This window comes from Gossypium raimondii, chromosome 7, assembly GCF_025698545.1.
Source record: "Gossypium raimondii isolate GPD5lz chromosome 7, ASM2569854v1, whole genome shotgun sequence".
In the NCBI taxonomy this organism is placed as follows: Eukaryota; Viridiplantae; Streptophyta; class Magnoliopsida; order Malvales; family Malvaceae; genus Gossypium; species Gossypium raimondii.
Window position 1 is genome coordinate 4964898 of NC_068571.1, and position 72089 is coordinate 5036986.

The 72089-nt window shown below is 32.0% G+C and overlaps 6 protein-coding genes across 19 annotated transcripts in view; 2 read left to right on the top strand and 4 right to left on the bottom strand.

The window, feature by feature from the left end:
- LOC105804737 (chromatin modification-related protein EAF1 B) overlaps positions 1–10096 on the top strand; it is a 15992-nt gene extending 5896 nt beyond the window's left edge. For 3 of the 9 annotated variants that reach the window (XM_052633331.1, XM_012637491.2, XM_052633336.1), the window contains 19 exons: positions 1–35; positions 145–264; positions 456–722; positions 1406–1606; positions 1801–1887; positions 2022–2079; positions 2158–2678; positions 2787–2837; positions 3250–3307; positions 3416–3606; positions 3711–3764; positions 3856–3936; positions 4105–4239; positions 4360–4476; positions 5190–5290; positions 5431–5637; positions 6245–6623; positions 7493–9261; positions 9615–10096. The exon at positions 1–35 is cut by the window's left edge. In XM_052633331.1, coding sequence (XP_052489291.1) covers positions 1–35; positions 145–264; positions 456–722; positions 1406–1606; positions 1801–1887; positions 2022–2079; positions 2158–2678; positions 2787–2837; positions 3250–3307; positions 3416–3606; positions 3711–3764; positions 3856–3936; positions 4105–4239; positions 4360–4476; positions 5190–5290; positions 5431–5637; positions 6245–6623; positions 7493–9178 — 4349 coding nt within the window. In that variant the 3' untranslated portion in view covers positions 9179–9261; positions 9615–10096. The remainder of the gene's footprint in view (positions 36–144; positions 265–455; positions 723–1405; positions 1607–1800; positions 1888–2021; positions 2080–2157; positions 2679–2786; positions 2838–3249; positions 3308–3415; positions 3607–3710; positions 3765–3855; positions 3937–4104; positions 4240–4359; positions 4477–5189; positions 5291–5430; positions 5638–6244; positions 6624–7492; positions 9262–9614) is intronic. The other 6 variants (XM_052633335.1, XM_052633332.1, XM_052633333.1 and 3 more) reach the window with 6 other exon arrangements.
- Positions 10097–11155: 1059 nt separating this feature from the next.
- On the bottom strand, positions 11156–12387 carry LOC105804734 (trihelix transcription factor ENAP2). Its single transcript, XM_012637449.2, has one exon. It carries the CDS (start codon positions 12237–12239, stop codon positions 11436–11438), a length of 804 nt encoding a protein of 267 aa, XP_012492903.1. The 5' UTR covers positions 12240–12387; the 3' UTR covers positions 11156–11435.
- Positions 12388–19992: 7605 nt separating this feature from the next.
- Positions 19993–23267, bottom strand: LOC105804721 (uncharacterized). Its single transcript, XM_012637430.2, has 4 exons — positions 22935–23267; positions 22169–22847; positions 20859–22057; positions 19993–20197 (listed from the first exon to the last, which is right to left on the bottom strand). The coding sequence occupies exons 2-4, from the start codon at positions 22815–22817 to the stop codon at positions 20138–20140; spliced, it is 1908 nt and encodes a 635-aa protein (XP_012492884.2). The 5' UTR covers positions 22818–22847; positions 22935–23267; the 3' UTR covers positions 19993–20137.
- A 17764-nt stretch (positions 23268–41031) lies between these two features.
- LOC105804705 (uncharacterized) lies at positions 41032–46788 on the bottom strand. Of its 5 annotated transcripts, none has more exons than XR_008197904.1 (4): positions 43445–44098; positions 42895–42951; positions 42512–42651; positions 41032–41648 (listed from the first exon to the last, which is right to left on the bottom strand). XR_008197904.1 is itself a non-coding variant. In XM_052633627.1 (3 exons), the coding sequence occupies exons 1-3, from the start codon at positions 45117–45119 to the stop codon at positions 42549–42551; spliced, it is 513 nt and encodes a 170-aa protein (XP_052489587.1). In that variant the 5' UTR covers positions 45120–46788; the 3' UTR covers positions 42512–42548. The 5 variants fall into 5 exon arrangements, 2 of the variants coding, with proteins under 2 accessions (XP_052489587.1, XP_052489588.1); XR_008197905.1 differs by having other exon boundaries at positions 43598–44090; XR_008197903.1 differs by having other exon boundaries at positions 42895–44754.
- Positions 46789–56814: 10026 nt separating this feature from the next.
- LOC105804691 (uncharacterized) lies at positions 56815–58221 on the top strand. Its single transcript, XM_012637396.2, has one exon. It carries the CDS (start codon positions 56986–56988, stop codon positions 57982–57984), a length of 999 nt encoding a protein of 332 aa, XP_012492850.1. The 5' UTR covers positions 56815–56985; the 3' UTR covers positions 57985–58221.
- Positions 58222–65269: 7048 nt separating this feature from the next.
- LOC105804682 (protein XRI1) lies at positions 65270–68870 on the bottom strand. Of its 2 annotated transcripts, XM_012637386.2 has the most exons (10): positions 68712–68870; positions 68443–68567; positions 67574–67617; positions 67351–67470; positions 67116–67255; positions 66572–66635; positions 66368–66470; positions 66246–66286; positions 66002–66085; positions 65270–65783 (listed from the first exon to the last, which is right to left on the bottom strand). In XM_012637386.2, exons 2-10 carry the CDS (start codon positions 68460–68462, stop codon positions 65506–65508), a joined length of 894 nt encoding a protein of 297 aa, XP_012492840.1. In that variant the 5' UTR covers positions 68463–68567; positions 68712–68870; the 3' UTR covers positions 65270–65505. The 2 variants fall into 2 exon arrangements, with proteins under 2 accessions (XP_012492840.1, XP_052489980.1); XM_052634020.1 differs by lacking the exon at positions 68712–68870 and having other exon boundaries at positions 68443–68685.
- Between the last annotated feature and the right edge of the window lie 3219 nt (positions 68871–72089).

Genomic DNA, 72089 nt, shown 5'->3' on the forward strand with positions numbered 1-72089 from the left:
AAGATTCCATTATGGAAGAGGCAGGGATTATAGAGGTGGTGTATCTTTCCTTGGATATATGCATAGTTATTGCTGATTTCTTAACTGAGATGTATTTTATTTTGTATTTTAAAATCTTAAATGGTCTGGCATTATGGTAAACAGGCTAAGCGGAAAAGAATTGCAGAGTTATCTGTTGCTAGCTTATCTATGGAGAACTGCCAAAAATCTCACTGGGACTTTGTTCTTGAGGAAATGGCATGGTTGGCAAATGATTTTGCTCAGGTACTATTTATTATAGAATATAAAATAGATTTAGCTTATGGGTTCTTTTATTTTCCCTTTATTATCTAGAGTTTTTTTTATTGTTAGCTTTACTTGATTAGTGTGCTTCTATTTGAAGTTGACTAGATAACAAAATTGGCAAATTTTCTTGGAGTTTTTCTTATTTATTTATTAATTTTATGTGCTTATAGGAGCGTCTTTGGAAGATGACTGCTGCTGCTCAAATATGTAGACGTGTTACTTTTACTTTGCGATTGCAACTTGAAGAAAAGAATCAGTATTGGAAACTCAGAAAAGCAGCTTTAATCCTAGCTAATGCTGTCATGGACTTTTGGCATTCAGCACAGTTGCTTCTAAATAGTAGGGATGCAAGTCTTGGTCCAAAAAACTGTGGCTATGATCTAGTGGGATCACAGGCTGATGAAGTTCTTAAGAACAACAATGCAGAACTTGATATGGTACTGGTTATATTGATGGACTTCTATTGGTCTTTAAGGTTTAATCATTTTATGCATGTCTTTCTATGTGATGACATTAATGATTATAATTTTTTATGTTTAATTTTCTTATTAAAGCTTGGTGGTAGTTTCTTTTAAATATTCAAATTCAGTTACTGTTTTTTATTTTTATTTTTTGCACATTGATTATCCACTAATATGTTCTGTTCTTTGGTACATGGTTTATCTTAGTTGCTATGTAGGAAACATGATCTGGGAGAACTGGCTTGCTTTAAAAATGTAGAGAAGAGGTTACTGAGAACTTTGGTATTTATATGGATTTTAGTCTTCTTCTTATTAAAACCTTTTTGGATTTTAATTTTAGTTTATATGAAATGTGGTCTCTGTGTTTTTCGTTTAGTGTGTTGGCTTTCTGGGGTTGGTTGGATTATTTGATGATTGAGTTCCTAGGGTCTGGATTATAAGTTAAAATTTAAATCTAAATGCATATGGTCTTTGGAATTCAGATCAAGAAAATCCAATTAAGTATTTGGAATTATTGATAGCTATAGAGCTGTTTGGGCTTGTTTTCCTCGTCTTCAGTAACTTTGTTTTGCAAAATTGCTGAATATTTTATATTCATGTTCTAGTTGTATCAGATCTTTGAAATACTCTACTTTATGTCTCATCTTTTTCTGCAACATGTTATGGAGAAGGATACAAATAAGGAGCAGCAGCAGCACCCTGGAAATGACAATGAACTTGCTATTCAGGCATATGCTCTTAGATTTTTAAAATATAGCAGTTCCTCTGTTCCATCACGTCAAGCTGATACAGCAGCAACTTCTGACAGGATATTTGACTCAAGCATTATGGACAGCTCTTGGGATGAACACCTAACTGAAGTACGACTTATTTTTTCTTAGCTTTTCAGTTTTATTAGCACATTATTGTTGGCTTTTGAAGATGGCTTTTTGATCCATTTGTTTTAACCAGTTGTATCTGTTAACATGCATGCTCATTCTGGACTCTGGAGTTCTTATCTTGTGGAAATTCTTTGTACATCCTATGCTCAAACTTTTATGTACTTTATTTCCAGGAAAGCCTCTTCTATGCAGTTCCTTCAGGTGCTATGGAAACCTACCGAAGATCTATTGAATTTTATTTGGTACAGACTGAGGTAAATGTAGGTTCTTTAATGAGTTTATACATTGTCTTTTTTCTTTTGTCCCCCCTATATTTTTACAGTAATCTGAAGAAAAATTGCTGGACTTGTATGATTCATCCGAAATCTTGCTTATTTTTTAATTTTCCCCCCAGAAAATTGAGAGTAACGTGCAAGAGGTGGTTGAAACATCTGTTTATGATGCTGGAGCCGGTAATCATGACACTTTTTTGTTTTGATTATCTTTGTTATTCAATAGTCATATGTTCCTTACAACTTCTTCAAATTCAGAGTTTCCATATGGCAACTTTGTGTATGATGAGGATGAAGGAGAAACAAGTATGTATTATTTGCCTGGAGCCTTTCAAGGTAGCAAATCGTCAAAACTAAACCAGAAGAAGCGGACAATGAAAATTATGAAATCATATCCTCCTGCAAGATCATATGAAATGGGTTCTGATTTGCCTTATGGAAACTGTGCTCAACAATCAACCTTAATGGGTAAAAGGCCTGCAAGTGGTCTAAATGTTGGTCCAATTCCAACGAAACGTGTTCGCACTGGTCCCAGGCAGAGGGTTTTAAGTCTTTTTAGCTGTGCAGCTGCTGCTGGGGGTTTACAAGCTCCAACAAAAACAGATGCTTCTAGTGGAGATAATAATTCTTTTCAGGATGATCAGAGTACTTTGAATGGAGGATTCCAGATCGAGAAAAGCACAGAGGTTGAATCAGTTGGGAACTTTGAAAGTCAGCTACAAAATGACCGTGCAGAACCACCAACAAAAGCTAAAAAGAAGAAAAAAACCAAGAATCTTGTACGTAGGGATTCTTCTGTTTTACTGACACTGGGTTTTTTTATAATGGAATGGTATAGTTCCATTATTTTCCTTAGTTTCTAAGGTCATGAATCGTGTTTCTGGTAGGGTTCTGCATATGATGAGGGTTGGCAACTTGAATCTACTCATAATGAACTGGTAATTTGTCATCTTCAGCTCTGTTGCTTGATGTAAATGATCTTTTGCTTTATCGTTTTCTTCCTCTTTAATGGAATAGTACAGTCATTTTATCATTAAGAAACTTAATTTAATTTTTTCTTCTTGGATGTCTAATTACCATTTTTGGTCCTTGTATATGTTAATTTAATTGTGCAACTTTACCTAGCTTGAGATTCATTTTCAAAGGTATTATAGGTTCTTAAGTTGATTTCTGAATATCCTCAGTCAGATTTGTCCAGTTTCTTGATGAAGGAAACTTTTAAAGCTTTGAGGTCATTTTAGTATTTTCAAAATTTTATGAGATCAAGGACTAGGTGGATCAAGTTGACTTCCTGCTCCCCATGATAGTTGTGATGAACTTTATTTTATGATGATTCCATTTATTTTGCAGGGGAATTATTCCAAAAAGAGACCTGAGAGTTCTCATTTTGATTCTAATGGAACCAGCGGTAAAGCTTTTTTTATCATATTTGATTTAATCACGGGTTACGTGGTTGGGTATATCTATTTTATGTCATGTTCTTCACCCATCATCCTGTCAATTATCTTTTTATTAGGTTTATTTGGGCAACATAATGCCAAGAAGCTGAAGATAATGAAGCAACAGCTAGATAACACTTTTGACATCACTTCAAATGGATCAATCCCTTCACCAGTAGGGTCCCAGATGAGTAACATGTCCAACTCCAGCAAAATCATCAGATTAATGCATGTTTCTGACAAGAGTAGAAAAGCCAAAACACCCAAGGTATTTTTTCCTTTTACCTGTTTGTTGATTGTCTGCTTGATAATGTGCTTCAGAGTTCGTCTTAGCTCCAGTGTAATTGTTAAAACAATGTAAACTTCCTCCAGATGTCTGCTGCTCAGCCTGGTTCTAGTACTCCATGGTCATTACTTGAAGATCAGGTTAACTTTTGTTATCTTTTTTTGTGAAATTATCTTCAATTCCTGGTCGCATTTGAACATGTCCATGAGATGTTACTGTATTTATGCTCAGGCACTTGTTGTCCTTGTACATGACATGGGTCCAAATTGGGATCTCGTAAGTGATGCCATCAACAGTACCCTTCAACTTAAGGTTAGTGCACGAGTAACGTGTCTATACAAACATATTAGGTCATGTATGGCTTCCTTTTAATATGTCTAGAATAACACTAAATTGTCACCAATGACGCGTCCATTGCTCTAAAACCGCTACTTGTTCTTATAAATGTCTATAATTTCTTTAACTTCTCGATGTGTCAAGTGCATATTTCTCAAGCCTAAAGAATGTAAGGAACGCTACAAGATTTTAATGGATAGGAGTGGAGATGGAGCTGACAGTGCTGATGATTTAATGTCTTCTCAGTCATATCCATCCACATTACCTGGCATTCCAAAGGTCCCTTCTCTTCTCAAAAGCTAGTAGATTCATATTTTTGTTAATATACTGAAGGTGGATATTTTCCATGAAGCTAATTTTGTCTTCTATGGTTGGCTTCTACTGCTGTATTTCATGCAGGGAAGTGCTAGACAGTTGTTTCAACGTCTGCAAGGGCCAGTAGAAGAGGAGACTCTTAAGTCTCATTTTGAAAAAATTATACTTGTTGGCAAGAAACAGCACTACCGGCGGTGTCAGGTATAAGTGAAGTTTAGAGTGCATTTATTTTATCTCTAGAGGTCCTGGCATGTTTTTAGTTTTAAGAATAAGCCAGTAGTTTAACCTAGTTGAAGATAGTCCTTTTGGCATCTTCAATGCAATCAAGTTTTCAGTTTTTTATACGAGTTTGATGCAACATCTGACTATGGGCATTTAAAGAAGACTTTTATGCACTGTTAGTTCAATTTCTTAAGGTGCATGGGACTTGATTAAAATATGCTAGATATACCTTGTTAAACTTCTCTCGTTTTAGTTTATAAGTGAAGCATTTTCCCCTTGTAGTTTATTAGTTTTATTAGAGAATGGATTAGACTGAACACAATCAATTGAGTTTATTAAATGAACTATATCAATTAAAGTCTAGCTTATTACATTAATTCATAATTTTTTTTTGATATACGTGTTATTTCACGCATTAATTCATAAAATTTCTTTGATATATATATGCCTTTATTCCACTTAGGTAAGTGCTCTTTTTGCACCTTGCTCCTCGGACAATATAGGGGCCCTAGCATTTCAAGTTCACCTGTAGCCCTTTACAACTCTGGTTTTAGCATTCAGTGGTGTGGCAAAAATATGATGAAAACCTAGTCTTAATACTTGAAAGCATCCTAAATTCTCCTTCTTTTATTCACTTTGGTTCTTCCAGCCTTTTCTCAATTGTCCCTTCTGTCTTCTTGTGTATTGTAAAGCATGATAACCAGGATTTGAAGCAGATAGTGCCGGTCCACAATTCTCATGTTAAGTCTCTTTCAGAAGTCTGCCCAAATAACCTAAATGGAGGGGTTCTAACGTAAGCTTTGCTGCTTCCATTTTTGTTAAAGTTTTAACTTGTTAATTCATTCATGTTTTCTAGTTTTTCATTGTTCTTTGTATTATGTTTTATTTTGATTGTAATGGACTGTAATATCATTTTCTATCATTTGGATAAAGGCCTCTCGATTTTTGTGATGCCCCTGCATCAAGCAAAGATGTTCTTCCTCTAGGATATCAGGCTAGTAGTTTAGCAATATCGAATCAAGGAGCTGTGGGACCAAGGCTTCCTGCATCTGGAGCAAATTCGTCGCTGCAGGGATCTTCTAATGCGGTTCTTGGCAGTAATTTATCATCACCCTCTGCTACACTCGATGCTTCTGTGAGGTATTAAGCTAATTTGTAGCTTGCATTCTCTGTGTGCATAGTATCACATGCTATTATTAGTATCTGTTGTAACATGCATTGCATGTGAATATCTGCTATTTTATTTATTTTTGAATAAGTTGAGCATTCTACAAATAAATAAACAAAGTGTAAATTTGCCTTAGCATATATATGTTCCATGCGCAAATTATATTGATATTAATTAATATAAAGTCTTTTGTTTTAATGTTAATGTAAATTAAATTCTATGCAAATAAACAAAAATTAATGTGAACTTTAACCCTTTTATTTTAGAATCTTGAAGATAAAGCAATTCATTAATTTTAATTTTTAAATTTATTACTTAAGTAATTAAATTAAATTTCTTACTCTTAATTTGGATAGATTTTATTAACAAGTCTATTTAACAAAAGTATTTTAATGAAAATCAAACTTCTTATAAATTAGATAATTTATTCATATAATACAGAAGTATTTACAATGATTTTTTAGAAATATATTAAACAACAAAGGCTACTTTTAGTTAGTTCAGAAGTTTCTCCTCATTCATGTTTTTTAATATATATTATATACCAATGGCACAAATTGTGGTCATATTTGCTCTCAGGGATGGTAGATTTGGTGTTCCAAGAACATCTTTGCCAGCTGATGAGCAGCATAGAGTGCAGCAACATAATCCAGTCTTATCTGGCAGGAATGTCCAGCAGTCCAAATTGACTCTCCCTGGGGCTATTTCTGGGTCAGATCGTGGGGTTCTTATGCTGGCTGGTGGAAATGGTGTGGGCATGATGTGTGGAATAAATAGAAACATGCCAATGTCAAGGCCAGGCTTTCAAGGAATGGTATCATCAACAATGCTAAATTCTGGCAGCATGCTCTCCTCCAATTTGGTGGGAATGCCTAGCCCTGGAAATATGCACTCTGGACCAGGTTCTGGTCAAGGAAACTCTACATTGAGACCTCGGGATACCATTCACATGATGCAAGTAAGTTATTTACTTTTCAAGGAGCAGTATGATCAAGTCTGTTCTTCAACATGCTATTGCAGTTTGGGGTTCTTTTGTCCCATATTAACGATAATTGTTATATACCAAGAAATCATTTAATATTTCCCCCAGTGATTTGTATTCATTCAAATAAGTAGCAATCTACTACAAAGTGAACAATCTGGATATTGCAGTATTACAAATTTAAAACCAGCCAAAAAAAGAAAAAAAGAAGAGCAGTTAAGATAAGCATTTCACCAGCTAATCTGCAGTACGCATTAATCCTTGAATCTTGTATCCAACAACCTTAATTCAATTAACAAGTGCTGTATTAGAATTAGCTTTGCTGCCATGAATTCTCCTATTCTCTCAATCCAAAGATAGGCACTCCATGCTAATCTTAGACTGACTGCAATCAACCCCTTCCCTTGAGCTCTTGCTGCACCCATCTAAATCTAGAATGGGGACTTCAGTTCTAGATATATATGGCTTTTCAGAGGATTGCTTGCTGCAAAAAATTTCATCAAAATTTTCCTTTACCTATGGTTCTGTGTAGCAAGCAGATCTGGGTAATTCCTTTCTTTATGTGTAACGACTTCCAATTGAGGAATTTAATTTAGGCTTGATAATGGGGGTTTGTTGAACTCAATGCCTTAAAGCTGGTTGGTAAATCTCGCTTTGTTGTGTTTCTTTTGATGAGTATTCCTCTAGGAACTGAAATGCGTTTGATATAGCATTTTTATTTTTGTTTATTTAAAAATTACATTGAACTTCTGGATAATCAATGATATTGGTACTCTAATTTTTGCGTGTTATGGTGATCTAGAACAGTCTTTCAAACTAAGATGATTTTCCTTTTTGTTTGATAGCCTGGTCACAGTCCAGAGAACCAGAGGCAAATGGTGGTACCTGAGCTCCAACTGCACGTTCAAGAGAACAGCCAGGGAATTGCTGCCTTCAATGGGTTGACTTCTGCTTACCCTAATCAATCAACCCCATCGCCTGTTCAGTCATATCCAGGTCATCCCCAGAAGTCCCATGGGCTGAACAACTCTCTTCAGGGTTCTAATGGTTCACAGCAGCAAGCATATGCCATGCGCCTTGCTAAAGAAAGGCAAAGGCAGCAGCAGCAGCAGCAGCAGCAGCAGTCTCATATGCATCAGCAACATCAAAAGTTTGCTGTATCTAATGCTTTGAAGCCACATGTCCGACCTCAGACTCAACTTCCCGTATCTTCTCTTCAGAGTAGTTCCCAGATTCAATCTCCAGCTTCAACTCAGGCAGTATCGCTTTCCCCTCTAACACCATCTACGCCAATAACTCCTATGTCATTACATCAGCAACAAAAAAACCACTTGGTGCCTCGTGGGCTTGGTAGGAGTTCCCGACCTGGTGCTAGTGGGTTGAACAATCAGATAGGCCAGCAACAACAGCGGCAGCTTCAACAACAGCAGTTTCAACAATCTGGAAGGCACCACCCTCAGCAACGGCAACAAACACAATCTCAGCAGCAAGCTAAACTTTTGAAGGGAGCAGGGAGGGGGAACATGCAGGTGCATCAGAACCTTTCTGTTGATCCTTCTCCTCTGAATGGCCTTAGCATGGCCTCTAGCAACCAAGCTGCTGAGAAAGGAGAGCAGATGATGCACTTAATGCAAGGTCAGGGCCTGTATTCTGGGTCTGTTATGAGCCCTGTCCAACCATCTAAACCTCCAGTTTCTTCTCAGTCCATGAATCATTCCCAGCCACAGAAAAAGCTACTTTCTGGGGCAGTACCCCCTTCTACAAAGTATCTCCAGCAGATGGCTGCACATTCTGATAATAGTTCTCAAGTTCAGGTTTCCACAGCGCCTTCTGGTCATACACAATCAGATGTGCATCAGTCTGTCCTGCCAGCAGCTATGGGTCCAAACTGCCAGCACTTGCAGCTACAGTCACAATCACATAAAAAGCAAGTTAATCAAAGCCAGCCTACTGTTAAAAGGATGATTCAGCAGAATCAACAAGTGAATTCTGATCCTTCCAGCAAATCTCAAGCTGAGCCAGCCCAAGCTGACCAACAGCCCATGAGTAATGCTTCACTTATGGGTACAGCCACAACAATGGCAATGCCTCAGGCTGCCATTGATTCAGCTGACAATGTATCGGTTGTTTCTCCTTCTGTTGGCCCTCAGTGGAAACCATCAGAATCAGTGTGTGATCTGGGTTTGCCAAATGTGGCCACTCAAGTGGGATCCATGGGGAGCCCTCCTCATCCAAATTCTGCTCGTAGTGATTCGCTACCTTCTGTCAGCCAAGTGTTAGGGAAGAGACAATTATCAGGTAGTCTACCCTCTAATGGGAGTACTGATGGGGCACAGTGGCCACAACAGCCACAGATACAACAATCTTCCACATTGCCACCATCTCAACAACCTTACCAGCAGTTACAAAATCAGCATAGTTTGCTGCCACAACAGCAGCCATTGCAACAGCAGTCGCAACAGCAAACTCTGCATCTACAAACAGTACAGGGAAGCTTGTATCACAGGCCTTCTAATTCTAAGCTGGAATGAAGCAATTAGTGGTTGGAGCAGTTCCAACAGCAATGGGTCCTGCCATGATTGAGTTTGTTTGCCCAAGTAACAGCAGTGTACAGGTAATAACTTTTACGGATTTAGGCAGGTTTGATATGGTGTTATATGTTAGGTTGGCATACTAGGAAGCATTAGAACATTTAGAATTATTATCATGTTGTAATATTGGAATGAGATGAATTATATCCGCTCTCTGCCACATTGTTGCATTATTGTTTTGTTAAAACTTCTGACAATTATTTATGGATAGCTATTTTTTAACTCTAGCTGTCTGTGGGTGCTTATCCATGTATACTATTTGATTTGTATAAATTTGTTGTCTTTTTCTTTTCCTTTTTGTTTATTTCTTTGGTATTTAAATTTTATTAAACTTGAATAGAGAGTGGAGACTAATCAGGCTGTGGTTTTAACGCAGATGAAGCTGGTAATATCATATTGGCATTGCAATGTGGAAAGAGGTTGCTGCTATTTGCAGGTTAGAAATACACGGAAAGTATTGGACATTTTTTGGGGTTTCTACTTTTTGGTTTTTAGGGCATCATGTATATAACCACTTAGAGTATAGGGAAGTGGAGACAGATATAGTGGCATTTGTACATAGGTCACATCTCCCTTTTCCATGGTTTCTTTCTTTTCGGCCCAGTAGATCAGTGCATGTATTTATTACCCTTTGAGGTCTAGTGGGTATCTAGCAATCATTGTTATGGGCAAAAAGCCTTTGGGGAATTTTGTGAATATTAAGGTTTGTTGTGGTGTAGACACTGGTCACTGCTATTAGAACGACCAGCAGCCGTCACTGCTATAGCCATGGCCATGGCCATTCCCACCCAAGCATTTATTTGTAATTTGTAAACAGTCATCAGATTCTCATAATAAAAAAATCCTTTAATTGGTGCATACCCTTTCCATTCCCTATTCCTTCTGGGTCTACCATAAGCCCCTGTGTTTCTTGCTTATGAAACTTGAGAATTTAGTTCTGTTTGGTTAGTTCATTAGCATCTGCAATGAGTGTCTTTTCCCTTTTTTGACTGGAAAAAAAAACTATATCCAAAATTTTTAACAGACCTGAAATGCAGTACAGAAAGCTCTTTGCTTGGCCCTTTTGTAATTTTTATCTAATTTGAACTAAACTGCAATAAACAGTCAGATGCATAACTTTTTGAGTTATCAACTCTATTATATTCCTTCCCTCATTTTTCCTACAATATTCTCCATACATTAGCCATCCAAGTGTTTGAAGTACACAAAGACCATACTTGTTATGCATTTTCAGATTCCACCGATACTAAATTAACCAGTGCTTCAAATTAGCACCAAAGGATCAAACGTATACTGTAGCTTGTTAGAAACCTCCAAGCAGTAATATGTTTCAAAGAATTTCTGGGCATTATATAAATAGTGACCTTCAGGTTTCAAGTTAAAAGTGTAAATACACAGAAAAATTCCTAGTTCCTAGTAAGTTTAAGTATCTCGCGGAGTGAGATATTCGTATGAGAATATGATCATTCAAAGATTCTTGAAATATATATACATGCATTGAAAACTGAACTATGAGATATGATGTGATGATTGCTCACCCTCGTCCTTTAAGGGCATTATATAAATAGTGACCTAGAGAAATTCCTAGTTCCTAGTAAGTTTAAGTATCTCACGGACTGAGATGTTCGTATGAGAATATGATCATTCAAAGATTCTTGAAATATATATACATGCATTGAAAAACTGAACTATGAGATATGATGTGATGATTGTTCACCCTTATTAAAGATGAAAATGGGATTTCAATCCTTACCCGTCATTTAATAATGAAGTCAGGCGTTCAATCTCTACCATGAAAATAGAGAACATTTAATAGTTAATCGTTTACCTATTTGGAAAGCATCCGCGATAAGAGAATCATTGGCAGTGGACACTCTGGTTTTGACAAAAAAAAAAATACATTGAGAAACCTAGACATACTGTGGATGACCTTAAGCTCATCATTCATCAATGAAAGCCAAAGATAGAAGAAAACAACCCACTAGAACAATTGCTAGATAAAAACAGTTTCAAAGCTTAATCATGTGATCAGACTAGAAATACTGTTCAAAAGAGTTAGGCACCAGAGAGAGCAGAAATGCAAAATCTCAACAATTGCAGTTCAAAAATTATGTTCAGTTCCATCACTAATAAGTCTATACAACCTGAAGCTCCAATAGAAGAAAGTTTCTTGAAGAACCCAAATCTTGCTCCACCTTCACTCCTTTGTTTGTGACCCCAAACTGGTTGATATGGCATCCACAATTTTCTTCTCTGAGTTCAATATCATCTCAATCCTTTTGTTTTCCATTTCCTTTCTCAACCTTTCAGTTTCATGCATTATCTCCATTTTTTTCCTTTCCATCCTCATAAACCTGTCTGCAAATCTCCTAATTTCCATTGCTAGTTCCACTCCTTTGTCTTCTTCCCCCTTTCCCGTTATTGCTGCATCACCATCCCCTTCCTCTTCTGTTCTAACCCTTTTCTTCATTAGCCCAGAAAACCGGTTCACAACACTCGGCCGCCGCAATATGTAATTGATGCTGCGGCTTTTGCTGAACCGGTTTCCTCCTTCATGTTCTTCGTCATCTTCTTCTTCTTCCTCGATTGGGTTGTTTTCGTCGTCGTTATGGTAGTAGTTCCCAGCTTCATGTCCGTTTGGAACAATGGAAGTCAATGGTCGAGCCGAGATAGGCAAAGGCCCTTGCTCCAGAGCTTCCATGGCGTCGTAGTAAGGCCAAGGGGAAGCAGAGCCGAGGTTTTGGCGTTCGGAGCGGTAGCGACGGCGGAGTTTCTCCATCTTGTGACGGCACTGGAGGGCAGTTTTGGCTGCGGAATCATCGAAGAGGCCGCAGCGAGTGGCGACGGTTACGGCGACCTCCTCCCATTGGTTGGCTTTGAGTTGGCCGCGCTGGAGAGAGTACCATTTTTCTTGGTAGGCTTGGATTAGGTTGAGAGTCTCTGGGTGAGTCCAAGGAAGTGATTGAGGTTTCTTAGCCGCCGGCGATGGATCATAAGACATAGTTTAGGCCTTGGGGGTTCAAAATTCAAAGAGGTCTTTTTGAATTGGGGGCTTTAAATTTTGATTATTAAGGTTTGGGGGGCGGCGCGAGGGAAGGATGACGGTGGTGGCTGGCGGTGGAGCTAGGTGGCTAATATGTCTTCCATTTTTTAAGTTTCCGTTTTAAAAATATTTTATGGACCCGAACCCGAAAATTTTGTTCTGGATCTGTACTTGAAATCAGGCCCAACCCTACTACTCAAATGGGTTCCCCGGACCCGGCTGTGTCCCTTTATCCACTACGGAATTTTGAAATTTCATGTATTTCTATATTTTTTCGATTTTGAAATTACAATTTTGATCAAAATGTAGGTGTTGATTTCATTCGCTTAAATTCTATTAATTTCAATTTCCAATAAATTCTTTTTGAAATATAAGAATAGGGTAAATCCCAAACCACAAACACGACTAGAGCGACTCGAATCCAGACCACACCTGAGACAGTTAACATCCTGATTTTCAGGCCATCACATGGAGTTCTTAATTTTCAAGATTTAATCAATGTTAAATTTATTCAGTTTTGTTATCTCTAAAATTTTATACGACAAATATAATATCAAATGTATATTATCATATTAGTTTTTTTTATATATATATTACTCACAAAAAAAGTCAATTAATGGATTTAATGATCATCTTTTATGTTAAGATTGGAATTTCAAATTTTGAAAAACCGTAGGAATTAAGGCTCTCTTTGGAAGGGTGGTATGATTAGTTTTAGTGAGATTAAAAGTAGTAGTGGCAGTTAAATTAATTATTGTGGTGATGGGATTTAATATAATAGTTTTAGCTCAATTAGTATGGATATTGTTGTCAATAAAAGAGAACGTTTATTTGAGTATGCTGAAGCACATTATCCTCCTATTTATAGGTTGGAGAGGGGCTATGGGTAGTTCTAAACATTTTGTAAAAATAAAAATAAAAGCGAGATATGATTAGTTTTATAATCAAATTGTTTAAAAAATTATTAATGAGATATGTATTTAGATTCAAACGCAATTATAGCAATGAAGTAATAATGAAAATGACTATTAAGAATCGTAGATTGAAAATTATACTTAATACAAGTATTAAATTATGAAAATTACATCAAATTATAGTTTTATTAGATTAAATAATTGTACATAATGAAATATGCCAAACTATTAAGGATATTAATGAAAATTCAGTTTATACAATGAAAATTCAGATTTATTTGATATTATAAAATTAATAATTTATTAAAATTTATTAAAATATATATATTTTAAATAATAATTTTATTAATGAAGAATATTTTATTTTATATGTATATTTATTTGTAATGATTCGTATTAATTTTATAATAATATTATATAAAATATTTTTATAGATTTATTTCATTTAATAATAATTTATAAGTTTTTTTAACTATCTTTAATCTTTTAAAACCATATTTGTGAAAGGAAAAGTAAAATAAAGGGTAAAATTGTGAAAGTCTGTTTCACTGGAATGCAAAGCTTCTCAGTAGAGCATAAATTCTATTAAAAAATAAACCAATGTGTTTTAAGCATCCAATAGAATATGGATTAAATTAATAATTTTATGCATACTACAACACTAATAATAAAATGATTAAATTTTACTATTAGTTCCTATACTTTAAGAAAGTTACAGATTTAGTCCCTATACTTTAAATTGGTCATTTTAGTCTTTGTATTTTCAAATTTTAAAATTTCAATCCTCACCATGATAACTGCTAAATTCATTAAGTTCTACTATTTTCAAAATCGATACAATAAATATGTTGTCATATTTGCAATATTATGTTAACTTGTTATTTCCACATACTACTTACTAGAAATCTAGTTAATGGATTAACGATTGTCATGTGTATCTAAAGTGAAATTTTAAAATTCAAAAGGATAGAGACTTGGAAAGATCTAATTGGAAAACATTGGTTAAATCTAAAACTATATGCGCAAAAGATACGACTAGTAATTGATTTTAACTAAATAAATTTAACTGCTATTATTTAGGTTAAGACTAAAATTTCAAAATTTGAAAAGTATAAGAATTAAAATTTACCAAATTAAAGTATAAGGACTAAATTCATAATTTTCATAAAGTACAAAGACTAATAGCAAAATTTGGTCAAATGAGTTTAGTTGGAAATGAAACTTTGGATTTGTAAAGTGCAAGCATTGAAATTAACCAATTCAAGGATTAAAATTAATCAAATTAAATTATCAAAAAAAATTAATCAAATTAAAGTACAAAAATTTTAACGACCCGGAATTCAGTGGTGTTGCAAATTACGGTTTTGAGCCTTTATTTTTGTAAACCGAGCCCATAAATATTAAATAGAAATATTTATGGAGTTAGTGTATAAATGATTTGAAATTCGATTAAGTAATTTAGCCAAAATTATGATTAATTAAGGTCTAGGGACTAAATTATAAAATTTTAATCATTATAAATTTTTAATTAGAAAAGGCTTGAGGACTTAGATGAAAATTATCTAAATAATTAAAATAATAAATAAATTAAATTAAAATATACGACAGTGAGAAAGAATTATGTTAATTAATTAAGGTTAAAATATGGTAATTTAGGTATAAATAATAAACATAATGGAAAGAAAGAGAAATGTTATCATCTTCATCTTTCACCCGTGAAAATCAAAGGAAAAAAAAAAAAAAAAAGAAGAAAGCTTGAAAACCCTTGGATATTCAACTATCAAATTCATCTAAAAACAACGTTGAACAGCCAAGAGGGTAAGGAAAAGCAAAAGTTGATGACGAATGACGTGAGCTTTTGATTTGTATTTCTATTATTTGAGATCAATCTAATTATTACATATCCATGTTAAATTGTAAGATTTAGTAATGAGGTAAGTATATACTGGTTGTATCAATTAAATTGTGGTGATTTATTTGGTATATCAAGATAGAGGACTAAAGTGAATAAATTATAAAGTAACATGATTTAGTTGATATGTGATAATTGGTATGAAATTGAGTTGAAAAATGTTATATGATGTGTTGAAATGGTGAATTGATGATGAATTGAGAATGATAGAATGTGAATCGAACTATGTATCGAACTATGTGATGAAATTGGAAAATTAGTTACCCTATTAACTGTTCAGGCAGAATTGGATATAATTGGCATTATACAAGCCCAAATATGCCCGGGCCCAAACCAATAAACAAGCCCAATTAACAGCCCAAAACCCAAATTAACCTAGCCCAAACATTAACCCAAAACTTAGCCCAAAAAGAAAACATCAGCAGAAACCCTAAAGCAGCCACCAACAGTTTGGCGCCGCAACTGCTACCTCTTTGCGCGCCTCCATCGTAGCACCCACCCCGCGCACGTCACGCACGAACCTACAGCAACAAACAGTCAACGACTACAGTAAAATAACGAAAAAGAGTTATATTATTTTCATTGTTATTTTCGGCTATTTAAAAGCCGATTAAAATCTGTAAAATGGGGGGGGGGATTTGAGTGTAAAGAGATACAAATACAGAGACGAAAATACAGAAAAAGAGAAATACATTTTCCCTTTGAATATAAAGGTGGTTTTTAAATTTTGTTTTCTTTTCAGTGTTTTTTATGTTTACTATTGATTTATAAAAGGAAGAGAGGGAAGAGAAGTTTACCTCCGTGTTCGGGCCGTCGTTTTGGGATCATCTCCGCCGTCATTGGAGCTCCGGTGGCCGACGAACGACGGCGCAGAACGAAAAAGAGTTTTAAAAAAAACCTAGCAGAGTGTTAAAGAATATTTTTTTTCTTTCCTTTTATTTTGTGGGCTACAGATTTTTTTTAAAAAAAAAGAGAAGGGAAACTGTTTTAAATATTAAAGGCCAAACGGCGCCGTTTTGAAGGGGCCAGACCCGCGCGGTGACCCGACCTGGAGGGAAGGATCCGCGCGTTCTGGCCTGAATGGGGAAATTGTGCGTTTAGTCCTTTTTTTTGCGTTTCGTTTCAATTAAACCCTTTTGTTTCTTTTTTAAATTGGGCCGCATATTTGATTTTTGTTTCAAAACGGTCCCCATTGCTGCGCAATGTTTTAGGGGCGGATTATTTTCCATTCTGGCCCCTCATGTAATTCGCATGTTGCAAATCGATCCTCCTTTTTATTTTAATGTCATTTATTAGTTATTTTGCATTTTTAATCCTTTTTCACACCATTATTATATCATTTATTCCATTTTTATGCTTATACACCATTTATAAGATATATATATATATATATATATATTTATAACACATATTCCTTTAAACGTTTATAAATCCATGCGCATTTTATATATAAATATATGTATATACATATACATTCTTGTATTATTTTATTTTCATATCTTTATACATACAATGCGTATATATTCTTAGACTTCTTAAACGCATGCATATATTTTACATACGTTTCTGTGTTTCATTTTTATCTTTTTAGCTTTTATATATTTTATATTTTATAGATATATACATATTCATTTCTTTTATGCTGTAAATTTATATACGTATACATATTTTTATATTTTCATTTTACTTTCAAATTTTCATGAGCACATGTACATACTTTTATATTTTTTTCACGATTTTCAAATACATACATGCATTTTCTATTAGTTTTTGATTGATATATTCCATTCTATCTTTTATATGTATCCTTGTATATGTGTGTTAAATAAATGTGTACACATATTTGCAAATTTACTTGTATATATATTTTGTAAATATTTATTCACATATGTTTTAAATTAAAGTTTTTGTTTCATATTGTACATTAACTTTTTAACATACCTTTTGGGAAATATATTTTGGTTTTGCACAAAGATTAAAATCATCATATTTTTACAAATTTCCAAAATATTTGGCATTCATGATTCTCGAGAAAGATCGTGTCCTAACTTACTGGATTACGATTATTTTTCGATGAATTTAGAAAGCCAAGTGTTTGTTTGCAATAAATTCACAAATTTCAAATAAAAGCTTATTCTCGGGAATTCAAAAATGTTGGGTCCTAACTTACTGGTCATGACATTTTCTTCTCGAAATAAGAATTTTCAAAAGCAAAAGGCAATATTTGGGTATTTTGAGGATTTAAAAACATTGTGCCCTAACTCACTGGGTGTGGTGTTTTATTTCTTTGAAATAAGAATGTCTTATCATTTTAATTCATTCATGAAATAAAAAGTTTCCTTTTAAAATCTTTTCAAATTTTCGACACCAAGGCATAAAAAAAAATCAAATTGGTACCAATTTTGGGCGTTACGAGGGTGCTAATCCTTCCTCGTATGTGAATCGACTCCGAACTGTTTTCTCAAATTTTGCAGACCAAAATTGTTTTTAAGGTGAGCCGATCACATCCCAATCAAGGATCGGTGGCGACTCCAATTTTTATTTTTAAAGTCGACAACTAAATTTTTATTTTTCAAAAAAGCGGTTTCGACAGGCATGCTATAAGATTAGATTGTGAATGGGTTTATACTTCGGTTTAGTCGGTAATGCACTTATGTGTACCAGTATATTTACTTCGGTTTAACCGATGATGCACTTATGTGTCAATATATTTGCTTCGGTTCATTCGATGATGCACTTATGTACCATTACATTTGCTTTGGTTCGTCAGATGATGCACCTCGTGTGCCAATACAATTGCTTTGACTTGTCCGATGAAGCACTATGTGTACCAGTATATTTCCTTCGGTTTATCCGATGATGCACTGTGATGCTAGATGGAAATGTAGGTTGGTTAATCCATGTATCCGTCTTGATTCCGAGTCAGGTTAATAAAGTTATAAAATGTGAGTAAATTAAATAACATATGAATGAGATTGATATCATGATTTGATGATTCAAATGTGAATTTCGATATATGAATATCAATAGCATATGAAAGATCATTCGAATCATTATACAAGCCTGGAGGGCCGAAATAAAATTTGATGAATCAATCAATTCGATTTGGAAATGATACATATATCTATTTTCATGCTCAAATATTTTAAATTGAATATGATATGCTCATTAGATTGGTTAATTGAATTATGTATGGTTTGATCATAAGATATAAATGGCATTGCATGTAATGGTTGATGTGTTGAATAAGAATTTTCATTAATGGTATATGAAATAGTTGAAAATAGAATTTGAATTGGATGTATGCAATTTCTATAAGTTTATATTGCATTGACTTGAACTATGAAAATTATTATTGAGCATTATCGCTTAACATACTGTTTATTTTCCCGTGCACAAGTATAGGCACATCTCAAGGTTCGTAGAGGTGGTTCAAGCATCTAAGAGGAGATCCCCGACTCAGCAATGTTTACGTAGTTTCATTTTGTTAAATTTATAACATGTACTTAGGTTGAGTTGATTTTGACATAATAAGTGATCGTGTTTATATTTGAAGCTTGAAATGGTAACATGAAAATGGCCAAATGATTGGTTTGCTGTAAATTTACCTTGGTGAATTGTATAAAAGGTTGTCATATTTGAGACTTAAATGTGAATATATATATATATATATATATATATATATATATATGCCAACTTGGTAAATAAATGGTGAATGGCATAAGTGCTTAAGTTAGGCATGTATGTTTATAATATATATATATATATATACATATATATAGTAAGATAGGTTGAAAATGTATGTTGGAAATAGCACCAATAGTTTTGATATTTGATATTTGATATTGAGTATGTTTGAATTGTGTTAATTAGTTGAATAGGTATTAAATTCAACTTTGTTGTAAAACAGGGTCACACCATGACAAGACCAAGATGTTGCATCGCGATGAGGAATTCCTGAAGTTGTAAGCTAACCCGATATTTTAAAATCTTTACAATTTGGTCCTAATTCGACATTGAGTTAGCAACCGAGCTTAATGATAATATTGCTAAAATGATTGTATAATGGTATAAATTAATTATATTGCTCGGAAATATTTAGACTTTAAAATGATTGTATATCGTATCATATTCATCTATTGCTCGAACTTAATTGTATAATGGTATAAATTAATTATATTTGATTATAGTTGCTTTGACAATGAATGTATCATCCTATAGCTGGGACCGGATGATCAAGTCAGATATACGGTGTTACAGATTGGATCTACAACTTACTCATAATACATGAACTAGCAGCAAAATTTGACCATTTGTACTATGTTTATATATTGTTGTGTATTAGTATTTTTTGTCAAATACTTAAATATTATAGTTTGGCATGATTTAATTTCTCTACTTTATAATGTTTAAATTGATAACATTGTTAGCTACCTATTAAAGTGATGATGTGAATTTTTTAAAATATTATTCACAATTAAGATAATATGAAAATCTAATAAGTCGAAGCTTAAAATTGTTAAATAAAAGTTACATATCATCGCTAACATTGAGTTAATATGACAAGTTAACTAGATAATGGCTCAACCAATAAAAGATTTAATAACTCATTATTTTTAAAATGACAAATATCACTATAAGGATATTTTTATTTTGGTTCAAATATGATACAAGTCTCTATACTCTTTGTAAATTTGAAATTTAATCTTTGTACTCTCTTTTCTAGGAATTCAGTCCTCTACTTTTTAGATTTCTAAATTTAAGTCTAATTGTTAGACTCTTAAAAACTATTTTGTTAAATTCAGATCCACTGTAACATTATTTTTCTAGTTATAGGACTACTAAATGAGTATTTTTTTTTATTTCAAAATACAACACTAACAAATTTAACGAATAAAATGTAAACACATTAACAATTAAACTTAAATATTTATGTATTTATGGACTTCACAGATATTTTATCAACTTCTTATCTGAAAAAAAGGAAAACCTAAGAAACAGCCGATTCCATAGCTTATTCTGTACATTGCTTACGCACTATCTTCGATTCCATCCGATACGCTCCGGCAGCGTCTCCGGTTGGAGTTTACCTGAAAATGGAGGGATTATCGCTTTTGAAAGAAACATTAACGGACAAGAGATGTCGAGAACGGATACTTGACTGTAATCATCACAAAATTCATGGAAGGGAAAAAGGAAACATTAATGGAGGGATTACCATTCCAACAGCTTTTAAATGGGAAATCGGCCTTATCGTTATCCGAACGACACATGATTTAGACGACTTTCAAGCTATTTTGATGCATAGGATGTTAAATTACTTGCAAAAGAAGTTTCCTATGCTATGGATGATGACCCTAAAATGACACATCCAAAAAGCAGTACTGAAAGCTCTAAGGAATGGTGTATAGGCACCTTAACTGTTAACAAGTTCGGTGTGATTAACCGGCAATGAAGGGAGAAGTCTCTATATGGAATCATGAGTATCTTTTTTACTTCGACTCAAGAAAGCACCTTCGGAGATTGCTTACTAAGGAAGTAATAACACGCATACGGCAGTATTATGCAATTTATGGGGCACATTACGGGTTTGCTTCATGCGCACACTACGTAAACGCAGTGGACATTCACCTCATTCATCCTTTTAAGTACCCGAAAATTGACATTTGCAGAAAAATAACAGCATGAAGCTAGATAAACAAGCATGCAGGTTTATAAAAATAAAGGCAGAAAAATCAACTAGTGACACACCTTGAAAGGTGAAGGTAAAGGAGGTAAAGAAGTCTGCCGAACGGGCTCCTTTAGCTGCTGAAATTCTCGAAGTTGGTTCACCAGCTCCTCGATGAGTTTCAAATGGGTATCTATCCTTTTCCTCTGATCCGATGAGAAACTCAGCTTCACTTTTTCTCCTCGTACAATTTGCAGCCTTCCTCTAAGGCATTTGATTTCAGCACCAATCTCCAACATTTCAGTACCGACTGCAGAAAAACCCCTCCTCGAGTCATATAGCAATGTTTTGTGATTTATAGCAGAACCAGATGGTAATTTACTTTCTTTTGTATTCTCCTCCTTCGGAATGTCTACTTTATCATCGACAACATGTATGTCATAAATAGCTGGTTCCATATCAACCGTGGGATCGCGCGGATTGCAATCTACTGCCTCGCAAAATTCTACATTTCTCTTGAGCTCTTCTCCAGTTAAATAAGTTCTCTCATCACCTTGGACTGTTTTAGTTGCTATTGCTTGGCCTGCTATGTCACCGTCATCCAGTCCTTCTGCTTTCCCGGTTAAATTAACGTCTGCAGTATGACTTCTTTCCCCAGCTAACAGAATCTCATTTTCCGAACCCCAACCAGGACCTCTCTCCACTTCCTTCTTTGTAGTCAATCCACCATTCCCTGCCTGTTTCACCATTAGCGGCTGATCTTCGTCTAGACCAAATGGAATTGAAGGCAGTTGTCCCCCTTTACTCGACATATAACTAAAACCACATTCCTCCTGCTCGTCTCCTAGATTATTCATCTGCCTGTAAGCTTCGAGTTCTTTCTCCAAAAGGTGATTCTCCTTCTCCCTCCTAACCAGCATCTCTTTCAGAATGCTCATCTCTTCTTCGTCATAAGCAAATTTCTCTTCAATCATCCTTTGATATTGCCTCGCTTCCATTTCTATAGCAGCCTTGTCCTCTTGTAGACGCAAAATCATCGCCATGGCTTCATCAGCAGCCGAAGCAGCAGCAGCCCTTTCTTTCTCCAACTCCAAGTAAATAGCAGCACGTTTAGCTTTCTCTTCTTCAAGCGCTCGTTCCAACATTCCAATCCGATTTGCTTCCTCTCCAACAAACCCTAGTTTTTTTATAAAAGTCAAACCTTTCTCCTCTCCACTGCTCAATTCAAAACCATGCCGGGTTGCCTCAACCATATCAGTGCCAGTTCGAGTATTTTTATCATCTAAAACAGCATGTTCATATAGGTCAATATACATGTAAATCATGAGACTTCCAAATTTGACATATATACATATATACACATATAGAGTAAAAAGATTTCACAAAATATTACCAGGAAAACTATCTTCTATTTCACTAACTGGACCCAGATTATCCTTAATCTCATGTCTTGTTTCACAACCACTGATATAAGAAGAACATGAAACACCTGCAACAGCTGATGTTGGGAAATTACCAGACAATGATACAGCAGAAGATTTTCCATTACCGGAAGCAGCCCTTCTCCGGCGCCGAGTTCCGGATTTCGGCTTCTGGTTTATAGTTCTCTTTCCCTTAGCATCATATCCACTATCTTTATCCACTATAGTTTGCAATCTCAAACCTGAAAGTGAAGTAGAACATGCTTCACCTTCCAATTCAATGATCCCAATGCCAAATTTCCCATCAGTATTAATGGGTTTGGCATTGGAATCGTTGAATGAAACCGAGTTAAAAGGGAACCTATCCAAAGCCTGGTGTTGAACAGAGTAAATCATTGTTCTTGGCCATTGAATAAGCAGCTTATGCCAACAGAGGTTGGTATTTTGGTAACCAAAAAACCCAGAACAAGGACATGGCAGATGAATACCAAAAACATGAAAAAATTTCCAAGCAAAAAAACCCAAGCCTGATCCACATAAAAGGAAATAAGCTAGTGTAAGATCAAGAAAAGATCTTACAAGACCAATTAAGGTCCATGAAGGAATTGTACAAGAAACCATTACAATTTCAAAAGCTCAAACAACACCACCCTGAAAAAACAAAAAAACAACCCACTATGAGAAATTAAATAACAAAATTCCTAAAAAACAAAAAACCAATAGAAAGTGAGAGAAAACCTGTGGTTTTACAGAAGCTTGGGTATTAAGCAAAGAAAAAGGAATCCCGAAGGTAATAAAGACATGAGAGATCAAAGGTGTGCTGGGGAAATTTCTAGGCGTAGGACAAGATTGAAAAGTATGAAAGAACTGTCGGTTTCCGAGGTTATGATAGTTACAGTGAACGACAACGTGAGTGACAAATGCTTTTATCGGAAAGTGGGAAACTCATCACCACCGTCTTTAAGTTCTGTTGGCGATCCTTTTTTGTTTGCTATCTCTGCAAGTCTGAACAAAGACTACCGCTGCTGCCAACATCAGCTTTATGTGTTGTTTATTAGGTCAACGGCGTCGTTAAGGCTTTGTCATGTGTTAACCATTTTTGTTCATTGATTAAGCGAGTGGTTGTTGTCATTGCGTTTACAAAGTATGTTATATTATATTGATGGAGCATTAACTCGATTCACATAAATATTGTTGACAATACATGAGTATATGAATTCAAGTGCGTTGAGTATCTTGAGGGTAGTGACAAGCCAAGATGTTAATCTTAGGGTCTTAAACTAAAATTAGACATGTTACGTAACAATCGATTTAAACATTTTAACAATTGATTCAAAATAAGCTTCCATCAATATCCTTTAATGATAACTTTTAAATACAAATAAAATAAAATAAAATAACTATTGGTATGTAGTTGTAAAACAAGCTTTAAAGATTCAAGATCTATGAAAAATTGAATAAAATCATACATTATACTTAAAATTTAGAGGAAAATGATACCACTACGAAGAAGAAAGATGATAAATGTCTGTTCATATTTTCTTTTCTTTTTTTATATATATTATTATATTACTTATAAAATATTACTTTAAGTAAAATATTAAATAAATATTAAATTATTATTTAACAAAAAATCATTCAAAAGTCATCAAGAATAATTTAGCTTCTTCAAGAAGATTTTTCTTTATTTTATCAAGAATAAATTTTTAATGTTATTTTAATATTATAAAAATATTGGAGAGGCCTACTTATATTTTTAAGAGGGCTATAATATATATATACAAAGGAAGAAATTACAAAAATCTTAAACTTTGGAGGGACCTATTTATATTTTTCGGAGGGCCATAATATATTTACAAAGGGCTAAATTGAAGAATATTAAACTTTTGGGGGGCCATGGCCCCATTGGGCCTCTACTTGGCTTCACTGTTGGTTAAGAATTCGAGTGTGCTGGAGCACATTATCCTTCTATTTATAGATTGGTGAGATTCAAAATATATATAATCTAATTAAATTTTTTCTTAAAAAAATTAACATATTAATTTATTTAATAGTTATTTTAAATGTTTTACTCGTCAAACAAACACCAATTCAATTATAAAATTATGAAAAAGATTTTCGTAAACAATTTAGGATATATTTTATAATAGTGTTTTTATCTTTTTTTATATATAATAAATGAATAAAAATTTAAATCCAAAATACCATTCGTGATAACAGATAAATCATTAATTTCATCATGATAATCAAAACATCAATTAAATTTTATATAAATTTTCAATAAATATATTTATCTAGTAATTTCACCCACATAAATCTAGTTAATTGTAAATTTTATTGTTTTTAATATCATATAAAATGTTTGAGGATATTTTATATATTAATAAATTAATATCAATATTCAAATTAGTAAACATGATAATAAACCTAACTAAAATTATCTACTAATCAATCAAATTGAGATAAAATAATCTCATATTAATGTTTTTTTTTCAATAATTACAACTCAAAAATCAAACATTAAGAGTAAAACATCAGGATGGGGTCTTCCATCAAGCTTAGACCAATTCTTCTATCACGTATTGACTTGACGATCATGTCTGCAATTTTATTTTCTTTTTAAGGAATATATATGTTCGATACTCTTGTAACAGCCTGATTTTCAGTGGTGTCAAAAACAGTGGTTCGAGACTATCAAATTCGACGAGTAAACTCGTAAATCTTATTATTTAGTATTTACGAGTTAAACGTGGTTTTAGAAAGTTTTTTGAATTGGCAATTTAAGTTTACAATGAATTATTAGGTTCGGGTAACAAAATCTTAGGTCAAGTAGTTTTAGAAAATGAGGTATCGAGACCTCGTTTCTATAAATCGAGTCGTAAATATTTTTATAAATATTTACGGAGTGTCATTAGGTAGTATTAAAGTTTTGTTAGAAAAATTTAACGTTTTGATAGTTAATTAATTAAATAAGACTAAATTGAAAAATGTGCAAAACTTGTTAATTAAGAGAAATAGTGATTAAATGGCTAAATGGTAAATAAGGGAGGATTTAAAGAGTAAATGAACCTAAGGGAGATGGCTGAGGCGGCATAAATGTGAAAAAAAATAATAAAATAATGAGAATTAATGGCAAAATAGTTAATTTAATGAAATTAAACATACAAATTAGAAAAAATAAAGGTTTCTAGGCAATTCTTCATCAATTTTTCTGTCAAAAACGCCACAGGAGAGCTCTTTGAGCTGATTTCCATATTTTTGCTTCATGTGAGTTCAATTCTTGCCTTTTTCTTGTAATTTCTATGTTTTTGAGACTTTTACAATTAGGTCCAATTAAGTCTTGCTTTATTTTTTATTTTATTGAAAATTTTGGAAGTTACCATTGATGAATATAAGATGTTTTAGATGAATAAACATGGATTTAGAGCTTTAATTATGTTATATGATGATTGTATAAAGTGATTTTGTTAAATGTTGATTTTAGGACTAAATTGTGAAAAGTTAAAGTATTAGGGTTAAGGCTATTACATTTAGTGGTATCAGAGCTACGGTTTAATCAATTCTCGGACTGAACATAGAGTGTGAAATGTTTAGAAATACATATCATATAAATCAGTGATAGTGTGATATGTATGATCCGATCTAACATTTGTTTTCTTATAGATTGTAAAGATGTTAGATGGATTTGAACGTGCTGATAATGATGAGGTTAATAGTAGAGGTGCTCATGGGCCGGGTTCGGGCCGGGCCCATAAAAAAATTTCAGCTAGTTTCCTAGGCTTGCCTACCAAATTTCAAATATGGGCTCGATATTTTGCCCAGTGCTGCCCGTGAAAAAATATGAAGTTGCCCTACTGCCCTTTTTTTTTTACTTAAAAGTTAAAACTAATTGTTATTAAAATTAATTGTTATTGAATTTATATCAAATTGTAATTTTTTTGTATATAATGAACAAAAAATAAAATAAGATTACTTATTTGAATTTAATTACAAACAATTAATTTGAATTTAATTACAAACAATCAAATCTTAAAAATAAAAAATGATTATACAAGTAATTACAAACAATTAACTAAGAATTTAATTCCTTTTAACTTTTTAACTTAAATATTTTAAAGTTTATCATATCATTACATTTTATGCTTTTAAAGGATAACAATATCAAAATTGATCCATACTATTACTCTCATTGATCTTTGATCCATAGTTCCATACTCAATTTAATAAGTAAGACAAAAGTAGCCAAAAATACTTATTATATAAATTTTAAAATATGGAGTCAATTCTTAACTTCTTATTCTATACTCTATACTTAAAATGGTAAAGCTCAACTTTTTTCTTTTTAAAAGTTTTAATCCAAAGATCAAAGTTACTAGATGAAAAGAGATCAACTAGAATGTATCAAATGAATGTCCAAATCTAGCATAGCATATCAAGAAAGAATATGATAACTAATCGAATAAATCTAAAAAATTTGAATGCCACTTGTTTAAATGTTAGTACAAAGTTTTAGCCATATGTTTGTTGTTAATCATAATAATCACAACAAAATCAAGCACTGAAAATCCCAATCTCTAATTTGCTTCAAACTATGTTTGAGATAAGAAAACATAAGTTCAACCCTACAAGTACATATACCTCCAAAATGACTTTGGAAAATTAAGCAACAAACCATAATATTCATACATTAATCCATCAACATATTTAATTTCATAACAAAATATAAATTGTAAGGTAAATTAAATTTTAAACATTTAGAAAGAAAGTATCTTAAAAAGCTACTGAAGAAACACCATCATCATCATCGTCCTCATCATCGTCATCGCCCTCATCGTCCTTTTTGCAACCAATTTCTAACATGAAATAAGAATAAATAATTAGATAATCAAATTGATAAAAAATAATATAAAATTCGAAAACTAAAACGAGAATAATAATTACCTGCTGAAAATCCCTTAGCTCACATCCAATCATCCAAGCAAACAACGGCTTGAACCGTTTTTGGCTTAAGCGAACTCCTCAAAGGTGTGATAACTTTCTTACCCATGCTAAAAGCCGATTCGGAAGCTACAGTCGATATTGGAATTGCCAAAAGATCACAATCCAATAATGAAAGCTCATTGTATCGAACTGACCTTTTGCTCCAATAATCTAAAACATCTTTTTGACTATTCAACTCAAGCTCCGGTTCTTCCAAATAAATGTCCAACTGTGACTTCTCACTCCTAGTGCTAGATTCATTTAAATACCGTTTATAATCATCACTCTCATCAAAATATCCCCCAAAATCAGCACTACTATCATTATGTTCATCCAAACCAGAATCAACAGGATTTTTATCCGAAACATTAGAACTCCCAGCCAAAGAGGAAGACGTGGATTTGGATTTCTTAACATACTCATCAAACAAGAGTCTAAGATTGCTAACAATGGTCTCAACAAAATCTGAAGCATGAATACCATAGATTGTATTAAAGCAATACTGCATATAATTCAACTTGTAACGAGGATCTAAAATTGCAAAGACATGACAATATCAACGAATACTCATTTCAATACTTATTAAATTTCTCTTGCATTTGCTTAACCATTGGAGTTAAAAACGAATAATGACCTTTAACTCATCAAGCAAGACCTTGTGAACCTTCCAAACTCCTCTAAAATAAAGATTAGCCGTTGGATAATTAGAACCGAAAAACACAAGTCACATCATAAAAGACTTTCAAAATTTGCAAAGAATAGCAACATTTCTCCTCCTCGTTAGAAAGTGCAAACATTTGATAATATTTATCCCGTTGGCCCCAATAATCTAGCACATCTTTATAGTAAAGAGAAGATTCAAGCATCAAATAAGTAGAATTCCATCTCACACACACATCTTGACGTAACTTTTTGGTCACATTCAAATGAAAACTTTTGTCGGCCACATCATAAAATCTTTTCCTACGAATTCCCGACTTTCTTATGTACCTAATTCCATTTCGAATCTTACCAACAACATCATCAGCAAGTTCCAAACCAGCTTTAACTATGAGATTCAATATATGTGCACAACATCTAACTTGAAAAAAAGCACCATCACACAAAATAGCTCAGTTTGCACGAAAACGATTTTTAAGACAAGAAACCATAACATCATTATAAGAAGCATTGTCCAAAGTGATGCTAAAAATTTTCTTATCTATACCCCATTGAGATAAACATAAAACAAGTTCATCCGCTATGTTCAAACCATCATACGGAGGAAATAAAGCTCTAAACCTTATGATTCTCTTTTGTAGCTTCCAATCTTTGTCAACCCAATGAGCAGTAATGCAAATATATTCATCATTAGTATGCTCTGAGTTCCAATTATCGGAAGTTAGACAAATTAAACCAGGTGCTTTAGCCAACTCTTCTTTAACACGATCTCTCTCTTTTGCATAATACATTAGGACATCCCTAGCAGCTGTATGTCTACTTATATTCTTAAAATTAGGACTAGCAATTCTCATCATGTATCTAAAGCCCGGTTCTTCAACTGTCCTAAATGAATGCTTGCCACACACAAGAAAAGTAGAAATAGCTTTACGACACTCATCAGCATCAAACTTGTAGTTTTTTATAGATGGAACACCTTCGGGTGATGGTTGAGTGGCTATGGTGTATTGAGTGATGTCCTTATTAACCTTTTTCAAACAGCTATTTAGATGACGTCTTAAATGAGAGGTTCCACTAGAAGATTTAGCAGAGAAGATAGTCTTACAGTGATTACATTGTGCCTTCAATTCATGTTTGTTCTCGCATTCAAGCTTTGTCATTTCATCCCACACCTTTGAAGTGGTAGACTTTTGACGTTTGTGAGAACTTTCATACTCATTAAACCCATCATCCACATGTATAGGAGTGTTTGAACTAGCCATAGTCATAAAGCTCAAGTCCTGCAATCCAAAAATAATCTTATGTTAAAAAATAAAGTATAGAAACTAAAATTTAATGTGTTAGAATTTAATGTGTTACAAATTAAATGTATATTTATAACAGTATACTAAAATTTAAAAGTTTAAACATTATATTAAAACAATATAATTATAACAGTATATTATAGCAATATATTAAAACAATATATTAAAAAAGTATATTAAAACAATATAACCGAACTCATATATATTAAAACAACACAATCAATTCAGTTTTAACGTAAAAAATAGTATTAAGGAAAAGAAAGAAAAAACACAAACCTAAAAAGCTGTCAGATCCCATATTCATAAATGAAACCATAGCACCAAACAGACCACCTTAGGAGCAGAATTTCATAACCATTTAGGTAAAACTCAGACAACTGGCTGATCATTAGTCTACAAGCTACCATGAATACATCATCTATTGAACTACAATAAGAATCAGCCACCCTTGAGAAAGCGAGAGTAAATGACAAAAAAGGAGGGGATTATAAGTTACGATAATATCTTCATATTTGTCTTTTAACTTCAATAAGAATTTAAATATTTGAAATAACAGCGAATTCATAAAATAAAACCCTCTCGTTAAATGCTTCAGCAGACCAACCAAGTAAACATATATATTATCACTTGAATACTTAATGCCCTAAAACTTATAAAATTAACTAACCACATCTCACATGCTTCTCCCAATAAATTTGGCCTTCCGCCAACAGTTACAAACACAAATGACAAACCAATATATTATATAGATAATTTTGTTTATGCTTTATCCGTTTATTATTGTAAATAAATTTAAAAGAAAAAAATCAGAAGTAGAAAACAATATAAAAACGAGTTTTTATCTATAATTTGTCGAGAATTTCTTTCTCTTATAGAAGTATGGAGCATCCCATTTATGACATCTTTATGACAAATCATACATAAAAGAATATAAAAACGAGTTTTTATCTATAATTTGTCGAGAATTTCTTTCTCTTATAGAAGTTAAAACCCAAGTTTGGCACATGCATGCGAATGTACCCCACACGAAAACAACACTCAAACATTAACAAAAACACACACATACACACGCCATCTTTACGAAGAAATGGGTGCTACCGTACGACATTCTCCACCCCAACCAGAAACAACTTGATCATCCTTATTTTCCAATCTCAACCTTTTACCAATTTGGGTTTAAATTCAGTTCTATCATACAAATATATATATACGTAATTTAATTTATTAAAATTCACCTAACCTAAAAGTTTGATATATTATTTAAAATTTTTGCTATTTGTTTGTTTGTTTGTTTAATATAAAAATTATAATGGAATAACCCTCTTTTGCAGCCTAAATAGTGCTGCAATTTCTAATAAAAATCAAATTTGACCCAGTATATGTTCCCTGGAAGATTCCAGCAGCTACTGACAGGACATATCCAACAAATACTAGAACGAACAACACAAATGAGGGAGGTACTAGAATCAATAACCCAAAGAAACAGCTGATTTCTATGTTTAGCCCAACCTATGTCTAGGCTGTTCATAAAACCAGAACGTTAAAACAGAGTCCCATTTCTAATCATCTAGGTGCCAGCAGAACAGATGGAAATTTGCACAATGTAAACAGTATTAAAATTTGCAAGGGAGATTTAAGCAACACAAAGCACAAAGTAAAAAACAAATTCAAAGGTTAACAGCAACTGACCTTTGAGAAGACGAAGAAGGCTAGAAGCAGTGAAGCACCGTGGAGTCGTGGAGTTGTGAATCGGTGGAGGTGGAGTTAGTTCCGATTTGGGGGAAAAAAAGGAGGGAAGGGGTTAGGGATTTATCTCTAGGTCTGGGGTCGGGGGAAATGGGGAAGGGAAGGGAAATGGAAAATGTATTAATGACAAAATAAAAAAAATTATATTAATTAAATTCAGGCCGGGCCGGGCTGGGCCCGGGCCAAAAAATTTTTACCCGAGGCCCGGCCCGTTTTTAAAACGGGCCTAATTTCTTACCCAAACCTATATTTTGGGCCTATATTTTTACCCGAACCCTCCCATATTTCGGGCGGGCCGTCGGGCCGGGCCGCCCGGCCCATGAGCACCTCTAGTTAATAGTACAGCACAAACTTCTGAACATGGGACGAGTAGTAATGTCCCGATTCCTCCAACTCAGGAATAAGAACTTAAAAACATATTATTTGGATATATGAATCAGTAGTTCAATGAATTTATGCAAGAAAGAAATCTGGCTCAACAACCTCCACCCCCTACAGTACCACCTATAGTGCCTCCGGTTGCACCTCCACCATCTCTAGTGAATGAATCTAGTAAACGTACTTCGATTGAAAAACTCAGAAAGTGTGGGGCTGAAGAATTTCGAGGTAGGTCAGAAGATGATCCAGTTAAAGTTGAATATTGGCTTCAAAATACAATAAGAGTTTTTGAAGAAATGACTTGTTCTCCTAATGGTTATTTGAGATGTGATGTTTTATTACTGAAAGAGGAAACATATAATTGGTGGTTGACAATAGTGGCTGTAGTGCCAAAGGAGAAAATTTCCTGGGAATTCTTCCAGACTGAATTTAAGAAGAAATATGTCGACAAAAGGTATTTAGACAAGAAAAAGAGAGAATTTCTTGAGGGCACCGTCAAGAAAACAGATCAGTAGCCGAGTATGAGAGGGAATTTATATACTCAGTAAATATGCTCGAGAAATTGTACCAACCAAAGAAGAAATGTACATTCAATTTGAAGAAAGGTTGAATGATGAAATCCGAATGATGATTGGAGGCACTGAAATACGAGAATTTGTTGTTTTGTCAGATCGTGCACAGAAGATGGAAGAGGTATACAACAGAAAAATGTAACGAGATAGATAGAATTGAGAATCTTATAAAAAAGGTTCTTCTAAATCATTTTCAACATTACCGATGAAAAATTCTAAAGATGATTTCAGTCGAGCCACCTCCAGGCCTGAACGTTTAAATAAAAATAAGACGATTCAACAAGATTTTGGGGTATCTACTAGACTCGCTGTTAGTGTAGGTAGTGTGCAAAATACTCTTAAGCCCAAATGCAGATACTGTGGGAAACACCACCCTGGTGAGTGTAGAAGTAAAATGGGGGCTTGTTACAAATATGGAGCAACTGATTATTTTATCTGAAATTGTCCTCAATTGCAAAAAGATGAGGAAGAGCATAAAGAAAAACAATTGGCTACTTCTTAGAGAAGTGGGCGTTCGGGACAAAATAGTGCCACTAGAACTGCTCGTTCAAGAATGAAAGATACTGCTGCTCAGTCAGAGGCTAGAGCACCTGCACGTACTTATGTCATTCGAGCTAGAGAGGAAGCCACTGCTCCAGATGTGATTGTTGGTACATTCTATCTCTTTGATGTTATTGTGTATGTATTGATTGACCCTGGGTCCACTCATTCTTATATTTGCACTGCATTAGTAACAGGAAAGAAGTTGTCTGTTGAATCTACTAAATATAATATTCAAGTTACTAATCAATTAGGTCAAAGTGTGATAATTAATTTAGTGTGTCGTAATTGTCCACTGAAAGTGTAAGGTTGTGAATTCCCTGCTGATTTGATGTTGCTACCCTTTTGGGAATTTGATGTTATTCTGGGAATGGATTGGTTATCTTTGTATAATGATGTAGTAAATTGCAAACAGAAATGGATTGATTTGAAATGTCAGAAGGAGAGATGATTTCAGTTCAGTCTGAGAATCTGAAAAGGCAATGAGGCATTTTCTGCTCAGAGATTGATTCGAAAAGGTAATGAGGCATTTCTAGCTTACATTCTTGATACCCGAGATTCAGAATCGAAGCCAGATCAATTATCGGTTGTTGGTGAGTTTACTGATATTTTTTCCTGAAGAAAAGGTAATTGATGTGATTCGTGAAACTACTTTGATATCAGTAACACCATATCGTATGTCACCAGTTGAATTAAATGAATTAAAGGTACAGTTGCAAGAGTTATTAGACCGAGGGTTTATCAGACTAAGCATGTCTCCATAAGGTGTACATGTTTTATTTGTGAAAAAGAAATATGGTTATTTGAGACTATACTTAGACTACAGACAGTTGAACAATGTCACAATTAAAAATAAATACCCTTTGCCACGTATCGATGATCTATTTGATCAACTGACAGGTGCCACGGTGTTTTCGAAGATAAACCTTAGATCTGGGTATTATCAGTTGAAGGTTAAAAAGTGTGATGTGCCAAAGACTGCTTTCAGAACTCGGTACGGTCATTATGAGTTTTTGGTAATGCCATTTGGTTTGAAGAATGCTCCTGCTGCTTTCATGGATTTAATGAATCAAATTTTTCAACCTTATTTGGATAGATTTATGGTTGTGTTTATTGATGATATACTAATCTATTCCAAGACAGAATCCGAGCATGCACAACATTTGAGAATTGTGCTACAGACTTTGAGAGAAAAGTAGTTGTATGCAAAGTTTAGCAAATGTGAATTCTGACTCCGTGAAGTTGGATTTTTAGGTCACATAGTATCAGCTAATGGGATTCTAGTTGATCTGAGTAAAATTTCTGCTGTGATAAATTGGAAAACTCCGAGAAATATTTTAGAAGTGTAAAGTTTTCTGGGTTTAGCAGGTTATTATCGATGCTTTGTCAAAAAAAATTTTATATGATTGTTTCACCGATGACACGGTTGTTATAGAAAAATGTTGAGTTTGTTTGATCTTATGAGTGTCAACAGAGTTTTGATTAGTTGAAGAGGATGTTGACGGAAGCTCCAATTTTGACTCAGCCAGAATTTGGTGTAGCGTATGTTGTTTATAATTATGCATCTCTAAATGGTTTGGGTTGTGTACTAATGCAGTTACGAACGGTAGTAGTCTATGCTTCTCGACAATTAAAGCCGCACGAGAAGAATTATCCTACACATGCCTTGAGTTGGCCGCAATCATCTTCGCTTTGAAGATTTGGAGACATTATTTGTACGTCGAGAAATGTTACGTGTTTACAGATCATAAAAGTTTGAAATATTTAATGACTCAAAAATAGCTGAATTTGAGACAGATACGGTGGCTAGAATTATTGCAAGATTATGATCTGGTTATTGATTATCACCTGGGAAAGGCTAATGTGGTTGCGGATGCACTTAGTCGAAAATTATCATTGTTTGCACTCTGAGCGTTGAACGCTCATTTAACTCTTAATGAAGATGGTTCTGTATAAGCAGAGTTGAGAATGAAACCATTGTTTCTTCAACGAATTCGAGAATTGCAAGATGACGATTCTAAGTTGGTATTAAAATGACAGATGGTTCAGAACAATTTGAGTTCAGAGTATAGTGTTGATAATAGTGGAATGTTGCGTTATCGCAATAGAACTTGTGTTCTGAATAATTTAGATTTGAAAAATAATATTCTTTCTGAAGCTCACAGTAGTATGAACTCTGTTCATCCGGGTAGTAGTGGGAGCATGCCACGATGGATTTTGTATCTGGTTTACCGGTAACTCTGAAAAAGAAAGATTTGATCTAGAATTGTGAGGTTACACGAGGTTCCAACATTTATTATTTCAGATCGAGATTTAAGATTTACATCGAGATTTTGGAGTAAACTGCAAAAGGCTCTGGGTATGAAGCTAAATTTCAGTACAACATTTCATCTTCAAACTGACGGGCAATCAGAACGAGTGATTTAAATTTTAGAAGATATGTTGAGATGTTGTATACTCAAATTTGGGGGTAGCTGGGAATGGTATTTACCGTTAGCTGTATTTGCATATAACAACAGTGATCAATCTAGTATAAAAATGGAACTGTTTAAAGCTCTTTATGGGAGAAAATGTAAGACACCATTGTATTGGTCTGAATTGAGTGAATCCAAACTAGTAGGAGTTGACTTGATTCGAGAGACTAAGGATAAAGTTCGGATTATCCGAGACAGTTTGAAAGTTGTTTCTGATCGTTAGAAATCGTATGCAGATTTGAAAAGAAGAGATATAGAATTTGCTCTTGGTGATCAGGTATTCTTAAAAGTCTTTTCATGGAAGAAAGTGTTACGATTCGGTAGGAAAGGGAAGCTGAGTCCAAGATTTATCAGACCGTATGAAATTGTCGAAAGAATCGACCCTGTAACTTATAAATTAGCTTTGCCTCCGGAAATTGAGAAAATTCATAATGTGTTTCATGTATCGATGCCGAGACGGTATAAATCTGATCCTTCACATGTGATTACTCATAGTGAAATTGAGCTACAGCCAAATATTGGTTTTTCTGTCAAAAAAACCATAGGAGAGCTCTTTCATTTTCGAATTTAATAATTATCATTTAATTATGATTAAATTTTTTAAAAATTTAAAATTACAGAGATTGAAAATAATCAAATTTAATTATTAATACTAAATTCACAACTTACGCAACATTCACGCAGCACATATAGGAAAGAAATCTTATTATTTGTTATGAGGATTGTTAGTATTTTTTTGTTTAAAGTATATAATGTTTTAATATTAAAAGAAAGTAAATTAAGTTTAATATATTTATATTTACATTAAGATATGTATATATATATATATATATATTAAAATATTATTTTTGCATGACGATGATGTTGATGGTGATCAGTAGTAAAGTCAAAATTTTATTTAGAGACAAACTAAATTGTATATTTTAATAATAAAATTTATTTTATTACTTTCAGTAATCTATATCTTTATAATTTTAAATGATTGAATCAATTTTTATTATTTTAAAGAAGTTAAAATATAATTTTATCTTTATTAATTTAAAATTTTAAAAATTATAAAAATTAAATAAAATTTTCCCTAAATCCACCACTGATGGTGATGATATGACATCTGTGATGATGACTGTTGCAGAAGAAGAATTACGGTTGAGTTTTGCCTATTTAGTAACGAATGATGAAAAATAATAAAAGCGAAGTGGTATAAAATGAATGGATAAATCCAAGGAATGAAAAGGATAAGCATTAATTTCTTAAAATAGTAAAACATATATAAAACACAAAGATGATCTCATTCTTACAAATTCTCGAATCCAATCTGATCCAAGAATTAAGTAAGTTTTACCAATTGAATTTTAGTTCGATTAGTATTGATATTATTATCAATATAAAAATATATATACGTTTAAGTGTATTGAAGCACGTTTATCCTCTTATTTAAATGTTAGAATGAATTATGGGTAGTTCTAAATATTACATCAACTTTAAAACTGAATTAAATTAAAAAGAAAATTAAGTCGGTTTCTATTTTCTACTTTTACAAAAGATAAAACCAAAATTTAACCTTAATATTGGTATTTTCTTCATTTAAATTTTTATTTTTTTACATTGATTTCAAAACTTAACATTATCTTTTACAATTTAATCCTTAAATTTGAATTTTCATAAAGTATAATGAGATGACACTTGAAATTATATCATATCTTTGCTTTTTTAAATAATCATCGCATCTTAATAAAATTTAAATTTAGAGACTAACTTTGATGAGAAAAAAATGGAAGATGAAGCTAAGAGAAGTACCAAAATTAAATTTAAATATTATTTTATCATCAATTATTTATCTAAACAAAACAATTACAAAATCCTAACCTTTTGAATTAATGAATTCTAGAATGCTTGCATTTTAAAATCTCCAAAATTTTAAATTTTTATTCCAAACACATTCTTAAACTCAAAGAAAATACCATATGCTCTTAAAGAAAATATAATCTAACTAAGGCCTAGTTGGATTCACCATTCAAAAGTTAAATCATATTTAATTTTTACCCAATAATTCAAAATAAAAATAATTTAATAAAAAATTTCTATAAAAAGTGTAAAAAATAACAAATAGATATGAACTACTAATCACTTAGGAGAATATTTTCGATTCATTCTATTTTATTTTATTTATTTTAATATTATATTATCCTATAATATCTTTTAATGACAACTTTAAATATAGATAAAATAGAAAAATTATTGATACATATATGTAAAACAAGTTTTAAAGATTCAAAATCTATGAAAAAAATTAAATAAAAACATACCTTATACTTAAATTTTGAAAAAAATATCAATTTTTTCCTTTTCTTGCTAGACCCCAATATGAAGAAGAAAGATGATAAAACTTATTCATTATTTATTTTCTTTTATATACATTATTATAATACTTATAAAATATTATTTTAAATAAATATTAAATTATTATTTAACAAAAATATCATTCAAAAGTCGTCATGAGTAGTGTAACTTCTTCAAGGAGATTTTTCTTTGTTTTTATTAAGAATAATTTTTAATGTTATTTTAATACTATAAAAATATTAAATAGGCTTATTTATATTTTTAAAAGGGCTATAATATATATATATATATATTTATATAAAGAGAATTGCAAAAAATCTTACAGCTTAGGGGCATACTCATACTTTTCGGAGGACCATAATATATGTACAAAGGACTAAATTGAAAAAAAAATTAAACTTTGGGAGGGCCGTATCCCCCTGAGCCTCTGTTTGGCTCCACCAATGCTGCTAATTATGGCTACATCTTACATGGTACACTCCGAACTCCATTTCGAACTTCTCCTAACCACTCCTAACCAGATCAATACTAATGGAACTGTCCAACTATTCTGTCCGCAATAGAAATGGAAGAAACTGTTTCGAGTTCTACGCGTTTATTGGAAACTTGAGCCCATACGACAAGACATCTATACATTACGGCTCCACCATTTGGCTCGTCATGCTGCGAACACTAAAAGTGCGTTTGGTTCGCTGTATTGGATTAGAGGTGTATTGGATTAGAGGTGTAATAGCAAATCAACTGTTTGGTTGAAGGTAATGGAATAGAGGCGTAATAGTAATCTTGTGTTTGGTTGAATGGAATAGAGGTGTAATAGCATAATGGAAAAAACTAAAATGACTAGAATACCCTTAGCATAAATTTGTTTTGGTAAATGATTATTGTTATTGTTATTTAAATTTTAATAAGATTATTATTATCAGTAATAAATTTTTTAATCATATTTAAACATAATTATTATTAAATATATTTTAATTAAAATATATAATTTAATAATATTCTTATAATTAGCGAAATTTGTTTTGGTAAATTATTATTGATATTGTTATTTAAATTTTAATAAGATTATTAATATCAATAATAAATAATTTAATCATATTTAAACATAATTATTATTAAATATATTATAATTAAAATATATTAATAAAATTCTTAATAATTAATATTATTATATGAATTTACTCAAATCATAATATATGATACTGTAAGATATAAATTAACATAATTATTATTAAATATATTATAATTAAAATATATGATTTAATAAAATTCTTAATAATTAATATTCTTATATGAATTTACTCAAATCATAATATATGATACTGTAAATGAAAATTTGAAATAATTAATATTAAATATATTTTAATTAAAATATATGATTTAAAATAATTTAAAATAATTATAACTAATAAATTATATTTTATGAATTTGTATAATTTAAAATAATAATTATTACATATAATTTAATAATTAATATTAAATTTCATAAAATTCTTGATAATAAATTTTCTTATATGAATTTATACAATTTAAAATAATTAATATTAAATATAATTTAATAGTGATATATAATTTTATAAAATTCTTAATAATAAAATGTTTTTATATGAATTTACTAAAATCAATATATAACTTGAGAATTATATTCTGCATAAACATAATTAACTTATATTAAGAAAAGGTTAGATGAAAATGAAATTGTACATCATAATCCATATTTTATATAGTTTTACAACATCAAAAAGTTTGAACATTGATATTTAATGGTGAGAAAGAAATCTTTTGACCCATTCCAATCGGGCAACAGAAGGTAAACTATAGAAAACGATCATTTGAGCTGGATGATCGGGAATTTTACTCAAAGTATCATACCGCTGATCGTCGGTTAAACCTTCAATTGACCATAAGGTGAATATAAATTTGAAGCTTTCTTCCATCTTTTGATGTTCTTCGACTTCTGAACAACCACCTCTGAGGCAATACTCCTCATCGATTTGATTGCCAACGGCTGGATTTTTTCCCCAACAAAGTGGCAGCCTCATCAAATGAAGAATACACATTATCACGAGCATTAGATTTCTTCTTTCTCTTGTTTGAAGATGAGGAACCCCTTGGTCTCTATCTCGTCATGGATCCGCATTCGAAACATCCATGTCGTCTAAAGAGACGTCGACGCAAATCATAGAATGTGTTTCTCTTCATTCATATCTCAGTAGTATGCTCATCCGCAGATTTATTTCTTCAAGAACATCAAGATTTGCTTGAGCGTCTTTCCCGATCGCCTGATCTCTTGCGATATGGCGAAGAAGTCGGTTGTAGTAAGGGAAAGAATGATGTCCGAATCGAGAGGCTTTTTGTGACTCTAAAAAAAACGAGGAAATCATATTAGTTATAAGTTTTGTAAAAAAACAAATAAATACTTGAAATACATTTTACCTTAACATAGGATTCCCAAACTGCATCTTCAGCAACAACGAGCTGCCTATGCTCGTCCCAACCAAAACCGTTGTTGTTTTGACCATTAAGCATGTCGTAGACGACTGACCATTCCCTTTTTAGGCACCTAATCCGAGATTCAATATTTGGTCTCGCCTTCAACATTGCTCTTGGTAAAGCCTTTTCTAGCATTTTCTCTAGCTCGTTCAAATAACCGACTTTGAACCCGGTATCAGCATTAAATGTTCCTACATTGTGCAAATCCACCATGCAAGAAACCAAGGCTGCATCCTCTTCTGGAACTCATTTTCTTTTGCTTCCTCGAGAAGCTTGAGAAGAAGCACCCGTTGGTGGAACACCTGACATATTGTTCTTAAGAAAAAAAAACAAATTAACATTATTTACTATTTTGAATATCATGAATCAAAAGGTGAACAGTTTATAATATTATATCGGTAGTTCAAAACTAAATTTAAATTTATAACACATGCTGAATGAAAAGATAATTAAATTATAATTCAACAAAGTTTAGTACAATACAGAATTTTAATCAAAGACCACCAAAGTTTAATAAACTAGATACATAAAATAACATCAACAAATCAATTCAAACTCAATTTGTCCCTAAACCTAACTAATTTCTAGATGTTTGCCATTCATCGAACATTTGGTTGGCTAGGTCCATCCTCCAAGTAGCCCAAGCATCCGATGGATGAATATTTGTGATATTCGGTTCATCGGCATCCACCACATTAGTAGGTAATCCGTCTCCCACCTCCGCTTCAATGGGATCAATACTCATATGGGTTCGAATAAAATTATGGAGCAAACAACATGCAATAATAATTCTATTGTGCACCCTTACAGGATAAAACGATGGACTCCTAAGTATTCCCCATCTAAGTTTTAATAAGCCAAAGCATCTTTCAATGACATTACGTCTTGAGGCATGTTTCATATTAAAAACTTTTGGAGAACTTGGTGATAACCCCGACGCCACTCGTTCGGATGATATCATTGTCCTCTAAATGGTGCAAGAAATCCTCGCAATTTGTGTATCCAAGATCAACTAGATAATAACAACCTATAAAATAAATTTTTCAAAAATGATTAATTCAAAAAACAAAGATTGATCTTAATGAATAATTCAAATTCCTCTAACTATACAATCGTACCATGAGGAACTTTTAGTCCATGTCTTCTACTAATGGCATCTCAAGAACCCGTCCATCGGCAATCGAACCTTCCCAACCAGAAGAACATAAACAAATTGCATCTCGTGTACAAACACCTAGCATATTTGTTGCTATGTCACCTTTTCGGTTCGATATCTAGGTTTATCAACTGTTGGCACCCTAATCTTGATGTGGGTTCCATCAAGAGCACCTAAGCAATTCTATATCACATGATATAAAACCTTGAGTTAGAATACTAATTTAAATCTAAGTCAACTAAATGTTGTACAAGTTATATATAAAACTCAGTCTAATACCTTAAACCATTTCCACCTTGTGTCAGAATAATCGGCTGTAATTGGTTCCGGCTTTTTAAATAAGACATCTTGTAAGCGTATGATGGCATTTAAAACACTATGAAATGCTCTGCTTACAGTTTCCCCGGACCTTCTAAAGTGATGCTTGATAACTCGATTTTTCAGGGGATGGGAGATGATATGTAAAAACATTGCTACTTGCTCATCAACAAGCATGTTTCTTGACGACTTCAATCCCCCTATCGATTCTAACATCTCACATAGTTAAAAAAAGGCAGATTTATTCATCCTAACTTGTTCAATACAGGTCTCGTCACTAGCATATACAAGCCTTTTCACATAATCCCGTTTTGCATAAAAATCTAAGGTATAGGACATAATCCTTGGTCTATAAGTATGTAGGCTAAGGCTGGCACCCATTCTAAATAAGAACCAAATCGCAATTCTACAGATTTCCAACCATATTGTCACAGCAATACCAATTCTTTTACGCCTCTCACGTTGTGCAATTAAAGGCAGACGAGCCATAACTGCAACATATTAAAATTAGAAGACAGAATCAATAAAACCTCGACACTTGAAACCAAACTGAACCATTATTAGTGCCACTGCTATCAAAGAAAGTATTTGAAATTTTATTGGATTAGAGGTGCTTTCGCTTAATAGTACTTTACGAAATTAGTTGATTGTATCAATCATACATATTTATTTATATTTTATATTTTTATTTAAAAATAATTTATTAGTTTATTTTGCAATTTCAGTCTCATCCAAACCTTTAAAATATTACTTTATTTAATTTAGTTGATTGTATCAATCATACAATGTGGTCGTATTTTTCTGTATAGGAAAAAGAAATTTTCTTTCATATTCATCTTATTTATAATGTGTGACTTGTCATATAAAATAATTGTAATTAATGTTATGCATTTTAATTGACATCCTGTTGGGTAATCAATAAAATTTGAGGTGGACCAGTTATTAAATTTTATTAATGAAATAATTTAATTACATTAATTTATTCTTATTAACTGCAACATATTTAACATATGCTACAACAGAGACCAGAGATTTATCAGATTAGTCCACTATACAGTTGAGTTTTTGATCTATTTGTTTTGTTTTTTGATACAGACACCAGAGATTTATCAACTGTAAACGTGCAAGAAATTATATTTATTACAAGCACATATGCATAAACAATATGTTAGATTCGTAAGAAGCACAAAACATAGTGAAACATAGCCTAAAATCAATCTCATTGAAAAGAATATATCCTTACGAGGAAAAAGGAACCTATAATTCAACAAGCAGTTATGTTCAAATTGAGATAAAAAGATCAATAAAGCATACAAAATCAAAAGTAACAAATCAAATGTGAAGTGATTCTTACTTTGAAATTTTCCAAAGCAAACCGACTGTCAGGTGGTCTATTTCCTTTGTTGTATTTTCCAGTAAGCACTCCAGAAGCAAGCGGACTCCAACCTCTCAGCTACTCCCCATGCTTCCGCAATCTGTTGTGCAGACCACTCACTGCAATACCAAAAGAAAATGCATACCCTTATCAATCACATAATTCATTGCCCTCACAGTCTCCTCAATTGGAGTCTGTGTGTCTAGCCTTCCCCCAAATATAAAAGTGATGTATTCATGTCAAGTTTCCTGAAAAATAAAACTCCTAGAATTTAACAATGTAAGACTCCCAAAAATTGATCAGAGAAATTATCCAGACGAAAACAAGACTTCAATCCACAAAGAATCGTAAAAGAGCCTTACATTGTTACATATGATAGATTATACACTACTCCACATGTAAAACGCTGTCCTCTAAACCTATATCCAAAACCACACATTAGAATTCCTCGACAAACAAGCCATAATAAGACCCAGATATACTGAAAATCGAACATCTTGAAGATTATAGATGCTACATTTTAAGTAACTTCAGATCAAAACTAAAATCCAAAAATCAAGTGACTTTAGATCAAAATTAAAATCCAAGAAAAGAAAAACAGCATAAAACAAATATTCAAACAAAAGCAAGAAAAGTTGTATAAAATGAATTGATCTAATGAAACAGAAACACCAAAAAATGAGAATGCAATAGATCAGAGGCTTCAAAAGACAAATAATTCCTAAAGAAAACTCCACTGTCAATATTATTAATCAGCTGTTCATTTTTAATGCATGGATAGTATCCTCAGAAACCATTTCACAATTAAAACTCCTTGCTTGGGCAGGACAAAACAGAAAGTTCAGCCACAGAACTTCTTGCTTAGAAATTAAAATCCACCATGTAATTACGACATTATAAACTCAATCATACTTTATCATTATATAACGGCTTCACCACACATGAAGTTTGAATGGAGAAATAAATGAGGAAAAAAAAGGGTTTGCTCTCCAAAACACTCCACTTTTTTATCTGCTTCTTCACAGAAAACTTTCTTCCTCCTTTTATCAAACCTTTGGGACTTACTCTTCTAAGCCGTATCTTTACACCCAAATTTCTTCAACCAAATATAAGCATTCAGGTTGATAGGCTGGAGGACAAGGTGAAAGATCCTACTGGCGAAGGTGGCCCTATCTTTGGCTCTCCCTCTCCCAACAACGATGACAACCAAGACTTGGGCGTTACTGGCACAGCCTAGGCCTACCTTGCTTCATTTAGCTACCCTTCCCTACCTACCAACCTACTGCTATCTCCTTTTACATGTCTTATATAGTAAGATGTAATATATATATACACACACACGTATGCTCCTACATGTAATAACACAAAGATGCTGTTTTTCTTACTTTCTTTTTTAAATAAATGTATACACCAGTGCTCTGCAGTGGTATGGTGTGTTTTGTTGATGTACCAATGATTCAAATTAATTAATCTGAGTTGAAAAGAATGATTTGGTGTTTATCATGGCGTGGGGGGTTAACACTTCAGGATTACATAGTGTTGGTTAAAATATGTCTATAGTGATTGTATTTTTGAAAATTTCAAAGTAGGAAATTTAATTTATAGTGGTTGTATTTTTCAAAATTTTATAGTAGGAATTTAATTCTGTGAAGAATAAGTTTTATTATAAAAATCATGTTGTTTAATTTTTTATTTCAAAATCAAGTTTAAGAACTGGAGAAGTATATGGACATTTTAACCCAAAGTGTTTTCAATTCAGTGGTTGCCATTCACTTCACAGAATTGGCAGACTCACATAAATGGTTATTGTTTCTTGTAATAAAATATAAACACAGCATTTCAAGAGAACTATTCTGGTTTTCTCTTCCACGTTTTAAATTACATGTACATGTAATTAGATGTAACTTAATCAGGCAGCAGACATGAAACACCAAACAGCAAATAGAAGCTAGTATGTAACTTAATCAGGCAGCAGAATGTAACTTAATCAGGCAGCAGACATGAAACACCAAAGAGCAAAGAGCAAATAGAAGTTATTTCAACAGACAACTGTGAAGGATACAAGATAGAATCAAAATGCAGGAGAATTCAAAATTTATCCCAAAAAAACCCTAATTTCAACAGACAAAACCCACCATAGTTGAAGAACACAAATCTGTTTTTTGTCGACAAAACAATCATGAGAAAGAAAATTAAAAATCCAAATTAAGTAAAAAAAGAGAAGAAACACTTGCCGCTTCTGTTGATGTTGGCGAAAGATGCCAAGATGAAAGTCGGCGAAAGATCTGAGCGGGTGGAGGTTTGGTTCACTAGCAACTTTTGTTGATGTTGGGAGGGAGAGGGAGAGAGTGGGGGTGGAGATCGATTTCGGCTGGGAAGGGTAAAACAGACACCGATTAGCTGATCCTTGCTTTTGGAAGGGATTGGGAATCGGTGTGAAAGCAGAGAAAATACGGATTACATCCGTAACGTAATAGGAGTGTATTAAGGCAATACACTGAACCAAACATGAGCTTATGTGGGGCCCACCGATTAGGGGTGTATTGGCATAGCCAATACATCCAACCAAACATGCTCTAAATGCCATAGAGAATGCCAGTAGTCTACTATACAGTAATCCTCTATGCTAAGTACTTTTAACCGGCATGCCTTGGGCTTAGACAGTGGTGGTCACTAAGCAATAGAAGCTCAAGTTTATCAAAATTCTTCAACCAGGCACAACAAAACAGTAGAACCAGATTGTGAAAAAGCCAAGACCAATATATGCTTGAGACACATTACCTGTTTTCATTATCAATCCACAACTCAACCCAAAATGGAAGCAATGACATTTCCGAGTTGGCCACATATGGGTTTACTGGTGACCCGAGATTTACCTTTTTTTTTCATCAAATCTCACAGATATGCTCAAACTCAAGCTCTTTCTTGAGCAAGGTGTGACACACACAGTTTTTTATGACCAAAGGTGTTCATCCTAGTAAGCTGAACCATTGTGTGACTCCTGCACGTCTGTTTGGATGTAATTAAGTAACCAAGTGTCACTTTCTAAGAAAGTATCAAATCTACATGATTCTGCCTTTTTTTCTTTTGACAAATGGCAGAAAGACAACCAAGAGTCGACCAAGAGTCAACCCTTTGGCCAGATCCTTCTAAGAAGAGTTTGGCAAGGTGCTTCATAGTGAAGTGAGGTACTCTAGGCAAGGTGGAGATGCACAACTAGGGGTGGAGACATAGTACTTACCAGTTACTTGAGTTTGTCTCAAAAAATATTCGAACTTGATTCTATAATTATCGAGCTGATCTCGAGCTATTGATCGAGCCAAATCTGAGCTTAATAATACTTGACTCAGAACTACTCATGAGCCTTATTGAGCTATTGACATTTTTAAATTATTAAATTACATTATTGCCCTTAATATATATTTATTATTAATCGAGCGAAGCTCGTGTGCAAAAATTGATAAGTAAACTTAACTGAACTCCAACTCGAGTAGCTCTATCATATCTCGAGCTATTGCTTAAAAACAAATGTTCGATTGAGCTTGAGCAGAGTATCAAGCTCCGAATTTCAAGTCGAGCTCGAGCTTGGAAATATTCAGGCTCGACTCAACTTGATTACACCCCTATGAACAACAACCATTGCTTCTTGAACTCTTATTTCCCTAAACTACTCGAATCGAGTACGAGGTGGAGATGCACAACAAGCATCATTTCTTGAACTCTTACTTCACCTAAACTACCTCAGTTCATACGGACGCATCCACATATTTAGAACTCATCCAAATTCAGATAACACAGGGCATGAGTTGAGTAGACAGTTCTATATAGCTACATACAAACAATTGCGACGGTAAAAATCAGCCCCAATGCCTCAACTATCCCAAATTATATTCATATCTGCACTATGCTATGCAATGCAACGCAGAGGGAAATAATTCAACCACCAAGATGATCAAAAATTATGAATTGGGGTTCTATTAACGGGGAATCGATTATAATTACAGAAAATTAACAAAAAGAACAAATGCTACATAGGAAATCAATTTCAATACAAATCAGATAGAAGATTTAAGAGTCAAGATCAATGTCAAATCAAGCAAACACGACAACAGTTTGTTAATCTTAAGACGACATAGGCAAAGACTCTGAAAAACCCTAAAAGAAACACATAGATCTGATTCCCCAATCAACGAAACAACACTATCTTTACCGTCCAGCGTAAATAAATCATTAACAATTTGACATCATCGGATAATTATTTCTTGGTTTTACTACCGCCTCCAGCATTGTTCCCTCCAGCTGCCGCCTGCGCAGCCTTCTTTGCCGCCTTTTCTTGCAAGGCCTTTGCATCTCTACCCATCCAAAAAAAAGACACAATTCCAAAAGTCAGAAAAATAAGACTAAAATGAACAAAACCGAGAAATTTTGGGGAAAAAAAGAGATGAAACCTTTCACGACGTTGTTCTGGGGTTAAGCCATCGTCCTTGGTCTTGCTGCCTTTGCCGCCCGCTCGAGATTGAGCCCTTTCTCGATCTCGATCTCTCTGGTTACCACGTTAACTTACACTAAGGAATTAACAAATACATAATATATATAAAGACCCAATTCAAAAAAAAAAAAAAACAAGAAGTTGAGCCCAAATTTCACGAATTATGCATTAATCAAAACAAACCAAAAGGATATGAGTCATGATTGATCCTCGGAAACCAAGCAACGATCAGCAAACGTTAACCGCTGAAAATTTCAAACAGTCCATAAATCAACAAAAGGATGAAACATACAAAGAAAATAAATGAAGTAATTGGGAAAGTGAGCAAGAAAAAAATATTACCCGCAAAAAAAGGGGATTTGAAATCTTAATGTGAGGAAGAAAGAAGGCGTGGACTTTAAAAGAAAGAGAGTTGCTTGAGAGCCAATGTATCTGCGGAAGATTCGTGAAGTCGCGTATAATATATTCGTTCTTACCCGTTCTGATCGGAATTTAAATAAAATACTAAATTTTGGGAACAAGTTGGGATCACAGCTGTGATCAAGTTGCTGCTTGATGCCAATTTATAGCCCTTCGATTTGTGGAATAATGGGTACCACGTTCTCACCGTCTGATTTCAAGGAGACTTTCCTTGACCGCCTCTTCTTTGGCATTTCTGATTTGGGCCAATTTTGTTGGACCTATTGGACCGAAGGTTTTGGGACACTAACAGAGCCTTAATTTTTATATAGCTATTTAATTAAATTGGTATCACCCTCTTGTAATAATATCAAAATTTTATTAATTTTACGAAAAAACTAATATTATTTTTAGTACGTTTTATATTTCTATGTACGTTAAATTGATTTGTTAGTCCCTGTACTTGTATAAATTTTGATATTTGGTCCTTATATTTTAAAAGTTAAAATTTCAATCTTCCTACTTTTTCAATTTAAAAGATCTAGCCCATTCATTATAACCGTTGGTAAATTTTGTTAAAATTTGTCAGTTTAACATGTTTGTTTTTTTGTTATTCGTATGTCACATCATGTAGGACAATCTACTTAAAATTTCAAGTTCACAAATTTGATAGAAAATACTCACACTTCTAATGGTTGTACTGATATTTGTAAATCAAATAAGTAAAAACCGCAAGTGTCCTTATCCATTTTACAGTATGAATATAACCATGTTCGGGTCGAGAGCGTTATTCAAGTAAAACTCTACTAACAATGTGAGCTCTAGGATTCAAACTTGGTTTAAATGATCAGCGAAGAAGTCCACTTCCATTTCTTACAACTACTTATTGGTTATTAATGATATATTTTAACCTTTTATATAAGGATTAGTGTTTAGTACACTACACTGTACTTTTTGTATTACACAAGTAACTTAAAGAATTGTCATGTGTCTTTTTTTTTAATATTTAATTTTTTAATGTCTTACTATACTCTCTGGCTCAACCTTGGGGGTTGTTTAAGAGTGCAGTCGTCCAGGACTCAATGCTGGAATGGGCAAAAAAAAAATTCAACTTTTAATGTAGGAAAAAGAATTTCAGACTAAAATGCTTAGAGTTTTCAATTTTTCACCATAAATGCTTCATCTCCTAGTGCCTCCAAAAAATTTCAGCTTTTATTGTATTATATTTTTATATATTTTTTAAAAGGGGCCTAATTTATTGTTTCATCTAGGGCCCCAAAAATGTCAAGAACGGACTTGTATACTCTTATAAGATACTTGTCAACTCCATTACCCTACTTATGAAGTCTAAAAACGTCACTCGCAGTGTACCAAATATTATTCCTTTATATAAAAATTAAAAAATGCATACATATAATGGGACTTGAACTTAAAACATTATGGTTTTACTATTTCAACCAAAACCACATTTGATATACACTAAAACGTTTTCCCCACGCATCGCTTCAATTTATTTTATAATAAAACATTAAATAATTATTATTTATTTAAATTTAATTAAATTTTGATACATATTTATGTAAAATAATTATATCTTTAATATAAAAATTAATACTAATGACCTTTTGATATATAGTATATATATGGTTAAATTTTACTATTAGTCCTTATATTTTGTAAAAGTTATAGATTTAGTCCTTATACTTTTATTTAATCAAATTTAGTCTATGTACAATTTAAATTAGTCAATTTTAGTCCTTATACTTTTTGAATTTTGAAATTTTAGTCCTAACCCAAGACCGTAGTAGTCAAAATATTTGTTTGGTTAAATTCAATTATCACTCTTGTACCATGCGTACAATTGTAGATTTAGTTCATATTCTTCACTTGAATCATTCTAAGTCCCATATTTTTTTTAATTTTAAAATTTCAATCTTGACGCAAATAACAGTCGTTAATCTATTATCTGGATTTTTAGTGTTGTTAAAGCTGACATGGCATTACATACTTGATAATATATTTGTCGTATCAAAGTTGGGAAACAACATACTGAATGAAATTAACAGTTATCATTTAGTACTAACCAAAATTTTAAAATTCAAAAATACAGAGACTAAAATGACCAAATTAAAGTATAATGATTCAATATGTAACTTTTGTAAAATACATGGACTAATAGCATATTTTAACCTATATATATACTAGATTACGATGTATACATGTTGTGGGTAAATTTTTTTATGTAAAAATCATATTTATAAAAAATGAGAAACCAAATATGCTTCGATTGAAGTTTTAGAAATTTTAGTGTTATAAGTTCATGTTAGCTTTGATTTTCAAATATTTCTATATAACCAAATAAATTAAATTTGTAAAAATTACTTCAAATATTTTAAATATATTTTCAAGTGATAAAATATGAGAAATGGGTGTTCAAATATTACAAAAGATGTTAAAATATTTCCAAGTGTTTTTAAGCAAGTCTCGAGTGTTGTATTGTTACATAGACTTTGATGTACTAGTAGGGAGAAATGTACCGAAACATGCCCAGATGTATTGGTACGTTGCTTGGAAAAGTACGAAACAACCAAGTCAACAAGCTTTTTGCACATCTATGTGAGGTCAGAATACATTACCCTATGTACCAATAAATCGATATATCGGAAAATTACCCCGCATATTGCACATAATGCATAAATTGATTGCTTCCAACATCTCCAGATGTCTTTAAACTCATTAGGGAATATAAATAGAGTTCAAGGACACTCGAATGAAGACAAGAAACGAGCTTACAAAGTCAAAAGAGAAAAAAATCCAATCTTTCATTATTATTCTCAGCTTTCTTGTACAAACACAGTGAGAGCTATCTCTTTATATATCTCTTCTAGAGGTACTTTGAAGTTTTGAATAGAAAAACTTAAGAGAAAATGGTTTTATCTTTACTATTGAAAAGATAGTATATTATAAAGGTTATAGGTTGTCCTTAAAAGGTACCAATTTATGAATTGGGAGAATCGTTAATAATGAAAACCTAAAGTGGTGGAGATAGGCAATTGAGACTAAACCACTCTAAATTTTCTACACTAATTTTATTTGAGCAATTCTTTTTAAACATTTTAAACGCCAAATCTTCCCCTCTCGATGTATTTTGAGCCTAACAATTTAAGTCTAGCCATGTTTATGTTTTTATATTTATTTTAAGTCTAAATTATTTTTGTTTTTAGGTTTTACATAAATAAAAATAAAAAGATAAAAAAAATATCCTCATAATATAGATATATACAAGATTTCTCATGCACAACCTGGGTGAAAAACTAAAAAAAAGGAAAATACGAAGACCTAGTTTAGAAATGCTTTTCAAAAGTGCTTTTGTGACAAAAAAACATTTTTTGGATAAAAATATTCCTAAACAATCAGCCTTTTTAGAGAAAAAATGCTTTTCCCAAACCAAAAATTGGCCCAAAAGCATTTTTTTCAGAAACTGAAAATTTTAATTTCTCTCAAAAATGTTTTTTTTTTGTCAAAAGCACTTTTTAAAAAGTATTCCTAAATTAGGCGGAAGAAAAGTTAGGAAAAAAACTATATATGAAGTGAGGATCATTAATAAAAGAAGTTTAAAATTTTATGTTGAGTAATATTTATACCCATTTCATGTGAGTGTTAAAATTGAATAGAAGATTATTTCAAGAAAACAAACCCAAATAGAACCCAAATAGTACGTGCAAAGCAAAATGTCGTTTGTTACGTTTGATTGGTTGAATATTATATTACGACTCGTAATATTATATTTCGAACTAAAATTATGTTTAGATTCTCAACACTTCAGCTACTTCGTAATTTTGCATTTTAAAAAGTATTAAGACGTCGTAATTTAGGTAAAATATCATTAGGGAATCAATTTAAGTTGTTTTCTTAAATAAAATTTAAGATCAATTAAAAATAAATAAATATATTTTCTTAATAGTGAAACATCGAGTATCATACTTTAAAATCATAATTAGTATATTTACATTTTACACTTATAAGTTATTTATTAGTATATTAATTTCGGTTATGATTATAATTATGATTGGTGTCTGGGTGATGCAATCACTTTTCATGAATTATTATAATTATGATTTATAAGTTTATTTCAATATTTTATATTTATTAATATATATATATATAAATTGTAATAAAAAGTAAGAACTGTAATAATTTATCATAATTTTATGGAAATTAAGACAAAAAATCAAATGATTTTACATTCCATAATACTATTACTTAAACGCAATCTTATATTCCTTGAAATAAACAAGACATGTATAATCGAACAAGCCCTTAAATTTAAGCAAATATCTATCTTGATCCTTAAATTGTTTTTAACTTGGAATTAATTACTTGATTGAAAATACATAAAATTCTTAAAAATAAAACCTAACAAACAAACAAAAATTCATATATTTAAAGGACCAGCTGATATTAACTTATAACCAAGCACATGAAGATCTCTATCAAGCATGTCTTATATATATATATATCGGAAAAATCAATTATATGTGAGGCTAAAATCACAAACCGAGCTAGTTCTAGATAAATTTTTTTTATTAAATTCAATGTAAAAATAATATTTATTTTGAGTTTTATAATTGGTTTTGTTTCAATTCCGATTAAGAAAATGTTAGTTAAGCTGATTGAGTTTTAATTTAACTGGTATGTGTATTGTTGTCAATATAGAAGGACGTGAATTCGAATACGCTAAAACGCATTATCTTCCTATTTATGGGTTGGGGAGGGGCTATAGGTAATTCTAGGCATTGTGTAAAAAAAGAGCAGATATGATCAGAACCTATAATAAGATTGTTAAAAAAAAGTTCAATTTGGGAAAAAAATATAAGCTCGAAAAATGTGTTTGAACTAAAAAAAAGACATGTTTTCTAAATGGGTCGGGCCTTGGGTAAGATTTTTTTGCCCAGTCCAAATAAATTATTTTACTGCTATTTCACTGTTATTTTACTATCATTTCGTTATTATATTGCTAATATTTTGTTGTTATTGTTTAGATATTATATAACTCTTGTTTTATTATTAATTTTGCTACTATTTTAGAGGCATTTGCTTACTAATGTGCAACTATCTTAGTGTTATTTAAGTATAAATACTTTGTTTAATATATTTTTAATTTGTTTAAAAATATTTATTTTAATATTTTTAGTGTATTTGATGTATTATATTTTTTAATTTAATTTTATATAAAAATAATCTAAAAAAAATACAGGTGGGTCAGGTCGAGCTCGGGTTTAGCATTTTTAATCTAGACCGAGCTTGGATAAAATTTTAAGCCTATTTTTTGGACCAAACTAGACCTGAACATAGAAAACGAGTCTAAAATTTTATACCAACCCGACTCATGATCAGATGTAATTTAAATCATATTTCGATCAATTTTTAATTTGATTTTTAGATATATCATAATACAATTAATTATCCGAATATATATATACATGTAGTTGATTTTTTTTAAGTTAAATCAATCTGTTAAAAATATTTAAAACTTATATTTAGTACCACTTTTTAAAACCTTTTTTCTTTTTGTTTTTATCAATCTCATTATAGGTTCCGATCATATTCACTCTTTTTGATAAAATGTCTATAGTCCCTCCCTAACCCATAAATAAGAGAATAACGCACTTCAGCTCACTTGAATTTATATACTCTTACATTAATAATAATATTCATGTCAACCGAACTAATCTATATCCCAAAATAAAATGATTTATTACTGTATGTTTTGGTGTTGATTTAAAACAAAGTGTTAGAGACTTATTGAGTTGGAGAGTAAAACTCATAGGTGTGGTGGCGTAAAGTGCACGTCGATTCCTCCATGTCATATAAAAACAAAAGAACATTAAGAAAGATAGGTGGTCCGTTAATTAAGCTCTTAATTAAATCATCTTAATAAATAAATAATGGTCTTACATGTGAGCTCATCAAATATTAGATAATTTTAATTAAAGATAAAGATAAATAATAATATATCATATTTTGAGTCAAACTAACTATTCCCATTTATATAAAGTTAATTGAGTTGGTGTCGATTGATTATTAGTTCAATTGGCATGGGTATTATTGTCAATGTAGGTGGATGTGGGTTCGAGTGCTTTGAAATGTATTGTCTTCTTATTTATGGGTTGGGTGGGACTATGGGTAATTTTAGGCATTGTGTCAAAAAGATCAATATGATCAAAATCTATAATGAGATTATTCAAAAAAAAATTTAATTGAGGCAAAATGAGTTGATAGTTGAGTGGCACTCGGCGATGCCAAATGCATACTGCCACTGAGGTAGTTTTAATACTTGCCTTATTTGGTTTGGCAATCCCTTGAAACATGGAGGATCGATGAAGACTAAGTAGCTATTTTGAAAATCATATCTTTAATTGATAACAGTTTCATTATTATGATTCTAATAGTTATTTTCAAGGAGTTACTTTGTAGTCATTTAGATTCATACATGTTCAATGATGAACTGTTTTTGTGAAAGAGCACAAATATTGTATTGTAAACATTATTTGAGAGTGTTTTACTGCCCAAGTTTTCAAGAGATGAGAGTTTTAGTTTTTAAGTACAATACTGAAGTCTCTATATTTGAAGAGTGATAGAGTGTGAATAACTTGTTGTATTATTGACTAAGGATAGTGTAATTTCTCAATTGATTTAAGCTCCACAAATGTAGGAAAACCAAATTGTCTAAACAAATCCTTAGTGTTATTTGTTATTTTATTTGCACTGTTTCATAATACCAGGTCGTAATGGTTGAACATTTATTGTGTTAAGCAAATAAGCAACTTAAGATAGCAATAATATTTTATCTTTTTATATCTGTTATATGAAAAAATAAAAAACACACGTCATAAAATTTAAACCTAAAACATTTGAAGCATATTTTTTTTACTATTTCAACAAAAAAATTATAAATATATTTATTATTATATAATTATATTTTTACCGTATTGCATTTATATTATTATTATTGTTGGTTGAAATAGGGTGGCCAGTAACAGAGTAGGGAAAACTGAAGAAATGGGTTTCAGAATTTGGCAGCTAGTAAGTAAGCCAGCTAACCGGTTGTCTTTATGAATTATTTGCAGCATTGAATTTTGTATTATTTGCGGCTAATAATACAACAGCCGCACCACCAATTACAAAATTTTATATCCGACAACATTTATTCTTCAGTATGTTCATTTCTTTTAAAATAGGTTTGCAGTAGCGGTGTTACGAGTAAATTGAGTACTAAAATTTAATCAAAATTTTATTTCTTATTTTTATACATATTTTTAATATGCGTAATTTATAATATTTATTAATTGTATATTTATATTATTAATAAAACCCTTAATTGAGTTGATGTTATGAGATTTGATTAAGAAATTATGAAATTTGAGGATATTTTAGTCTTTTCATTTTAACAAAAACCAAGAAAAATACATACGATAAGATTTAAACTCACACCAATTAGATTAGTAAAACCTTAAATTTATCACTCAACCAAAGCTTTATATTAGTCAAGTGCATTACCATCTCTTGAAGAATGTCGAAAACTGGACATTTGAATACATCCCTAGAGAAGAAAATGTAGAAACAGGTCGAATGACTAAAATAGCCTTTAAAATAGCCTTGATTTTAAATAGTTATCATGAATATAATTTTTTATAAATAAAATTCAATTTAAAAATATTTTTATTAATTAAAATTTTATAATTTATACTTATGATTTATAATTTGACATTCCACTGCTCCAAAGTTCTATAATTTGATTTTTTATAGAATTTATAATTTTGCATGATAAAATTGGTAATTTTTATTTTAAATCTTATTAATTTTAATATTTTATTACATTTTTCAATTAATTAAATGAGTATATTTACATTAATTATGATATTAATATTTTTCATATTATACTCATAATAGAAAATATTAATCCATCAACCTTACTTTGCCTGTGCACTTCCTTTCCTTCCCGAATCCCTATATCATACTTTTGGTATATCATTTTGTTATCTTGTATATAGGATAGTTCTTGACGCATAACCATGCGTGTGGTATAATAGCTTATATAGCTGACTCGAATTATGGCCACAACGATTGTCTTGCAACATTACGTATAGTTACTTTGCATGTCTAAAATAGTTATTTACATGTAATTATTAAGTAAATTATATTGTTTATGTACTTAAATAATCTTTTTCTTTGTCTACTAGTTAAATAATCGGTCCATGTAAACGTAACATTGAATATAAATAATAGGACTCATTAACTAGACTCGACTTCACTCAATTTGAAATTTTTCTCAAATTGAGTTTGGTTGTTAAAATAGGATTCGATAACTTGACTAACTCAAATTTTTTTGACTCGGTTCAACTCGACTCAATCAAATGCTCACCTCTATGCTTAATATAATATTTGATACTTAAACTTGACATTTTTTTTGTCCAATTTGGTACTTGAACTTAATACTTTTTCCTAATTTGGTACATAGGTTTGACATTTTTTTTTAATTTGGTACTTAATTTTTTTTTCTAATTTGGTACATGAACTTGTCAAACATTATACAAACTACGCCAATATACTAACAATGTTATGTTTTATGAGGCGTGAAAAATAATTAATATATGATTGATACGTGTCAAATGACACGATGTTTCTTTTTATTTTAAATGTTGAATTATTTTTGGTTTAATTTATTTATTTTGTTTATTTAAAATAATGTTTTCTTTTTCCATTTTGAGATATTTAGATCTCTTGTTTTCTTATCTAATATTAATTGTTAAGTATTACTCAATGCATAATTTTTAAGTACATTTATTGATGATATTTTTGTAGCATGATATAAATTTTTTAACACCATTATCGTTTTACGGTAATTTGTATAGCATTTAACAAGTTTGGAGACTAATATTGAATATAAAAAAGTTTAGGCGTCAAATTAAAAAAAGAAGACAAATTCATATACCAAATCGGATCCAAAAAGCTTATATTCAATAATTTCCAATTAAAATAGTAAAATTTATTAATTAAAAATATTTAAATAATTATTAAATTAAATTATAAATGGCATGTTATTCTAATATATTAGTATATTGAACATAATGTAATTTTCGTTAGATGTCGAATAATTATAATAAAAATTAATTATTATTGAAAATATATCTAAATCTATTACACCTATAGATGGTCTACGTATGTTTAATTTTTGAACATTTTACCTTATTTTAAATAAAAATCAAAATGTTTAGGATAATATAAATTTAAAATTAATAAATTAAAATTAAATTAATTATAAATATTATAAATATCTGAGTTAGTTAAAAAATATGTTGAGCAACTGTCTGTTATTGTACAACCCAACAAACTGCTCTGTAGTTAATATTTAAATTCTCAGATGATAATCATCATTACCACTTTTAATTACAGTTTAATCTCTCATTAGAAGATCACTTTCTCTTTCTATCCTCCATTTGGTTTCTCTCTATATATTACTAATTCCAAACAAGTACAATTTTTTTAATGAAACTGTGATGCAATGGAAGGTGGTAACCGGAGGAGGCTTACGCTTTTTGAGCAGATTTCGGCGGTCGAGAACGGCCGGGATGCTCTGGCCGGTTTAACTCTCGACGCCGTTTTGGGAAACGCTAAGCGGCCTGAGCAACCGCCTGCTCAGAACCGTACCCTTCTGGAGATTATACGAGACGATGGTTCCAACAAGGGGAAGAAGAGTTGGAAAGCGTTAAGGGACAAGCTCCGGCTCAAGCGACTGGCGGTGTCTGCTCGGACCTCCTCGGTTCGTATCCCGGCTTCTGATGTTATTGTTAATGATAATAATAGATCCCAGTTCTCGCGGCAAGGTTCGTTTCGTTCTCACTCGGCTGACCCGACTGGTGTTGAGGACCGAGGAGGAAGTGCTCCTGTTTCTGACCCGACGGTTATGAACTCTAGGCCGCAATTGGCGCGGTTTGGTTCGGGTCGGTTCGTGCAGGATCACGAGTCAGAAATTAGCCGTCAACATTTGACTCCTTTTCCTTCCTCGAACAACGCCAGGAACAACGCTGACAGCAGCGAAGACGAGGACGACGACTCTCCTGTGGCGCGTGATGAAACGCGCCGACTTGGAGCGGCATTAGAGGAGGAGAGGGCGTTATCTGCGAGAGAAGCGGCGGCGGCACAGGAAGCGGCGACGGTGGCAGAGACCAATGCTAGGCCAATTGGTTCCACCGAGGAGCCGGTGAGGATGTCATTGATGGACTTTTTGGAAGAAACAGAGCGACAAATGGGCCTGACGGGATCGAAATGCACGACGGGCGACGCCGACGCCGATGACGAAGAAAACGAGGAGAAAGACAAGGCGGAAGGGAGCGGCGGGATGGAGCAGACGTGTTGCGTGTGCATGGTAAGGCATAAAGGTGCGGCGTTTATTCCATGCGGCCATACGTTTTGCCGGCTTTGTTCAAGGGAGCTTTGGGTTCAGCGAGGGAATTGCCCGCTTTGCAATGGCACAATCCAGGAAATTCTTGATATCTTTTGATAATTTTCTCTCTCTCTCTCTCTTTTTTTTTTATAGAATTTTAGTAATTATTTTTTCAATATCAGTAACTTAAAATCATCTCTCCCATATCTCCCATATCTCCGATTGTGGAGAAATTCTGTAAACAACAGTTCTTCTCTTCTCTTCCGCTTGTTTTTCCTTTTTTTTTTCCAATTATTGTGTGCGATTTTTATATAATCTTTGAGATGATAAAAAAAGAGACGATGTTGCTTTCAATGATTTTGTTTTCGGGTAAATCACACATGTGAATAATATTTGTAAATTCATGACTAAATAAAATTTAGGGTTAAATTTATTATTATATCAATTTTTAATTACTGAAGTGATTAAAATGATTTAACTATGTAACGTAGGCACTTAAATTACAAACTTTTTTTCATTTTGAGTGCCTAAAATAATTTTTTTATAATTAAGTGACGGAAAATATTTTTCCTTTACGAAATAAATTATATCATATAAGATCTGACGTTTCATTTAAGAATTAGATTAACTATTTTAGTAACAGAATGACCTTATTGATATAACATTGATAGTTTGAATATGCAATTAAAATGTTTTAAAGTTTGAGGACTAATTTAAAATGAGGGTCATAATTTGAGAATGTTTGGTGTAATTGACTCTTAATTATTTTAGTAATTAATTTTCTTTGTCTTTATAATTCATCTCGACATATTCTTTATCCTTTCAACAATATTGTCTTTAAAATTTAAAGATATGATATATTTGTAATTAATTTAAGATAAATATAAGGCTATTAAAATTGCATTTATTATCCCACTTTCAAAAAATGAAAAATTTGCATTTATTATCCTGATTCCAGTTTAAATGCTGCTCATTTGATTTCCATTTATTTTCTGGAAAAATATTTAAAATTGAAAGAGGAAATTTGAATTTGTTTTAAAAATTTAAAATTAAATTTATTTATTTAGGTAAATATATTTTAAATTTTCAAATTTTATAAGTAATTTTCAAAAATAATTTTAATAGTTCAATTTTTTTCAAAATTCACCTAAGTAAGTATTTTTTCAAAATTTCTCGTAATTTTATTTGATTTAATATATATGATCCCATTGTAATATAAAAACTTAAAACTTCAAAAACATTTTATTTAATTATAATATATATTTAAAATTATTTTAGTAAAACTATTTATAAAATTTTTATAAATGTAATGATACTTATATTGAATATATTTATATTATTTATTTTTGATATAATGATTCTTATTTTATAATTGGTAAATTTAAATAAATTATTTATCCAAACAAAGCAATTACAAATCCAAACATTTTGAATTGATGAATTTTAAAACGAGAATTTTAAAAATCTCAAAAAGTTTTAAATTTTTTTATCCAAACACACTATTAATTTGATTTAATTTTTTTTTAAAAATAAGTCGATTGAATCTCAATTCGATTGACATAAACATTATTGTCAATGCAAGAGGACGTGAGTTCATGTGTGCTGAAGCGTATTATCCTCCTATTTATGAGTTGGGGAGAGGCTATGGGTAGTTCTAGGCATTGTGTCAAAAATAACAAATATGATCAGAACCTATAATGAGATTGTTAAAAAAATAATTAAAAAAAAACCAAATTTGTTCAAAGAAATCAAGGTATTACTTGGAAATTTAGAAGAGTACTCTTATTTTAACATGCATTAAGAAAAATACATCATGAGCACTCTTATTTTTAATAAATATTAAAATTTTCAAATCAATCCTCTCAATTGGAGCAATTTAATCCCTATCAACTTTAAAAGTGAGTGATTAAGAATAATTAATCACATCTTTAATGTCTTTCAATCAATTGTGCATATTTTAATTGGTATAATAACAAATTTAGCCTCAATATTTACGAAAAATATTGTGGGCTAAATTTATTAAATCATGACCAAATCGATAGAATGTGTAAATTAGAGCCAAATTTGTTATTATACCAATCAAATTTATGTAAAGCATTAACATTGTGATTAATAATCTTTAGTTTGCTTTATTGCTCCAGTTCTTTTTGAAAGGGATCAATTTGCTCAATATCAAATTTGAGAAGGACTAAAAAGGCTTTTTCACCGATTTAATTCAAACTTTAAAATAAAAAAACAAAATTTAAATTTATATATTGGATACCCGTAGGTGGGCGGCTGGCAAGGGAGTTGGTTGATGGGAATTGGTAATCAAGTAAATATAATTTTCTTGTCGGTATGTTCCAAAAATGTGGACCTATTTACAAAAGAATAAAAAATTATAATATTTAGTGGACTAAATTGGGGACCAAATTAAATTGAATATTTAAATAGGAGGTAAGTTGTTGTAATAATATTATTTTATTCATAGAATTAAAATTCAAAAATTGAGAATGATAGAGATGTGATGAAAGGGTTTGCAGAAAAGCAAAGCTGTCTCTGGCTTTGGCTTTGGAAGTGTTATAAAAGGATGAGGATGGTTGTTTGTTGCTGCTACTTGGAAATGTTGAGTGTTGGTAGTTTTTCGAGGAATTTAAAGGCAAATAAAATAAATTGAAAAAAAAAAAAAAAGAAAGGCCAATTTTGTCTTATCACTTTCAACTGCACAACACAGTTTCTAAAATATAAAAAAATTGGAGAATAAAAAAATCGATTGAAGTCGATTGGATATTAGTTCTATTGGTATGAGTATTGCTGGTAATGTAGAAGGACGTGAGTTTGAGTGTATTGAAACACATTATCCTCCTATTTAAGGGTTGGGATTGGGAAGGGGCTATGGGTAGTTCTAGACATTCCATTAAAATACAAACAATGGTGAATCTAGGGGGCTGACATTTTAAAATTTTTAACATTTTAAATCAATAAAGATAAAATTATACTTTGGCCCCTTTAAAAATGATAAAATTTTGATTTAATCTTTTAATTTTTACTATCGTAAAGGTTACAATTTAATTTTAGCTCCCTAAATTTTTTTCTTGATTCGTCCCTGGATACAAACCTATAATGAGATTAAAAGAATATCTAAAAACCAAACAAACAAAGTACTCGGTGTTACAAGACAATGAGTAGATTAAAAAAAAGTAGGTTAAAATGTGCCTATAGGCTATGTGTTTTTTGAAAATTAAAATTTAGTCTCTATATTTGTATTTTTAAGAATTTAATCTCTCTATTTTTTAGATTTTAAAATTCAGGTCCAACTGTTTATTTTTTTGGGTTAAATTTGTTGCAGTGACATTTTAAAATAAAATAAAAAATTTACTCACCTACTAGCCGAAAAAGTATATTACAATAAATTATAATTTTTTAGACTTGTTTGGTCGGCAAATGTGATTAGACTACTTGCTTGTAGAAATAGATTTGTCGTGCTTTCTACTTTGGTGGATGTTTAGTTCTTTTGTTGATTTTGTCCATCGCTTTGGATTTTTCGAGGTTAGTTCTTTTATTGAGATAAATTCTTTCAATCAATCACACAAATATGTCGTGTTTAAGTTGTGACAAAACTAATTGTCAACATGCCATCATGTTCAGCTCTTGCAAAAATTGAAACCTTTTTATTGTGTTAACAGAGTCTATTCTTCACCACAAATAACACGTGATTTTTTTTTCAAATTATATAATCTCATTCATAAAATAAATTAATTATTTTTAAAAACAAATATTTAAAAATACAATTACGTTGAAATCCCTTTTTGTCCCATAAAACAAACAACGTGGATGGTGATGAAGGATGAACAATTATAATGAATTTCACTTTCTGTGGGTTCAATCATTTTGTTTTACACTCATAATAATCAATTAAACTTTTGTTTTGATTCATTTGTTGATAAATACTCTTATTTATATTACTAATTATTTTTAATTTTAGTTATTAATATTATCAAAATTTCATCCGTTATAGCGAAACTGTTTTCATTGGTATAATAATAAATTTAGCCCTCCAATATTTATAAATTTTATCGATTTGGTCTTAATTTTAACAATTCAACAAACTTAAATCTCAGCTTTACAATTATGTCAAATTAATCTTGATTCTTAAAAATTCAAAATTAATTGGTTAATTCTTTATTTTTTTAAATTTAAAGTTTTTAAAATTTCTTAAAATAATTCTTTATTTAAATATGAGTGGCTAAAATAGAAACACGCTAATAATTAGGTGGCTATTTATATAGCTTCTCCTAAAAAGATTACTTCATGATGGAGAAAGGGTTATAATTGTGCGAATTATCTTTGTAAGTTACGGTTTAAAACGTACTCCATGTTGAACCAAGTTGACACTTAACAGCTAAATTGATGATTGAGTTGATGGAAGGATCTAATCTATATAATTATGATGTTTTAATAACTCATTTATAACATTTTAAAAGTTTAAAATTTAATTTAAAATCTAAATGATAGTTTGAAGATGTTCGATTCAATTACCTTACACAAATCAATTTAATTCTCAAGGTTTAGCCAATTAGTCTTTTTTGAACAATCTCATTATAGGTTCTGATCATATCTATTCTTTTTGACACAATGCCTAGAACTAGTCATAGCCCATCCCAACTCATAAATAAGAGGATATTACGCTTTAGTGCACTCGAACCCACATTCTTCTGCATTGATAACAATATTTATATCAATCGAGCTAAGACTTGATCCACTATTAAAGTAATTTTTGTTAACTATATCTACTCCCAAAATCCAAAACATGGTAACCACCATATTTATGACGAGCAGCTTGCAGACAATTAACACAAGGCATGGGAACACAACTGTTTTGAGAAAGGCCCCTTTTGGTAATGTTTAATGGAGTGGGGGCAATGCTACCCTACCCTCTCAATCAATTTTCAACTACAACCATGTGTTAGATAATGCAAATCCCAGTCCTAGAGAGAAGCCATGAGTGCATTTTAAGTAAAAAAAATTTGTATTAGAAGATCGAGATAAAATTATAAAAAGAAATCCCATGTCTCGGGGTTTGCCTTTGAGTGCATTAATGAAGTATGATTTCCCATTATTTTGGATGAGGCGACTTTGTAGGTAAAAAAAATATAAACCTAGGTTATGCTTAACAAACAGCTTTTGTTTGTAAATTGTATAACATAAAAGAGGTACATCATCATACAATGTTGTCCCCCTTTGGTGGGCTACATGTTTTAGGGTTCCATAAAAGAATTACCCTATAAAATCGAATAGAATTGAACCGATTTGATTGAATTAATTTAATTATTAAGTAGTTTAATTTAAATGGATTTATTCAATCGGTTTTTAGTTTACGTTTTTCGATTCGAATTAATCAACTTATTTTTTTATTGACATTTACTAAAACCAAACCCAAAATTAATTAAACAAGGTCTAAAATCCAAATACCCAACCCACCGTCATTAGTTTGCAATTAATAATTAAACTTTTTTTTTCTGTAAAACAATATTAAAAATAACAACTTAGGGTTAGTTGAAATGTTTGTCGAGTAAAAGTACTTTGAAAGTTTTTGTATTAAGAGTTAAATTGCATTTTGTTCCCTCCACTAAAAAATGGTCAAATTAGTCTTAGTTAGATCAAAGAAAAATTGATCATTTTTGTTAAACATTTCATTCATTTGTACCGTTAAAAACTAACGTGATTAATAGAATTACCAAATAGGGACACATGGCATGCCATGTGTACCTCATACTGACACACAAGGACAAACTTTTTTACCGTAAAAATTGATGGAATTAAAAAAAACCAATTTGTTCTTTGATTTGACATATAAAGACTAATTTATCTATTTTTTAAAAGGGGCAAAAATATAATTTAACTTCTAATACAGATGCTTTTATAATACTTTTACTGATTATGTGGTTTATAGATATAAATTGAAACAATCGAATGCTTACCCTATGAAACTATGAGTAATTTTATAACAAGTACAACTAAGCCAATTGAATGTTGAATAAAATAAAATCATCAATGTCAACCGGGTCGGTTTAACTCCTTGAAAAAATAAAATCATAATAATTTAACTTTTAACAAAAAATATATTAAAAATTAGAAAAAGAAGTTGCATTTAAAAATAAAGAAGAAATAATAATTATTTTAAAAAATAATTATAATAATAGACAAAAAAACCAAAAATGAAATTCTTCAGTTGTTATATGTCTACGACCGGAGTTTGATTCAACACCGTCCGGCCCAATTTGAAAAAGTTCGATCACAAGCAAAATCCTATTCTTACAGGACACATATATAACAATTCTTGTGACTGATGTAAGTCAAAGTTAATCCATGGATATTGCAGCTTTTAAATTGATACATGTCACTGGTCCCTAAATTCAACCTAATTGATTTCTGAATTTGTATTTTCTGTCAACTATACTGATATCTCCGTGTTAACACCATTAGTTTGCATTGACATGACACAATTAACCAATCCAATGGTGTCGTGTGATAACCTCTCAAATCACCAAATGACAAACATAATTTTAAAAAATAAAAATATATAAATATATAAATTAAAAATTATATTTATGCTTGTCACATGGCGCTGAGAGACTGCCAAATGGCACCATTGGATTGGCTAGTAGTGCTATGTCAGCACAAATTGACGGTGTTAATGCAGAGGTACCAACCTGGTTGATGGAATACAAATTTAGGGACCACCAACAATTTTAGGGTACAAGTTCAAGGGCCAAATCATATAATTTAGCTTTTTAAGGCAGCTTTCACAAGGTTCGAGCATTCTAAAGCAGAACAAAGTATAAGAGTTTCCACATCAAAATACAGTTCCCAAAGGCCAACCCCAAAGCTGCCTTCATCACAACCTCTACTTTTTCCTTCTGGAATTTGGGAACTAAACAGCTACTAAAAGTGTAAAACCATTTGAAGAGAAAGTTCTGAAATCTGTTGTTTCCAATGATACAGCTAGAACAAATTCGACATATATATACGGACTGCAAGATCTGTACCAACATAACGACGAAAGGAAAGAAGAAAAATAAAAGAAATTGCAACTATGTTGGAAATTTGGTACTCAAAAAATCAAATCCTATTCCTTTTGAGACACAAAGATCAACACCGGACCTATGCAATCGCCCTAGTGATCATATACCAAGTACAGGTTAAACAGACATGTGCATTAGCAAAAGATGAGGGGGCAGCATAAAATTTGATGCCAATGACCATTTATACACCAAGATAATAATATTGTCATACTTAGGTATGGAGATAAGAGAGGCACAACATTACAATCTTATGCTTCTACAGAATATCTAAATACTATTTGAATACATGATTTCAGCTTAGCTAAAGCATTAAATTGGCAAACCGAAAAGAATAGGTGGATCTCAAATATCATGTCATTTATAGCCTTAAAAATAAAGCATGTATTAGACAAATATTAGACCCTCAGAATACTATTTGGAAACATAAAACACTTCGATGTGTATTATGAATTCCAAGCGTCCAACAAAAAAATACAGAGTTACTCAACCACCAGATTTTAACCACGGGGGAGAGCAAAGGGCGCTAAAAAGGAGAAAAAAAGTTAAAAATAAGTTTAGAAGAACACTTATCTACTCAGCCTTTCGTTCTCATAATTGTGATGGTGCCTTTTCCTCCTTCAGTACGAATTTTAGTTTTGCCGACAACAGGCTTCCCAGAAAAAGCAGAAGTAGGGAAAGCATCAGCAAGATCTTCATTGCTTTGTTTCGATTTTGATGGTGGCGGAGTTCGGATTCGCTGATTTATATCCTTTAGGGTGACATCTCCATGGAAACCACAGGGTTTAATGAAAGCAAATGGGTAGGCAACAGATGATGCTACCTTAGGGGGCATTCGGATGAAAGACTTCCTACCTAAATGAAAAAAAAAAAAAAAACCCGATCTGACAGAGTTAATCTTACTTAGAGGACATGGTATTTGAAATAGAGAGACACAATTCATAGAAGCTATACTTGTCCTTTAAACAACAGCAGGGAATAGATAGGCTGATACTGGATATAGAACATGCCGAGACACAACGATTGAAAGGAAAACAAAATTAAATAAAAATAAACAAGATTAGATAGGTTACCTTTGAGAACAACATTTCCAAGCGTTCGAGTTGCCTGCTTTTGAACAGCATCAGCCCCAGACTCAGGTTGGGCATTGCACAACTCTATGAACAGAGCCAAGTTTCATCGTAAAGTTAAGAAAATGTGCACTTCGAGAGAGAGTGTGTGATGGAACAATGATGTCCAAAATGATTTCAAAAGAAAAAATGAAGATAACAACAGTACACTGTATACAATATCTTCGGAAGAAAAGCACTCATGTACCTGAAGTATCAATTTGAACATTGGATGCCCCAGTCAGATTCCTGAATCTCACGTTATAAAGCAATCAGAACAAATTAATAACATGATTCAAACAAAAATCTTGAAAGTCCATAGAAGCATACATATCATCAGAGCTAAGAAGCAGCTCCGGGTCATTAAAGTATTCAGCAAGCCATCCTTCACATGACTGATCTAGGCCATCATAACTGGAGGCTGATGCATCTTCTGCAATTTTTTCTTATGATTAAAAACCCAAGTATGCATTTGAATAAAGTGGTTTACTATTTATACCCTAAACCCTATGAAAATGGGCTTGGATGAAAAACCTGATAAACCAGCAACCCACTCAGATGCATCGGGCAAGATCTCTTCAATCATATCATCCCTCTCCTATGCATGGAAAGAAGAAAGAAATAAACAAAACGTAGTAACAACCATGGTACATTTTAACCAGTATTAATAAGTTCTGACTGCATCTCATGAGAAAGTAATTAGACATAGATCTATCATGCATGTTTTTCAAAGGCTGCCAGAATAGGCAGAAGTCCAGAACTTGTTTTAAATAAGTAATGAATTGTAGAGAATAAGATTTGAAAATATCAGCAACCTCAAGCCAGTAGATGTACTAAACAAAGTCGGCTTGTGCAAAGAAGTCGCAGATGGGATGCACAAAATAATGCGGATGATGGAGTATTCATTCTCAGTAAAATAAAACAACTTATGATTAACTGATAAGTTCTAACATCAGGATTCTCATCTAATATATTAACTCATGTCAACTTTTCAAAACAAATTTCAAAGATAGCTGTTCAGAAAGAATGGTAAGCTTCCTTCAAGTTCTTGGGAATAGAAAAGTTATATAGCACTCACCCTTGATTTTAGGAATGCGGATGGCATCTCTTCACAGATAAGGGAAGAATCTACCGCATGAGTGTCAAATTGAAGCATTCTACGCCTTTTAACTTGTGAAGCAGTCTCCCTCTTTTCCTCTGATTCCTTACTTATATCATCTGAAGGTCACAATGGTATTACATCTAAAGAAATGAGAAGAACATGTCTTACAAAGACAACAAGTTTTGAAAGAAAATCAAGAAACAAAGTTTACCATTTTGAGTAACATGGTATGACAGATCCCCACATTCCTTAACAGGGGTTGCTTCAACAAACATGTAGGAAAGGTCTTCCTCGTTCAAGGTCACTTGAGTCCATGCACCTTCGGAGGCACCTGCTCAATATAGTTCAGACATCACTAATCTCTTGTCTTAAATCTTTTTACTCACTTCGTCATTTCGAATATATTAACTAGATAACCTCAGGTATTAACTTACCAAAATCGTTGTTCTTTTGATCTCCATGCCAATTCCATGGCTCCCTGTCACCAATCAAACAATAAACAAAAAAAGAGTAAAGCATTTAGGCCAAAGCAGATAGACTTCACAATGAATCATCCAATGCTTTACCAAAGTGGAATCCATGCTACATTTTACCAGCATTAAGCCAAAATCTTAAAATGGGGTTCCTAAATAAGTCAGGAATCAAATCAACAACATAATCTAAAAAACTAAATAGACATAATAAGGAAAAAAGAAAAAGAATTATTATGCAGATAAACAACATTAAACAGTAAACATTTCCACCTTACTAGTAAAACAACAAAAGGAAAAAGAAAAGTAAAATTGAAGCATTGTATCCAATAATTATTTATGACCTAAACAAACATCACATGCTGAATAATAAAAAGGACACCTGTACCATTTAGATCTAGAAACAAGGAAAGGGGATCATAATCTATATGATTTTCAGCATTGATGTTTAAGCTAATCAAAAAGCAAAAGAAAAAAGAAGAGAAGAATTAAAGAAAAAAAAAACACAGTGACCCACCCTTTTATTGAGAGCCCACACCTTCACTCTTTCAATTTTACAATTTTAGTTACAGTACAGATACAAATCCAACAAATCCCACTACCAAAATTAAAAGGAAAAGAAAAATCCAAGCACACCCTTAAAAAAACTTAAAACCAAGCAAAAACCCATTTCAGGGGGAAAAGGAAACTAGCATTAATCTCAAAAAAATTGCAAAAAAATTCTCATAAAATTATAAAACAAGAAAAACCCAGAAACAATATCATGCATTTTAAAACCAAATCGCACCAAAGAAGAAAAAAAGAAAAAGAAAGAGAAAGAAAAGAAACTTTACTGATCATAGTTGTAATCCATTTCTTCTTCTTCTTCTTCTTCTTCTTCTTCTTCCTCCCTTCAAAACTGAATCAAATAACACCCTTCTTTTTTTTCAATCCCAGTCTTCACTTCTACAACAACACCCTAAAAAGTAGCCGTTACACAGAGATCGACAATTACTTCATCTTCTTTTTTTCACTATTTATCGAAGCGAAGCAAACTCACTAAACGGACAAATACAGATATAAATATTAATAAAATAATAAATACTAGTAATATTTTACTTACATATCATATAAAGCAGTGGAAGCAGCACTCACTGCTACTTCTCAGCCTTACTCTTTTGGCCTTTACTCTCTCATATATTTTTCCTTTTTAAACTTTTTTTATGTTTTTCTTTTTGGATTTCTTAATTACTATTTCCACTCTTTACCATGACCATTCAGCAAAACAGAGGAAGCTGTGTTTTAATTTTGTTAATCTGTCATTAATTAGGCAGGGATTTCCTGGGTCTTTTTTATTTACTTTTTTTCAAGTTTTTCTGCCGGGAGATTAGTTCACGCGATTTTTTGAAGAGCGTGAGTCAACGATCGGAGTAAGCTTTGAAAATACGTGCCTTGTAAACGAAGAGTTGAACGAGGCGCGTGGTGGTGGACTTAGAAAAAAGTATTTTAGGTAGAAACATAGGGTGGGGCCGGCGGTCGCGTTTTTAGGTGGGAGGAGTGAAGTGAGAAATTGACATTTGATAATGGGCTAAAATAAAATGGGCCCCTTGATTTTGCCCTTCCTATTTATCAAATCTATGGCAAAGAGGAAGCTTCGCAACTTTTGAGAGGGCGATATAAATGCGTTTATGGTTAAGGATCGATTAAATTATTAGTTTATTGTTCTAATTAGTTTGATTGATTTGATTAAATAAACTATTAAAAAAATTTAAAATGAGAATAAATATAAAAATATCATTCAACATGTCTATATTTCTCGAGTCAATCAATCTAATATCTTTATCCAGATAGATGCTTCTATTGGTTCTCGACCTAACTAATTCGATCGGTCTACTTCAAATAATAATATTTATGTTTTGGTCAAGTCATATCACGGCTCGATTTAATTCTTTTTAGAATTTAGATTTAGCTTGATTGGAATTTTCCCCCAAATGTTTAAAGGAAATAAAATATTAAAAAGTTTCATATTAATATTTATATATTTTTACAGTTAAATTTCAATAGAATAATTGGATTAGCATTTGGGGTTTTAAAAACTTGTCACGTGTCTCTCTTTTTTAAAAATATTTATTTTTTAAATATTATATTATACCCATATAGAATATTTGTTAACCTCCTAACCCTTAAAAATGGGTAGTGTACTAAATATTATTCCAAAAATAATTTTAAAGTTATTTAATTCGAAATTTGCATCAAGCCGAACCAAGATGAGGACATAAAATTTTTGTCTAATCCCAAGCGAAAGCAAGCTAGGAAAGTCACCCGACTTGTGAACAATTCTATTTTGAGGTTTCAAGTTCAAGTCTCACTATATGTGAGTCTTTTTAGATTTATTCAAGTCTAGATATATTCTAGTTATTAGTCTAACATATTATTAATTCTAGTTTCATCTACTTACACTTCCATGCTAAGTGCAAATTGTTATTAAAGTGCAAATTGTTATTATATGCTTATAGATAGCGAGTAGGCATTTATTAAAAAAATTCACAAAAATACAAGCACAATGAAAGACCTATCTGTCAGGTGTTGTTGCTAAATTGTACTATAGATTTAAGAGAATGAAGGTTTTCGAGCTCTACCACTTGAGATCATAAAAATTCCTACTCCGAGATAAAAATATTGGACACATCAATACCCAAGATTGAGATCATCATTCTAAGAAAGTACAAGTACGTACGGCTTCCACTTCGTTTTCTTAACTAGGAGCCAGATCCAAGACCTCTCTCGCTTAATATAATCTTTTGATAGTCTTCAATCAACTTACCTTCCCTTTGTGGCACAACATAAGGAGAAAAGCAAGAGGACCACCTAGGAGTGTTCGAGGCATAATTTCAATAGGATCACCCCGTGTGGAAACTTAGGGTGATGAAGCATGAAGAGTGGTAACAAAACTTGTCATAGGCAAAATCCTTTCCTAAGATGCATTGCAAGAAGTTTTTGCCTTAGTAGTGGTCTTCTTGTTCATCGGTAGTTCAAACATTGTTTTTGGTTTCTTGCTAGGAGGAATTATTTCCTTTCATCGAGGTACCTAAGATCATCTCATTCATGTTTTTATCCATCAGTAGTAACGACCCCCTTTTACAGCTCTCGACTAAGGTGGAGTTGTAAAGACATGGGACTCAAGTGGCAAAAAAGTGAAAGGCACATGGAAAAAATCATTAAGTACATGATGTTTTAGTGTCTACTTAAAAACTAACACAAGGCCTACCATATCAAACCGTGAAAAACTAGTAGTAAAAAGACTATAAAGGTCACACATGGTAAACACGTACCCTAGAAAAACCTATCAGTTTCCAAATAGCAACAAAGCAAATTTTTCCAAGTGTAGGACGAATCTTGCTTCTCTAACTTGCTTTCTTAGGCCAATCTTTAAGACTCACCTCTCTAGCTTACCTTCTCAAGCTCTACTATCAAAGCTTTCGCCTCTAACTTGGCTTCTCAGGCTTGATTGTCAAGGCTTGCCTTTCTACCTTGCCCTTTCAAGCTTAATCACCAAAGCCAAAAATGCATAACCCCTTCACTATACTACAAAGTCCCAGACCTAATCGTTTTGAATAATATCACTTTATAAACTTTCCCTCGACAGGGGGCAATTGTTGTACCAATAGTGTGCCAATGCCATATCTCTTGAAAGGTTTGCTCGACTTAAAGGCTTGCCTATTTAGAGAACCACTCATATCTTGCCAAAAATCTATTAAATATGATTCTCATCACATGTGCTATGTCCCAATGCATGTCCTAACATCCTACCACTAGCTATCTACCAAATAGCCTTTGCCATCAATTTACATCGTTGCAAGATCCTCATAACCCTACTGTCTAGCCTATGAGATAGGATTATTGTTTGATGGGACCTATGACAACTCCTCTCCAAGTTCATCACCTATATAAGTGACCCGTTCGCGTTTGTGCGCATAAAAACAAACAATTTTATGAAACAATTTAAATAGTGGGTTTTAACTGCAAGCATACAATGTCAGTTATAATATTTGTGTGTCGATGGGACACCCAAGTATCCCAAAGATCGAACCCAAAAGATTGTCAAGTGGGTCAATGTGTTTATCAAGTTAATTACAAGTTAAGCAATTACTAATCTAATTGAGTTGAAAATTATTAGTGCAAGTCCAAATAGGATTGTTTATAAACTAAAATTAAACTATTAATTAAACCAACTAAGCTAAACTTTCTTTCTAATGTTTTAGATAATGTAAATGGTTAAACGATGGTCGATTGACTAGTTGAGTGCTAATTAAACTAATGAACCTATGACGATTATAGTGGTTGCCACTCTTAGTTAGGAATCTTGTAATACCCTGAAAATTACTACAGTAAGAAAGTAAGATATTATCCTTGATATAGTAAAATAAGAAAATAAAATGATAAAAAGGGAAATTTTGAGTTATGTCAACATTGGGAAGTATATTATGATATATTAATTTAA

Bases quoted from the DNA above. Each gene is read 5' to 3' on its own strand.
- LOC105804734 (XM_012637449.2), bottom strand. From the start codon at position 12,239: ATGTCTTATGATCCATCGCCGGCGGCTAAGAAACCTCAATCACTTCCT.
- LOC105804721 (XM_012637430.2), bottom strand. From the start codon at position 22,817: ATGGTTTCTTGTACAATTCCTTCATGGACCTTAATTGGTCTTGTAAGA. The intron at 22,058-22,168 runs GTAATATTTTGT...ATGCTGTTTTAG, and splicing joins AATAGAAGATAGTTTTCCTG to ATGATAAAAATACTCGAACT. The intron at 20,198-20,858 runs GTGTGTCACTAG...CTCCATTTTCAG, and splicing joins CTTTACCTTCACCTTTCAAG to GTAAACTCCAACCGGAGACG.
- LOC105804691 (XM_012637396.2), top strand. From the start codon at position 56,986: ATGGAAGGTGGTAACCGGAGGAGGCTTACGCTTTTTGAGCAGATTTCG.
- LOC105804682 (XM_012637386.2), bottom strand. From the start codon at position 68,462: ATGGATTACAACTATGATCA. The intron at 66,287-66,367 runs GTATGCTTCTAT...CGTGAGATTCAG, and splicing joins CTTCTTAGCTCTGATGATAT to GAATCTGACTGGGGCATCCA. The intron at 65,784-66,001 runs GTAACCTATCTA...TTTTTCATTTAG, and splicing joins TGGAAATGTTGTTCTCAAAG to GTAGGAAGTCTTTCATCCGA.
- LOC105804705 (XM_052633627.1), bottom strand. From the start codon at position 45,119: ATGGCATTTAGAGCATGTTTGGTTGGATGTATTGGCTATGCCAATACA. The intron at 42,952-44,766 runs GCAAGTGTTTCT...TTTTGGATATAG, and splicing joins CGCCAACATCAACAGAAGCG to GTTTAGAGGACAGCGTTTTA. The intron at 42,652-42,894 runs GTAAGGCTCTTT...TTGGTATTGCAG, and splicing joins AATCTATCATATGTAACAAT to TGAGTGGTCTGCACAACAGA.